The 64,961-nt window shown below is 35.0% G+C and overlaps 2 protein-coding genes across 4 annotated transcripts; both read left to right on the top strand.

The window, feature by feature from the left end:
* The first annotated feature begins 5,887 nt into the window (after nucleotides 1–5,887).
* LOC109113211 (cap-specific mRNA (nucleoside-2'-O-)-methyltransferase 1-like) lies at nucleotides 5,888–17,499 on the top strand. Of its 3 annotated transcripts, none has more exons than XM_042713519.1 (24): nucleotides 5,888–6,003; nucleotides 7,539–7,671; nucleotides 7,783–7,934; nucleotides 8,032–8,190; nucleotides 8,295–8,387; nucleotides 8,924–8,995; nucleotides 9,109–9,203; nucleotides 9,286–9,358; nucleotides 9,446–9,644; nucleotides 10,055–10,173; nucleotides 10,263–10,359; nucleotides 11,672–11,804; nucleotides 12,455–12,634; nucleotides 12,745–12,801; nucleotides 12,925–12,982; nucleotides 13,154–13,222; nucleotides 14,085–14,216; nucleotides 14,341–14,466; nucleotides 14,749–14,840; nucleotides 15,755–15,823; nucleotides 16,049–16,096; nucleotides 16,241–16,353; nucleotides 16,445–16,553; nucleotides 16,793–17,499. In XM_042713519.1, exons 2-24 carry the CDS (start codon nucleotides 7,563–7,565, stop codon nucleotides 16,926–16,928), a joined length of 2,490 nt encoding a protein of 829 aa, XP_042569453.1. In that variant the 5' UTR covers nucleotides 5,888–6,003; nucleotides 7,539–7,562; the 3' UTR covers nucleotides 16,929–17,499. The 3 variants fall into 3 exon arrangements, with proteins under 3 accessions (XP_042569453.1, XP_042569451.1, XP_042569452.1); XM_042713517.1 differs by having other exon boundaries at nucleotides 5,996–6,157; XM_042713518.1 differs by lacking the exon at nucleotides 5,888–6,003 and adding an exon at nucleotides 6,010–6,209.
* A 3,096-nt stretch (nucleotides 17,500–20,595) lies between these two features.
* On the top strand, nucleotides 20,596–59,711 carry LOC109058596 (copine-9-like). Its single transcript, XM_042713516.1, has 21 exons — nucleotides 20,596–21,236; nucleotides 26,131–26,171; nucleotides 30,041–30,087; nucleotides 33,618–33,721; nucleotides 33,844–33,883; nucleotides 34,004–34,006; nucleotides 34,459–34,535; nucleotides 43,596–43,659; nucleotides 45,797–45,900; nucleotides 47,563–47,667; nucleotides 48,326–48,367; nucleotides 48,540–48,615; nucleotides 49,878–49,931; nucleotides 50,034–50,095; nucleotides 51,934–51,980; nucleotides 52,147–52,328; nucleotides 53,532–53,659; nucleotides 55,547–55,649; nucleotides 55,752–55,809; nucleotides 55,894–55,967; nucleotides 56,958–59,711. The coding sequence occupies exons 1-21, from the start codon at nucleotides 21,160–21,162 to the stop codon at nucleotides 57,138–57,140; spliced, it is 1,671 nt and encodes a 556-aa protein (XP_042569450.1). The 5' UTR covers nucleotides 20,596–21,159; the 3' UTR covers nucleotides 57,141–59,711.
* Nucleotides 59,712–64,961: the final 5,250 nt, after the last annotated feature.

Below are 64,961 nucleotides of genomic sequence, written 5' to 3'. Positions count from 1 at the left end.
GGCAAGCAAACACAATTAGATGCCTGTGTGAAAGTTGCACTAACCTAACACAGCAAATCTGTGTGTGCAAAGACGAAAGAGATGGTTTGGGCACACATTTATGTAGGTTTGTGTATCCCTTTATTTGCTGCATGAATGTATGTGGTTGCATGTAACACATTGGCCAAAAGTTTTGAGAATTACATAAATATTAGTTTTCAAAAAGTTTGCTGCTAAACTGCTTTTAGATCTTTGTTTTCAGTTGTTTCTGTGATGTACTGAAATATAATTACAAGCACTTCACACGTTTTCATAGGCTTTTTATCGACAATTACATGACATTTATGCAAAGAGTCAGTATTCGCAGTGTTGGCCCTTCTTTTTCAGGACCTCTGCAATTCGACTGGGCATGCTCTCAATCAACTTCTGGGCCAAATCCTGACTGATAGCAACCAATTCTTTCATAATAACTTTATGGAGTTTGTCAGAATTAGTGGGTTTTTGTTTGTCCACCCGCCTCTTGAGGATTGACCACAAGTTCTCAATGGGATTAAGATCTGGGGAGTTTCCAGGTCATGGACCCAAAATTTCAACATTCTGGTCCCCGAGCCACTTAGTTATCACTTTTGCCTTATGGCACGGTGCTCCATCGTGCTGGAAAATGCATTGTTCTTCACCAAACTGATCAAACAAGTTGCTGTTGGAGGGAGTTTTGGTACCATTCTTTATTCATGGATGTGTTTTTGGGCAGAATTGTGAGTGAGCCCACTCCCTTGGATGAGAAGCAACCCCACACATGAATGGTGTCAGGATGCTTTACTGTTGGCATGACACAGGACTGATGGTAGCGCTCACCTTTTTTCTCCGGACAAGCCTTTTTTCCAGATGCCCCAAAAACAATCGGAAAGGGGCTTCATCAGAGAATATGACTTTGCCCCAGTCCTCAGCAGTCCATTCACTATATTTTTTTTGCAGAAGATCAATCTGTCCCTGATGTTTTTTTTGGAGAGAAGTGGCTTCTTTGCTGCCCTTCTTGACACCAGGCCATCTTCCAAAAGTCTTCGCCTCACTGTGCGTGCAGATGCGCTCACACACCTGCCCGCTGCCATTCCTGAGCAAGCTCTGCACTGGTGGCACTCCGATCCCGCAGCTGAATCCTCTTTAGGAGAAGATCCTGGCTCTTGCTGGACTTTCTTGGATGCCCTGAAGCCTTTACAAGAATTGAACCTCTTTCCCTGAAGTTCTTGATGAACCTATAAATTGTTGATTTAGGTGCAATCAGCCTGACATAATGATCTCTAGCCTTGTGCTCGTCAACATTCTCACCTGAGTTAACAAGATGATTACTGAAACGATCTCAGCAGGTCTTTTAATGACAGCAATGAAATGCAGTTGAAAGGTTTTTTTGGGATTAAGTTAATTTTCATGGCAAAGCAGGACTATGCAATTCATCTGATCACTCTTCATAACATTCTGGAGTATATGCAAATTGCTATTATAAAAACTTAAGCAGCAACTTTTCCAATTTCTAATATTTATGTAATTCTCAAAACTTTTGGCCACGACTGTATAAAGAGAAGTCATTTTGACAGGTTGGTTCTGGTTTGGATTTGAAGAGCTTAGTAACTAAAGTGGGTCAGTGCATTTTTAACATAGGCTAAAGACACAGGTGATTGTCTGGAAGATCAGACATTCATAAACAACTCTTATTTAGTGCTTTTCTGTCTTACATGAACACAAACATAAACAGTTTAGTAGACTGTAATAAGATTTTAGTGGACTAATGTTTCCTGCCTACTTTTAAAGTTTAGGATATTGCTATTTTTAGAGGTTTTAGTGTAGTGCTGCCCCCTACTGCATTACTTTAAAACAAAATCAATTTGGAGTTTTGATATTTGGCTTATCAGTTATAATTTTGTGCATGCTATATTTTTCAAATAAAGTATGAATATGTTTGCTTAAAACTTAAAATAATAATAAAAAAATATAAAAATGCAATAGCTTTGAAATTATAGGTCTAATTTTTAATTATAAGCTACAGTATATAAATCAATAGCAATTTATACTATGTTTTAATTTCAATAGGTATGCAAACGTGCATGTAAGCACTCAAGTCTCTTTACATGCTTGAATATTTGATTTAGTAAATAAATACACAATTAAAATAAATTAAAAGACAAGATATACTCTCTTCATTCAAAAAGAGCTTTGAAAATACAATCATTCCTGCCATTAAAGTGCTAAAATGGTCACAGTGGCAACAATCATAACAATCATTATACTCAATAATGTCAACAGTTATAATAATAATAAAACAAAAATCACTGCAAATCAGTCAGAGCGTCCACAAAGGATCAAAACAGCACAATTTCCCCAATTCAAGTGGTTGGCCATTTGTTCTCCAAATAAAGGTCTTTGAGCAGCCAGCTGTAATTGGATGAGCGGATTAGACCGTTTTAAGAACATAAGCTCTTCTTCTTCTTCTTGAGTGTCTGCTCTAAGATGTCATGACATCATTACATGACTCAGCGCTCAAGTTCACATTAATGCTGTCCCATTCACAAAACCAATGACATTTAGCTGTCGGTGAGACATTCATTACATACGTCAATGCCAAAACACACAATATTTTCATAAATAAACACCTTTATGTGATCATACTGATCAGATGCCTAGTTAGGAGAGAGTTTCTGATAGGTCAGTGTCCTTCATGGGGTTTTTTGGGGGGTTACAAATTTAAGTCTGCTTAGTCTGGGTGACACTGAGGTTGGCAAACCAGAGTGCCAGGCCCAAACTGGAAGAGAAAAGCCAGATGAGGATTTCTGTACACGCATGTGAATGGAAAGCTGGAGGCCCATTAAAAAAACACTGTCCTACTCTCAAAGCTAAAGAATTTCAAAATGCATACTTTGTTATTTACTGTATGTAACATAAATACATTTCAAATAAAAACATATGCATTAATTAAACTTATTTACATTATATGCACATAATAATTTTAATATGTTTTTTATGTTAATATTTGTATTAAATATAGTTTTTTGAATTATGTTAATTTTTATTCTATTTAAAAACAGTTTTAGGAAAAAAGTTAATAAATATATATATATATATATACTGTATATATAAACAATTGGGACATTAAATGCTCAATGTATTTTAAAGATGAAGCCCTGTCCTGTAAATAGTGACTGTGACTCATAGCTATGAAGGTGACCTGCTGAAATTGCTCTCTGCTCTCTTCATTAGAGCAATATGTCTCTTAAAATTACTTAAAGAAAATCAATAAAAACTGGAGTCATACTTCAGCATAATGTTTGCACTGTGACAGCTGTGCTAGTCTTGTTGGCTGCTGGATTTGTTGTTGGCTGGTTTGCATTGACTATGGAGAATGTGTTGGACTTCTTTAGGAACTTCATGTGTACGAAGAGTAGAATTATTTTGGGATTGCCAAAAAATCATTACATATTATATCAAAAATATAATCCAGTGGTAAGTGGACCCCTGTCCCAAATGTTTAATTGAAGTAGACTTTGAAGCATCCTTGAGGTCCACGAGACCATTAAATATCCCATTTGTCATTTTATGATTCAGAAGGACACTTTGTGCCTCTTATGCATCCTCAGTGCATTTTTTAAACTAAATAAAAAAGTCAAACCATTTAATTCACTCCCTTGTTGCCAGAGAACAAGTTTGGGATCATCCATTCTCACAACCAAAGCAAGACTATGAGCTTCAGCATGGTGTGGTAAATCTATAAACAAATGGATGCATGGTCTCTAAGCTTGTTCAAGAAAGAACGCACCTTTAAACAAATGCGATGTGTTTTCTCACTGTTTGCTGCTTTTTGTTTCACCGCAGGAGATGTGGCGATGGCTTGTGGTATAAGGTCAGCTGGCGAGAGCTGTATCCTGACATCCCAGTACCCACAAGGCCTAGCAGCATGGCAAGGCGGGGTACAACGGGCCCCTCTCTCTGCAAACTGGTCCATGCCGCCTGAGTCTAAAAGCAAAAGGTCAAAGGTCAGTGTTCATGGCTCATCTATGAGCACGAGATGAGAGAAAATCGATCCAGGAAGCAGTTCTCAGAAATACTTGCTATTTCAGACAAGTTTCAGAAGTGTTACTGAATTTCCTAGATCAGGATTAAGACATAAACTAATATAGTTTCATAGCTTTTTCCATGAATATGATTACTATTAATATAATTATTATTTGGTCAAATTTGGTCTCGTTTGTATCTGCTTTACTGTGATTTATTTGTGCCCTGTATCTCTTATATGCTCGGTCACTTGGATTTTTTGATGCTTACTTGTATATCAAACTACACACATTACAAGAATTCAACACATACACGCCAGACTTATTATAACAAAAGCATTTTTAGATTTTCAGACTCCATAGAAAATGTTGTTTGGAGTATGCTTCAAATATATATATATAGTCATCTCAGGGACCTCCAACATCAAGTATATATAAATGCAGTCACTATATAAATGCATCATTCATTCATTCATTCAAGTAAGGAAGTCATTTTCCACATTTTGGAGAAGGCTCATTTAGTTTGCTCAGGTACTAGAAACTGGACACTTACCTGCAGGTATCGAATGTATCCAGGTGTCAGGAGAGGAATGCGGAATAACATTTCATTCAAAAAGGTCCCCTCCATCACACACGCTGGCCAAGATCAGTCCCTCTGGCCAGAGACGGATCAGTCACCACTCTTCAGACACTTGCAGACTTATAAAGCTTTGGGTGCTTATTGTCACTGGTCACATGTCCTCATGAAATCCTGTCTATCTTTTTGTGAAGGGATGGTATGTGTGCCAAATGCTCAGAGCATTTCTGGAATACAGGCCAGATATTTAAGTTAAAACTATTGATTTGGCCAATACAGATTGCAATTTATGAATTGTATCAAATGGCTCTGTCATGTACTTAAGCACAGGTAACAAAAACATGTTTCAAGAATGTTTTGCTAATGTTCCCATTAAGTTATGAAAACATCATTTCTGAATGTTGTCGGAGAGTTCAAAATGTCAGTTTTTAAACATTTTGAAAAAAAATTTTCTCTTGGTTATGGAAACATTTGTTCATTCTTCAAACATGGGAATGTTACTTTTGAATGTACTCTGAACTTTCTGAAACATGGATTGTTACTTTTGAATGTACTCTGAACTTTCTGAAACATGCTGAGAGCATACCCACATTGTCAGTTACTAATGTTGCTAACCTTCGGCAAGAACATTAGGCTACTCGCTCTGAGCTGCGAGCATACCATTGTTCTCGCTTATTAGTGTTATATTAGTGTTTCTAATGTTGTTAGCTTTGGGAGTACATTGTGATATGAAATGTTCTGTGGTTTGAGGTTACATTGTCAGAAGAAATCTACACTCGCTTGCGGTGTATATATATATATATATATATATATATATATATATATATATATATATATTATATATATATATATTAAATAAAACTGTTCAGATGTTATGATCGCCATATTATGTTATCAGAACCCTTTCTCTCACATACAATTCTGATTTTAGAAGACTTTCATGACATAGCACTTAGGCTAATTATTAATTGTATAATTAATTTTTCTACATATAGCCATATCTTCCCAGCTGAACAAATGAATTATCCTGATTGACATTTAGGATGCAGAACATTGGATCAGGTCACAATCTGGACTGGACTGAAAAACAGCACTCTGGACCTCATAAAACTGTCCTGCGAGAGAGGGACAAGAGGAAGAAATATAGTCTATAAGAAAAAAAGAAGAGTAAAAACATGCACACACACAGTATCATACTATAAGTAAGATTAAATGTAACATATGTATTGGCCAATTAATATATATGCTGAGATATTTTCACTTTTGCGTTAATAACTAATAAGCGTTCGCAGCGTTCGGAAGTTTACCAAGCGACGACTGCATCTGTTATTATAATTTATGACCTACGCTTCAAGCGTTTGTAGTCCAACCCCAGTGGTGACGTAATTATCATGCGCCAGCAACACGGTAAGACCCACTGAAAGTGGATCGCGGGCCAGTTTTGATGTTTGAAATATAACAAAGCAGCAATTGTCAAGAAATTGTACAGATTGGATACAAATCAAATATGAGTATACATTGCGGAGGTGACTCTGGATAATAGCTGCGCATTTCCTTTTGGGTATGTTTGCGAGTGTCGCAGCATCGTTTCTTGTGAAATCGAAACCTGAAAAGCTGAGTGTTGATTTCACTTTATGTTTCTGTGTCACACAGTTATGTTTCTGAGACCTTCAACTCTGTAATATCCCCCAAATAAATTTGAACATTTACAGAAATGCGATAGCAAGGACAATAAACTCAGCTCAATCATTTTCACTATGGCACATTTTAAACGGAAATGCTTTGGCAATAGTTATATAAGCAGCTGAATAATCAATGCTAGCTTAGTTTTTATACAGTGGAAGAAATAAATGATAAATGTACTGCTTGTACCGTATGTAATGTACTGTACTCAACCTGTAGTTTTGACCTGAATGTGAAAATCGAAATGTCGAGTGTTTTTGTAAGGAAATGTGTAGATGATGATAAATGCAGCACTATTATTTATTAGCATCACGTTTTAAGGTTTTACAGTTTTTTTCTCCTTAAATCTGTTTTTAAACAGTTTTCAGTTTCTAAATCTTAAGAAAAAATGTCTTCTTTCAAAGTAATGGTTAGAAGATATGTAAAATACAAATTTAAGTGCATATTTTATTACACTTTGTCTGTTATTGTTAATTACAATACATATTTTTAAGGCAGTTGTCTCAAAATTAGTTTTATTCTGATGCAGTGTGTGTGAAATCTCCACTTCAGTCACACTTACACCATACTTTCTATTTTATTATTCATATCTCTATTTTTTACAGAGGGTTTTATTCATATAACTTTGCCTGTTTTATACAACATTTTTTTTCCTGAAAACTTAATAAAGATGTAGAATTTTTCTGCCTGTTGACAGTATTTTCTGATTTATGGAGTAATGAAAAGAGATCCAAGACCCCCTCTGTAAATACCTTTTAAATCTAATATGTCAACAAAATGAAACAAGAATATTAAACCTGTCTTTATCTGTTCTGGAAATGTGTGCAAATTTTGAAATTGAACTGAATTGAGTCTGAATTGAAATGTGTGCATCAATTTGATAATGTTTCATTTGCATATTTAAATATAACATTTCAGAAACAAGTATTGCAAAACTGTTCTGTGATTAATCAGCTGGGGAAGTATGATGATATGAAATATTTATTTTTTTATTTTTTACCCTATTCACCACTGCTCTCTTGTTTTAGAGAAATAAACTAGTGAAGGCAAAGGGTAATTGTAAATGGTAACAACAATTAAAAAAAAAAATCCTGGTGAATTAGGTTACCATTTATAGCACTCAAAATATCCACTCTTTTATACGTTAATTGAAATGTTAACCTAAAATCTGAATGATTGTTGAATTTAACACAAGTCCATGTTATGCGTCTTTGTTTTGGGTTTTAATCCTGTGATATCATGTTTTCGAATGGATGCAGGTTCTTGGACCTCTTGAATTTAAGATGAAGCGACGGGCACAAGCCTCAGACGAGCCTCCGAAGAAGAGGAAGGCTATCCGTGAGGACTCCTCTGATGAAGATGAGGAGTCTTCTCAAAGAACCACCAGTCAGGGTTAGAGAGGGGTTTCCTTGTGGCACGTGACACTGTGATGTTCCCCTGTCCAGATACTTTGGTTATATAGTGTAAGTTTCTGAAAGCTTGTCCCATTTTTTTGTCTCCCAGATTCAAGTCAGAGTGAGTCTCTCAGTGATGTTGAGGATCACAAACCCAGTTTCTCCAGGCCTTCTAATTCCCAGAATGCTGAGGGCAATGATGCCTCTTCTGAAGCGTCTTCCAGATTTGCTATGTATAACGGAGTCTCTCAGAAACTCATGGTAAAATAAGCACCTCCCGTCGTTCCTTTTACTGTCTTGTAAGCCGGTTAAATGCATTTTAACACATTAAAATGGTCTCCTCTTCTCTTTCCTTCAGGCCAAAATGGGTTTCAGAGAAGGCGAGGGTTTGGGAAAGTTCGGTCAAGGGCGGAAAGAGATCGTAGAAGCATCGACCCAGCGTGGGAGGCGAGGTTTGGGTCTGACCCTGAAGGGCTTTCAGGGCGACCTCAATGTAGACTGGCAAGATGAGCCGGAGGTACTGTATGGCAACATTTCCAACAGTGTTTCTTCCATATTAAAACAGAAACATTAGTAGTCCAGGGCCATTACTTCTCCCTCATTTCTCATTTGTACTCTCAGCCAAGTGCTTTAGAATCAGTGACGTGGTTTCCAGAAAGTTCTCCAGAGATCCCAGATGCAGATGAGTTGAGGGATTGGATGGCTGTGGGCCAGGTATTGCAGCACGTATTATACATACTGATGTACTGAAATGATTAGTTTAAGATCAAATGCTTATTATTTTAAAAAATGATTAGTCACCATCTGACTAAATTTATTTTTGCTTAGTTATTTGTTGTCTCTTGTTCACATGGGTCTGCTGTGCAAACAGTGTTTTATAAATATTAGCTTTACTAATAAACCTCTGCATCTCATAATTGGCTACGATAAAGACCTTACCAACTGTAAATGGGTAGTTGACATCAAAATGCATGCCATGCTGTTTTTCATTCAAACATTTTATCATTCTTTTACAATTATTATATTCTGGGTTTCCTTCCAATGAAAATTTCAAAAGGATAGTATTTATTTGAAAATAAATATCTTATATATCTTTCTATAAATATCTTTTGATCACTTTAATGTGTCTTTTCTCAATTTAAAAAAAAATCTTAATGACTCTTTTGAACGGTAGTGTACATTCATATAAAATGTTATTTATCAGCTTTCCATGTTTATATGTATATCTATACCTATGCTTATATTTTTAGAAAAAATTAAAAATTGAAGATGAAACTGAATTTTGCTCTGAGAATCTACTGCATCTCCTTCTTCGCTGCAAAGTGAGTGTGTCAAACATTTCTTATGTTTCTCCTGTCTTGCATAAGACCAAAACACAGAGTGCTCTGTGTCTTGTAATAATGTAACACGTCATTTTATATGTATTTGTTTTCAGACTGTGTTTGATGACTTGGAGGGGGAGGAGATGAGGAGAGCGCGTACTCGATCAAACCCTTATGAAACAATCCGAGGGGCTTTCTTTCTCAACAGGTAGGTGGCGTCTCCACATGCATACAATGTAATGATAGAAACATATCATTTCTAAATTTCTTTCTCTCTGTTTTCTCTTCAGAGCTGCTATGAAGATGGCGAACATGGATCATGTTTTTGACTATATGTTCACTAACCCAAAGGATTTTCAAGGGGTGAGACCACAGTTACACAAGCTGTGGCATTATGGATTGAAATATGTGCTGTAATAAGATTTCTGAATTGGATGTCCGTGTGTGTAGAAGCCGCAGACGCGGGATAAAGATGGTGAGTTGCTGTATTTTGGAGATGTATGTGCAGGACCAGGAGGATTCTCAGAGTATGTATTGTGGCGGCGGCGCTGGCATGCGAAAGGTTTTGGGATGACGCTTAAAGGATCCAACGATTTCAAACTGGAAGATTTCTATGCTGCGCCCAGCGAGCTCTTTGAGGCCTATTATGGTATGAGGTTCAATCATTTAAACATGGACAAAAAACAACAATCTAACATTTTTACTGTATCGGTTAATGTAGAAATTTTAATGTAATACCTACTCTTCTGTTCAGAAGTTTGGAGTAATTAAGATTTTTCATGAAGTCTCTTATGTTTAATCAAAAATCAAAAATGCAATATTATTGCAATTAAAAATAACTGTTTTCCTTTTTTAATATATTTTAAAATGAAATTTGTTCCTGTGATGCAAAGCTGAATTTTTAGCATCATTACTTCAGCCTTGGTGACTCTTTTACCAACATTAAAAATTGTTTTCAATTCCAATTTCACTTAGTATACACGTTTAAACTAGTTATAGAAAAAATATTAAATGAAAATATGGGAATTTCTTTTGAATGTCTCATTACCGGTGTTTCAGGTGAGGGTGGGATTGATGGCGATGGTGACATCACGCGGCCGGAAAACATCACTGCGTTTCGCAACTTTGTCTTAGACAGCACTGAAGGGCGAGGCCTGCACTTCTTAATGGCAGATGGGGTAAGACATGCTCTGTTGTGATTGGTTTAAATGTGAATATTGTTGTCGTGTGATTGGTCGATAGATTCTGACGGTGTGCTGCTCATCAGGGTTTTTCTGTGGAGGGCCAAGAGAACATTCAGGAGATTTTGAGTAAACAGCTCCTCCTATGTCAGTTCCTCACTGCCATGTCTGTCGTCAGACCAGGTAATGTGTGTTTTTGTTTGTGTGCATAATAACATTCCAATAAAGACTATTCACTCTCTTGGACATATATATATATATATATTTTTTCAGATTTGTATTGGGGTCCATTTTGCAATAATTAACACGGAGAAAATCTCAACATTTAAAAAAATAATAATAATAATTTAGTGAGTTTGGGTTTGTCAGATTGAGTTAAATCAGTTACTTTTTTTACAATTTAAAAGTCATTTGCTTGTGATTCAGACTACATTCCTTTATGTTTTATGCTTGCTGTGATTCAATAGAAAGACTTTTCTCCATCTGCCATTATTTTGTGTCTGTTTGTCTCATTACATTCAGTTCAAGCTTGAAAACTAACTGCAAACTCACTTTTTGTAAATTTAATCTAATTACAGATTCACTATTTGGTAAGATTTGATTTCTTCTGCTCTGTAGATAGTTGTGAAACCCTGGAGTTCAAGTTGGATTGTGTCCATTTGAGATTAGTAGTTTTATTTCATAGATGTTTGAATGAAGGTCTGGATTTTGGGCTTTTGTGTATGCTTTGGCCATTTTCTTATTGGAAGTTGAGTTGTCTTTTAGGTTAAATCACTCAAAATCCTTGTTTTCCTCCAGGATGTTTTTCTTTCTCCTCTAGTTTTCGTTCCCCTGATGTTGAAGAAGTATCATTAAAGCTTTATTGTGCTCTACTCTAGGGACGGACGATTCACATCAGTAGTGCATCTTCTATCTTTGTCATGGAACACTGCATCTTCTTTTAGCTTACCATAGGTCTCGTGGTTTTTCTTCAGTCCCAGACACTCAGTTTTGGAGGACAGCCAGTTCTTCCAAATGATCTCATCTCTTTGATGATGTCTTTCTCAAGGCTTTGAAGATGATTTAATGCCTTTTCTTGACTTGATATTATTGTACAGCCTCTTGTCTCAGATCTGTTTGGATTTTATCTTGGGATGCGCCTAGACACAAGTCTATTTATTCTGAAATCCTGTAATTAGGAAGGTTATTATGTGACTGAGAAAAGACTTGGTTACTTCAGAGCTAATTTTAGGTGTATCAAATCAACGGTAATATTTTTACGGTTCTAGTATTGAAGAGCCATATTTTAAAACCTTTCTAGAGTGCCTTTTTTTTCACAAGTTTGTGTGTTTAGTTTTACATGAAACTTTCTCTTAACTCTGTGCCTTTAGGATTATATAAATGAGCTATGTTATGATTGGTTGTTTTCCATTATATGGTCCATTTAAATAGATGAATGTTAATTATTTAAACACTTTTGCTTCAACTTCTCAACTCAAAATCTTTGTTTTTACAGGAGGCCATTTTGTGTGCAAGACGTTTGACCTGTTCACACCGTTCAGCGTGGGCTTGATTTATTTGCTGTACCTCTGCTTCGAGAGGGTCTCGCTGTTCAAACCCGTCACCAGCCGGCCCGCCAATTCAGAGAGGTTAGTGTTCATCCTCCATGACTCACTTTGAGAGCCTGAGAGAGCTCCTGGCAATGGGCACTGAAACGTATATACCTGGGTTTCTCTGTTCAGCATATTAATATATACTTTTTTCTTGACTTAAAAATGCAGAAGTTTTTTATATACACTCATTTTTAGATTTGCAGAAGTTTTTTATATACACTACCGTTCAATATACCGTGTATATATATATATATATATAAAACTCTGCTTTTGTCATCACAGGAATAAATTACATTTTGAAATATATTAAAATAGAAAACAGTTATTTTACATGGCAGTAATATTTCACAATATTGCTGTATTTTTAATCAAGTAAATGGAATCTTAATTACCATAATTATTCTAAATATTTGGCTAGTAGTGTTTGATTCATTGTTTATTTCTATTGATTCTATTGATTTTTTTTTTTTTTTTAATAGATCAATAAAAAACTGTAAAACTAAAAATTTTGCCCTATTTACTTTGTTTAATGCACATTCCTGGTATTATTGTGCACACTATTATTATTATTATTATTATGCTTGTACAGAAAAAGTAGCATTTTTGACTAACGTCACATTATAATGTTACAGTTGATTATTGAGCATGAGCATTAGGGACTGATTTTTAATGCTGTCTGCTTGCAGATATGTGGTGTGCAAGAGTTTAAAGCCAGGCACCGATGCTGTCAGAGAATACATGTTCACCATCAACCTGAAACTGAATCACTTCAGACACTCGGACAGAGACGTTACTGAAGTCGTCCCTCTGGAAATCATTAAAGGAGACACTGACTTCTTCCAATTCATGATCAACTCCAATGAAAGGTACCGTTATCGCTTTATGACCCTTTTTTTTGTCTCTTTCTCTCTGTCTCTCTCGATGCATTCATTCATGCTTAGGTTTATTTACTGAACTCTGATCCCTTGTCTTGCAGCCATTGTGCAGTACAGATCAAAGCGCTGGCTAAGATCCACACATACGTCAGAGATACGTGAGTCACACATTCTTCCTCTGGTGTGTTTCAGGGCATTCCTCTCAAACTCTCTTTTATTTGTTTGTGCGCACATGTCTGCGTTTGTATAAGCTTCACTGACAAGGCTGTGTGTCTTTGTAGGACACTGTTTGAGTCCAGGCAAGCTGACATCCGGAAAGAATGTCTCAAACTATGGGGGGTGAGTCCAAAAACAATAGCCACAAACTTCATAGTGGACTGAGGTTTAGTTTAGTGCTCTTTGGTGGTGTCTGAAAGATTTCAAAGAACATTGTTTTGCGTAGGGATGTGTAGGGACAAACTAATTCCAATTTGAATGATTGAGACCTTGAACATCTTCATCTTTGTGCAGATTCCTGATAAAGCCAGAGTCGCTCCTTCATCAACTGATCCGAAAGCAAAGTTCTGTGAGCTCGTGAAGGTAAGTGTGTGTATGTGTGTGTGTGGGCTTTGAGAAGTTAGCTGGGAATGTGGTAATGCTCTTGTGGACGTGATGTTCTAGAAAAGAAGAGCTAAGTGGGTGAATCAACTGAAGTCTATAATGTCAGGGTCATAATTCACCACAAAATACAAAGAAAAAAGAAATTATATTTTTTTTGTTAAAAGAAATTAACAAAAAAATTGTAAAACGTTTTTTGGACGTTTTCCAATGACATAATTGATATATTTGTACAATTGTACAGTAAAAGTTAACTGTGAAGAAAATGCACTATACTAAATTTGTTTCATTTTATCTAATATAAATATTTTACAAAATATTTTAGAACCTAAAACTGCTGTAAAATCTAAAATAAGTGAGTTATGTTCCAAATTTGAAGTTGATATCACAAAAATGGAGGTTCTTTTTTTTTGTACTTTCCTGTCACAAACTTATAGATTTCTGTCACAATATTACTTCTTTCACTAACTGAGAGACACAGACCTTTCCAACGATATGTGTTCTGTCAAGATTAGAAAAAGTTTTGATTATAAAATGCTGTAGTAAATGTTGTAATATGACACGTGATACAAGGGGGATGAGCCCGCTAAATGGATTTTAAGGACCATTTCCATTGTAACACAATGTCCTATTTAAAACAGCTGTCACATGTTGAATTTTGAGTGTTTATGCTTTCAAGTGATATCTAATTTAGGATTATTACTTAAATATGTGACGAGGAAAAAAGGTAATAAAAAAGGGTGACAATTTAATCTGACAATTAAATAACAGATTAAAATACAGTTTAAATTTCTTATAAATCAAATCTAAATGTATTTCTCTGCTTACTGTCTTTCCATCTCAGGGCTCCAATATGGACAGTTTTAGTTCCAGACCAACTGCACTGAACTCAGGAAATATGGATAAACTACAGCACGTACTGGACTACAGGTGCATTGTGGGAGGAGGAGAACAGCTCTTTCTCCTGGGACTTGGGGTAAGGAATATATCTATGAATCTGATATTTATGTAATTTAGGCTAAATTTATATTATGCTGTGGTCATATATATCTTTATATATTGCTTAAAGAGCGAAAACCCTAAACTGTTTGTGTATGCAGAGATCTCAGATCTACACGTGGGATGGTAAAGCCCCGTTACGGTGGAAGAAGCTGGAAAACTTCAAACTGGAGCTGCCCAGAGAGACACTATTGAGTGCAGAGATCGTCCAGGAGCTGAAGGGAGAGGTGAACAGACAGAATCAGTATAACAGTAGTTGAGAGTAGAGAGAACTGTGTTGAATGACAGCTTTACATTAATACTGTAAGGGGAAAGAGCTCTTGTTGTTTCAATAAAAATAATGACATGCATGCTTGTAAGAAGTTTTTTATTGATAATAATAACTTTTATTTTTCTATAGCGCCTTTAAATGTTACTTCTCAAAACATTTTACATAACAAATAAAACATCAAAATACACCGTATAAAAATCTTTGCATCAATTTTGAGTCTTTGCATCTGTGCTTGTAGGGAAAAGCCCAGAGAAGGATCAACGCTGTGCACATTCTCGATGCTCTTGTTCTCAACGGCACTGATGTCCGAGATCAGCACTTCAACCAGAGGTCTTTTGCAGAAGCTATTCCCAAATGATCACACATAGAAATCTTTCATTATTTTATTAAGCAGGTTTATAAAGTGCAATCCTTCCACTAAGGTACAGTTTGTGTGAAAACATTGCTACAATGCATTATTATTTAAAAGATTTTAAAAGGTCTCAAATTGGAGAAGAAAATCTTAAATTCATGATGTCATGGAATTAAAATTTGCATGCACTGCAAATTTATGTTTTGTTTTCCAATACAAATATCTAAACATCATTAAATCAGCTTTTACTTGAGATGCAGTTTGAAGATGTGATGCCCAGTTTTCTGAGAAACAAATACAATTAAATGAGCTTACCTTTAAAACAAGAACAAAAATCTGTCAGTGGGGTGTGAAAACTTGTTTTCTCTTTAAATTGATTTTTAAGTTGTGTATTGACAGATATTTGTTCTTTTTGTAATCAACAACTCACTTGCCATTTTCATCATCAAATGCCATTTTGCTTCTCAAGTAAATGTATTTTGATTTAAGAATCTTTAGACATTTGCACTGGAAAACAAGGCAAAATTACTAGTGCTAAAATACTACTGCAATTACTTGCTAATGCAAGACATTTACATTAGATACCTTATTGATGTTTTTTGTTCCATTCAATAGATTCTTAAAATCTTTTTACTTAGTGTTACAAAGATCTTAAAAAGTCTTGTTTACCTTTATAAAACCTGCAGAAACGCTGTTTAAAAAAAAAAAAATTAAACGTCAGTATTTTTTGTATACAGTTATTATATTCTTATATGTATAATATAGTATTAGCGTTATATTTCACATTGGATATCAAAAGCAACTAAATCAACTTTAGTTGCTTTTGATTTGGGTTTATTATCATCTAAATGCAAACCAGAAATGTTAAAAAAAAAAATCTTTTTTGGTGCAGAATCCAGATGGCGGAGAAGTTTGTGAAAGCTGTGTCCAAACCCAGCAGGCCAGACATGAACCCCATCCGGTAATATTCCTTTCTCTTTGCAGTTGTGCTAATTGCCATGTCAGTGACAGCCCTGGGGGCCAGGAAGTCCTATGAACACCGGAGGGTGCAGTATGTAAAATTAATGAAGATACTGTGTTTTACTAGAGTCTAGACAGGATCTTTCATGTTTATGATGATACTGCAAGTCAGTCTGCTTGCTGTTTCAGCCTCATTCATTCATTCACTCTCTCTTTAATTTTTTAGAGTGAAGGAAGTCTATAGGTTAGAGGAGATGGAGAAGATCTTTGTGAGGTGTGTTCCACCATTAGATTATTCTTCTTATTTTTTATTTAATTTAATATTACTATTTTACTTGTGTGTGTGTGTGTGTGTATATATATATATATATATTATATTTTATTTGATATATTTATTTATTCATTTTTTTCCCCCCAGGTTGGAAATGAAGGTAACCAAGAGCTCGGGAGGGATGCCAAGACTGTCATACACTGGCAGAGATGACCGTCACTTCCTCCCTAGTGGCCTTTACATCATCAAAACTGTTAACGGTGAGAGAGAGGGAGGAAATAATAAGGATAATATTAGTGGAGTGCCTTGTTAAAGATGATTTTGTCAAATATTTTTTTCTCTTTTTGACAGACCCATGGACAATGGCTTTCAGCAAAAGTTCTAAAAGAAAGTTTTTCTACAATAAGCAGACCAAAGAATCGACTTATGAACTGCCGCCTGGCTCTGTGGCACCTTTCCAGTAAGTATTAAAGTGCCAATATGAAGTAATCCTGCATGACTAGCACTGCACTGGCAACCGATTTTGGATTGAAGCGCTGAGCAGAAAAATTACATTACATAGCTTGAATTTTCAAGAAGATACTGAACAAAGAATGCTGGCTTTTATGTAGCATCTGACCTTCAAAGAAACAAGTATCTCTCTAAACCCCCAGCATCCTTTTTAATTGGTTTGTTTCTCTCTATTCTTCTGTTTCTCAGTGCATGTCATCAAGACAGGCTGTTTTGGGCTTGGGAGGAAGGCGTCCGAGTTCACGACTCCCAGACGCGGGTCAACCCCGACAAACTGTCTAAAGATGACGTGCTTTCCTTCATTCATCAGCACTGTCAACAATAAAAACACACGTACACATTACAATCATGCTGTCATGCCACCCTAAGGAACATAGCACAGACAATACATTGTCCTCGCCACTAGGGGGCACTGTAGCTTTCACGAGAGTCAGCTGAGAAACATTCAAACTCTTCACACTTCAAGGCTCTCTCCAAAATAGCCCCTGTGAGTTAGACGACAGGGCGTCTTGGTGCTCGGTGGTGTGTATCTGCGTGTCCGTTATCTTCAGAGGAGAAAGAAACTTAGATGACATTGCTTTTCCCTTGTCCACATGTTTTTCTCCTGAACGTCATAACCTGCTTCCTCACATGAATTATTTCTCCATTAATCGATCAGAAGTAGCTGCAGATTCTGATTCGCTGAAGTTAACCATGTAAAACAGCATGACAGTGTGCATTCGCTCTACTGTGTGCATGTGTTGCCTTGTTTTCCTCGTTTTTATTTAGTCTTTTTTCAGTGTTTAAAAATCTTAGACTGGGTATTGCCATTTCTGGTGATTTTGGAAAAGGATTTGAATTTTAAACCTGTTCGTAATGTTGATTAGATTAAACCACTGAGGAAGTTCATTCCTTGAGTAATTGTGGTACGCTTCATTATTTGTCTCTATTATAGAGTTTAAAGTCTCAATGAAATAGGTGCAGTGACAGATGTTTTCTTATGTGTAATGGCTTACCGGAAAAGAAAAAATGAAGGACGGTGGGACTATAGGTTCTATTCATCAGTTGTTGATTGGATTTTGAGATGTGGATGTGACACTTAAAAGCTTTTATTTTTTATTAAATTTTTTTGCAACAAAAGCTAGAAAACCAAGAAGATTCGATTTTATGCTCTATTGTAGGAAAAGAAAACTGTGACTCAATATTTGGAGCTGAGACCTCTGCTGATAACACACTCCGTTTGTTTCTGCTTGCATTGAGAATCCACACAATCTGGATGAACAGACTGTCTGAATGAAGTGTTTGAACAATGAAAACTTACAAATGCCAGAAGAGATCTAGATTTTTGTCAAGTCATTTTTTGTATGCGTACTTCACGTTATACATTATTTCAAATCTGCTTTACAGAAAATCTTGATGTTAAAGGAATAGATGACACCAAAATAAAAATGTGCTTAACATTTCCTCACCTTCAGGCCTTCAAAGATATAGATGACTTTGTTCTTTATCAGAACAGATTTGGAGAAATTAAGCATTGCATCTCACCAATGGATCCTCTGCAGTGAATGGGTGCCGTCAGATTGAGAGTCCTAACAGCTGATAAAAACATCACAATAATCCACATGGCTCCAATCCATCAATTAATATCTTGTAAAGCAAAAAGCTGTGTTTCTAAGAACAAATTAATCAAGATGTGAAAAAGTCATCATGTTTGAATCAGGAGAGAAATATGCACAGATCATATACCATTTACATGCAAAAAACAGTTTTAAATAAAATTTATTTTTTGAAGTATTTTTTGTTGAAGTTTGTTATTATTATGAATCTTGTTTGTCTTAAGTGTGTGTTGACTTTCAGCAAATTGTCATTTTTGGGTGTACTGTTCCTTTAATGTTTATATTATTTTAATATCTTAATGCTTTATAGTCATATTTGGCAGATAATAAGATATTATAGTTTACATGTTGTGATGATACATGCAATCAGACAGTTGGGATTTGTGATCTAGTGTTTATTGCGTTACGTAAGTGTATGTATGCAGGTTAAATTGGACATACTTCCAACTTTAAATAAAGAGCTATGCGATAATATAGTTGCATTTTGTGACTAAATAACCGGGCAGTTGAGAAAGTGGGTATTTGCTGCTGCAAAATCACCTCCAGAATGGCGTGGCTACATGGTTTCTAATGGATTTTAATGCATTGCTTTGTGGTTGGTATGGTGTTTCTACACATGTCCCTTTTTTACTCCAGGTTTATCGGCCACTGGTCTGATTGTGCTTTTTATGTCAAACTTTTAATACTTTAGGCTTAGGAGTTTCTTCACAGCCTGAACCCAAGGTTTCAGGATTGAGGATAGCAATGCTGCCTTTGCAGAAGGAGGGAAAGACTGAACACCCTTATGGCAGATCCAATTTATTTTGTCATGTCTTATATTCAGTATGATTTTATATCTGTATTTTGCTCCTCTAGAACAACAATACATGAAGTGTCACCATGACTGACACATCACTAATGATCATATTGTGCACCTTGCTGTGGATTTTCATTTCTTCTCTGAAGCTGTAGGTTTCTGGCATCTCAAGGACGGCGGGACACAGGCGGTCTTTTGTATGCAGGTGTAATGAGAGTCTCCCACACCCTGTTTCCCTATCCATCTCTTGCTTTGAGTTTGTGACTGGAAAGCTAAGCAGAGATTCACCTCAAAGGACAATTAAATTTCCCTGTAGATGGCTTCCGTTAGAGAGCTTCCTCTCATCCGAGGGCTCGCTCGCTGGCTGGCTGGGTAACCAAACGGGAACGTATGCAAACTCTGTTTTTCTCCCCCCACCCCGTCCCCATTCACACACTCTCCCTTTCTTTTCTGGCCAAGAGGTTCAATGTGTCATCTCCCGAAAGCAATTGAGGAGCGCGGCAGCAATACTGCCCATCACTAGCCGTTAGGGAAAGCGTCCAGAAGATATAACAGTATTCTATCTTCCCGCAGGGCACCAGAGTTTTATTAAAATTAAGGTTAAAAGTCTGGTCACTTCGAAGATGGCTGGAAACTCAAATCAAATTGACCAAAGGGGATTCAATTACAAAAAAAAGGACAAAAAATAAAATAAATACTGTGGAACTGCAAAGTTTTTTTATTCAAAAGTGCTATATATAATTTTTTATATTTTTATTTTATTTTAAGAGATGTACTATAATATTACCATAGTTTTTGCGACATGGTATCATAGTAATACCATCTTTAAAAAAAAAAAAAAAAATATGCATGGTCTACAGTTGGTTATTGTTAGTGTACCATTTTTGGGTAACATAGGTGAATTTATACTTTTGAATCCAACATTTTGAAAGGGTAAATTTCTCCTTATAAAAAGCATTGTAAAGGTATCATGCTATGTTAATAACAATATATCAAGCCACTGTGACTTACTGAAAGATTTCATTTTTAATCATGCCATTCCATTGTTTATTTAATTTTACTTAAATAGTTTAGACTGTATTTTTGAGCAACTTGAGCACACATTCAGTGATGCCCAAAATTTCTGTCTAGGTAGACACATCACTAGATTTTGAGACAAAACCAAAGTAGTTTCTGATTTATTGTCAAAACAATAAATTCATTGCTATAAAAAATGCCCGTCTCATAAATAAATAAAATGGTCCTTTAATATAGTGAATGATTACCATTTTAGTGTTCAATGGTATTATGTATATTTATGGTGGCCTACTTTTTTTGTTAGTGTCACAGCATTTTTGAGGATCAGGTGCGTTCAGAGGTTTAAATCAAACATTTGATGGCCAAAAATGCTATTTATTTTAGCAGCTCTCTAGATTGTGAAACAAAACCAAATTCTGATTTACCAGCAAAACAATACTAACTTATTAATATAAAATACAATAGCCTAGTACTTTTGTATAGTGAATGATTACCGTTTTCATGTAGCTACCATGGCATCATAGATGCGCTTAAATCGAGCAAAAATGCTGTTTATGCAGACAGTTCACTATTTGAGACACGGCCATAGTGCTTTCCGATTTATCAACGGATTCATAACTCGTGTATTGATATGTGGTGCTGAGGAATACTTGAGTATTTTTGTTATTTATACTGCGCAACATCGACGTTTACCACAGCTCAACCGGATTTTAAAAGCCGTGGGCGTTTGAAAAAACTGGATATTTGAAAAATCGTTTCCCCACATCAATAGATTAAACGTCCCCAAAGGTTTCAGATCCATATCTGACACCACATCTCATAAATATTGGATGGCTTCTGTAATATTAAAAATTGATGTTTTCAATTTAAGTTTTCAAAGCGGAGTCGGAGTGTCCGCGGTGAGGGAGGGCGAGAGGAGGTCCAGTCAGACTCTACCTGCTGCCGATCAAACGCGCGCGCTGTCTCCTCAGGTGCGCGAGGGGGTCACACTCAACCGGACCGATGATGTTCGCTCAGTCCAAATTGTAAGGAAAGCCGCATCTCTGCGCCAGTTTGGTGGGCTCTATTGCACGTGTGACGCCTGAGACGAGTGAGACCCAGATTTTGGAGTCATTTGAAGACTTATCTCAAACTCCCGAGGAGCTGCAATGGCATCGATCGGGGAGTTTGATCCGTTAAACAGCAGCGTACCTGCCACCAAAATAGAGATCACCGTCTCGTGCAGGTAAGCGCGAATATCGCTTATTATAATATTAGCTACTTATGTTCAAAATTCGGTTCGTCTTAAAAGCATAGTGCTTTTTCTCTCTTCGTTTTCGCGGTCTATTCTTTGTTCATTGGAAAAAAAATATTAGGCTATTAAAATATATTTGAATTTGGTTATTTTGAAGATGTTATTAAACCAAGCGTCTTAAAAAATATTTATATACAAACAGGCGACTGAGGAGTTCAGCAAAAAACAAAGTATTGGAAAATTGTTGGGTAGCCTGTGTATCTGTGAGACACATCACTCTTGCTTGAGGGGAATTTGAGTTCCCTATAAATAACATGGTACATGAATATGGTAATCTTTCAGCACCATGGTATATAGGACAGCAACAGCCATACCCTTACAAAACAGTACTGCGCCAGTACTATGGTACGTATCAAAAAAAGAACATGGCAGTACCATGTTACTTCTGGGTACTTTTTACATAACCAATGAAAGGGACAAGTCTCCCTAATATTCAGAATAGTGTTCAGACTTTTTTCTATTTTCCAGGTCATTAACTTTTGCATTAGGTCAGTCTATGTTTGGTTATATATAGATTGACAGAATTACACTACCATGCTTTTACCGCATGCTTTTTTGTAAGGGTTTTAGGCAAATCTCTTTGTCCAAGTTTCTCTATTTGCATTCATGACTTGCAGACTGTGTCTCACAATCTAATGAGTTCCCTACCTAGGCGGCATTTTTGGGCGTTGTAGGTGCATTCGACCCCCTTATGGTCATACGTGATTTCTGGAGATGATTATTTTGATCTTTGAGTCATATTTTATTTTTCTTGTCTATCTGTGCTTAACTTTCATGTTGAAAATAGCTCGTAATTGTCTTATGCTGCATATCAAGCCTTTGCTGCCTGAAGAAATTATTTTTAGCTACATATTTTGTATTTTATGATTTGTTGCTTTTCATGAAATGTAAATTAAACAAACACTTATATAATCCAGATCACAGTTTAATCTGTGAAATAAAGGGCGACCTTTTTTAATGCCTGGCTGACCTCTTCCCTCGCTGTGTCCCTCTGGACCGTTCTCTCCTTGTTGGACAGACACCACTGGCAACAAACAACAGCACAGACTCTTTCCTGAATAATGAATGTGTTGACTGCTGATGCTGTCTGTGTGTTTGCATAAAGCCTTCACTTCAGACACTGCTTGCCCAGATATCCAAGGGAGGTCTCTTTATACATGCGACACATCTGCGGCCGCCAGGCTCTGCCCGCTGAGCTCTCGGCAGTAATTTGGCTGAGGTGGAAGACGGGGGCAAGAAAATGGAGCAAGTGGTACCTCATGGTACATATTTCATAGTAGCCTGCTGGGATATGAATGCAACAGATCAGGATTTATGAAAAATGAAATACAGTAACAAAATACGCTCCGCTTCTAGATGCTCAATGGGTTTCTGCTTCACTCTGAGGCAGTGTCTTGTGGCATGACATCTCAGTATTAAAAAAAAAGTGTAGCAGGACAGGGTACAAATGGCTTGAGTTTGTTGACTTAATACACTACATGGCTGAAAGTATATGGGCATCCTGTTCAAATTCTAATGAAGGGAAATATTCAAGAAATAGTTCAGCCGAAAATGAAAAATTGCTGAAAATGTAGTTCCCCTCGGGTCATCCAAGATGTATATGAGTTTGGTAATTCATTGGAACAGGTTTGGAGAAATTTATCATTACATCACTTGTTCACCAATGGATCCTCTGCAGTGAATGGGTGCCGTCAAGATAAGAGTCCAAACAGCTGATAAAAACATCACAATAATCCACAGATCCACACCACTCCGTTCCATCAGTTAACATCTTGTGAAGCTATAAGCTGTGTGTTTGTAAGAAACAAATATGTTTGTTTTTAATAAAAGATGTTTTTAACTCCAAAATGTTGCTTCCTGCTAACATATGAGATTGCTTTCTTCAGTGAAAAAGTTGTCTTAATCTGAATTAGAAGAGAAATATGCACATATCAAGCACCGTTTATAAGGGAAACAGTCTAAAACAGTTCTAAACAAATATGTTGATGGATTTTTTAAAGTGAGTAGATAACAGGAGATGGATTTTTTCACTAGTGAAAGCGGATTATAGACTCATATTTTGGCCAGAAGTGATGGTTTAAGCAACTAACAAAAAAAAAAGAAAGAAAAAAAAACTGTTGTGTTTTGCTGAAAAAAAGAACACCATACAGGTTTGTAATTGCATGAGGGTGAGTAATTGACGACATAATTAAAATTTTTGGGTGAATTAATACATTTTACAATCTAGGTGAAAAAACAAACAAACAAAAAAACATGTTTCTACCTACATTTTTGCAGAACTCCTAAAACATACCTATATATACATTTCACTGCATGAAATGCCTACTAGTGGCAGTAAACCATCAAGAACTTTTATTCATTGTCACACACATTGTTTACAGTGCAGATCATCAATTAATAAAGACTTTCACACATTTTCTTGCACAATACTATGCTATTATCTCAAAATACTTTAACAATGGTGCATGATTTGTAAACTAATACATTTTGACGTATGCACCACCAGCTCCATATATATGGCTTTTCTGGTGTAGTAAACGTGCTGGGTAGCACACCTGGTGCAGCATTGCAGTTGCGATGTTGAGCGTCTCACAAAACACGAGTCACAATAAAAGAGCTCAAAGACTAGTGTAGGTGGTACATAATTTTCAAACACAGTTAACCTTTTAGCACCACTTCCTGGATATTTCCAGACTGCTGCAATACGTACAACAACCAGCATAATGAAAAGCTACCAGATTTACGTTCATCTGTCTTGAACACACTTTTAGCACCATTCACTGAACACTTCACGTTGAAAGTGTCGCGAAACATACAGGAAGCAGCGTAATATCGTTTTGCTAAAATGTTGCCACAGGCATGCTTTTCCAATGAACCTGGGTTGTAATTTTACTCCATGCAATTCTAGAGAATTCTGTGCTTTTAACGCTGTTACAACAGTTTGTTGCCCACCAAGGTCCTCAATGGTGTAGCCTACTCATAGGACCTTGGTGAGAGGCAGCCCACTCATGATGTCCCGGGCCCTGTGAATTTTAGCATCAGGTTTTATATTTGTTGTCCACATACTTTTGGCCGTATTTAATTAACGTTTTGCATACTAACTGTGCTTTTCTATGGAAATAGTTTTGATGGCATTGAGTAGTTACCCATATTCAAAACCCCACAGGGATACTCTAATCTATTATGAAGTCGCATACGAGTGTTCAGAACTGATTCCACTTTGCAAGGCAACAAGTTAGTGAAAGAGTGTCTTTCTGTCACTGCATTAAGCCGGCAAATTGTGGAAGCTGTTCACGGGGGAAGCCAATTCATCAAGGTTGTTTGTCACTGTCAACACAGATTGCAGCAGATGCCGTTGTGTCACTCGATAAGGGAGAGTCTGGAGGGAAACCAGAACGAGGGAATGTGTTGAAGACTCCCAGACCTGGAGATCTTAAAGAATCTGTTGCGTTTGCCAGGGAAAGCTTGTAAATTCCTATCTTTCCTATCATGTTTTGAGAAGCAAAGGAAAACATTCTCCCTGTATATTTTATTTTGAACGTATGACTCATCAGAAAGGAAAATTCTGTACAGTACCGTCAGTCGATTTTCCTTTGAGTGAAGATTTCATGGTGTCTTGTTTAAAACGAAGAGAGCAGGCTACAGATATGTAGGTCTACTGGGCTCTTTTTGAGTGCGCCAAAGTTTGAATTATATATCAACTAATCTTCATAACCTGATTTGGAAGTTACTGGCTGGCTAGATGCTTTTATTACATCCAGTATTAAAATTCATATGTTTGATTAATGCGATGTGTGTCGATGAATATTCCCAACCACAATGGTGGTGAATGCATAAGTAGGAAGTTTGCAGTGCTTTCTTCCCGTGTTATTGTGATCAAGGTCATCACCTAAAACCCAACAACCGAAGCCACACAGTATGTCAAGGGATCCCCGTCAGTACAGTGCACGTGAAAGCGCTCCCTGTTGAGATGCCAGAGCTCCAGGACCCGTTTATTCAGGTTTAAAACGTCACAGCTGGCGTCACACCAGATGTCAGGCAATACCTCCTGTTGCTCAGAGCCACATCCTGCAGACTAGAGATGGAATCGATTCTCTGCTCAGTCGGATGGATTAATGTGCTCTCTGCTGTACTTCCCTAGCCTTTCTTCTATTTATTCCACAAACACAATTCTCCTGTGTGAGAATATCTATGGGTTCCTGTTACTGGCCATCCATCATGTCCATTTTAATGCAGACCTATAACAGACTGATGGATGAAAACTCAAACGTTAAATAGATGCTTTTGCCTTCGGAGGAGTTATGAAACATTACTTTTTATCAGCAATCTTTGTTAAAATATGTTTCTGTTGACAGAGTTAAGGTCAATTTGAAATGCTGTTCACAACCCATTTAACTTCTGTAGCGTGATGCATTTTGAATTGAAACAAGATATGGAATGAGAAAAATGTAGAGACTTGATTTTATCAAGTGGGAATTGATAGAATTGTGAAAGCTGGTTGACAAGTAGGTTGAAAGTAAGGTTGAAAAGTAAGAATTTATTTGTAAAGGAAAGTCATTTTGAAGAACACTAAATATAAGATTATGAAGACAAATTAATTCATGTCAGGAGAAAATTTGAGCCTGCTCTGACCTGAGCATCAATGAGTCTCTTTGTTCACACAGGAAAAACATAGAAGCTGCTTTTGTTTCTGTGCAACCATCTGTTGTAAGCACAATAAAACAATAAATCTCATCTAGATAGGTTTTGTTGGTTTATTATTGCCAGCAATTATTTTGTTCAGTCTGTGTTGTGCTTGAGCATATCTGTTTTTCTGTTTCTTCAGGAATTTGCTGGATGTTGATACCTTCTCAAGGTCAGCACCAGGTAAGTCCTGATCTTAGTGACTGCTTCTCATTGTGAGGCTTGACACAAAAAGTCTATGGAAAGTTTAGAATAATACATTATCATAATGCTCCTGCTATTTATGCATTAGATATGCACGGTATGCAGATTTTCTAAATGCATGGAATTATTTTTACTAAAACATACAGTATACAACATGCACACACACACACACACACATACTGTACTGTATGTACAGTACTGTGCAAAAGTCTTAGGCCATTAGTATTTTGACCAACAAAAAAATGGTTTTATGCCAGTTATATATATATATTGCTTTAGTGTGCCAGTTTACATTTCCAAACTTTCCATTTGCCATTAATTGTAATCCAGTAAGATTTTTGTATGCATGAGGAGTCTGACAGCAGCCAGTGCTCCACACAGAGATCTGATCTCATCATCATCCAGTCCATCTAGAATTACTTGAAGAAACAGAAATAAAAACTATGACAGACTAAATCCAGAAGAACTGTGACAACGTCTCCAAGATTCTGGAAGAAACCTTCCTACAAAACTACCTAAAAAACTATTCGCAAGTGTACCTAGGAAAAAAAACAAAGGGTGGTCACACCAAATATTGATTTGATTTAGTTAATAGGAGTTGATTAATAAATAACATATTTATGACACTATTTTTGAAAGCACCCTCACTTTACAGCATTTTTATACAAGTGCCTAAAACTTTTCATGGTTCTGTAGCTTTGAATGTAGGATTCTTCAGGTATTTTGGAGATAGTGTCGCTTTTCTTCTGGATTTAGTCTTTTTTCATGTAATCCCAGACAGACTGGATGATAGTGAGATGGCTGGCTGTTGTCAGACTCCTTGTGCATACAAAAATCTTACTTGATTATTACAATTAATGGCAAAAGGAATGTTTGGAAATGTAAACTGATATTTCCTACTGACACACTAAAGCAAAAGTATTACGTCCGCTAGGGGTAAGTAAGACACAATAAACAAATAAGACTCTCATCAAGCAGTCAGACTAAAGAATGAAACCAATGAAAACACCATAAATCGAAAGTTTACATTTATTGAAGAGATGAGGAAAAACAGTTACTAAGTGGTACTGAGCTTCAGAAAGACTCAAGGCCCAAAAAGTATATATAGTACTTTTTCACAGTACTGTATATAGAACCTGACTTTTTCACTTGCTTGACGTATTATTAAATAGGAGTGTACACAAAATTATAAAAAAAAACTTGTCTGTCTCAAACATCTGCATGCATAAGCTTAAGTATTACTTGCATTTAAAATGTACCATTTACATATTAATTTAGAGCTTTTTGGTTTTCTTGATTGACTAATGAGCATATAATAATTCTGACTGAGTTGTATTTACTATTCTTAAGGGTAATAAAATAGTCTTGCATGATAATATGGTCATGTTTTAATGCTGTATTATTCAAAGTATTTTTTTATTTCTCTCTCAGAGGGTCAATCACTGAGCAGAAACACAAAGCATTTTTCTCTTCCCAAATGATGTCAATAGCCATGAATGCTATTCACATGAGTTATTTTGCTGTTGCCTTGAAAACAAGTGGGAAGGTTTCAGATGAGTTATTCATGGCTATTTGGTATGTGAAGCTATTGCTGAAAGTGTTGTACCCTTAGGACATGTCTTTTTTCCTACTGCTTTTTCTAGTAGTATCAAAAGGACTACTTTCCTTCCAAAGTAATCTCTGAGTTGAAAAAAAAAAACTTGCCTTTTTAAACCTGCCTTAGTCAGAGAAGCCAAAATTATAGCATTTATTAATCCTTCACCCTAATGCTCACAGCAATCAAACGCTTGACTGACATCTAAGTTACCATAATTTGCACTGAAATTTATTCTAAATCAGTTCCTCGGTTGATCTGGCAAAGGTCATACCTGAATAGGTGTCTCTACTCTTCCTGAAATGCTTTTTTTGCTCTGATGATTATTCCATGGAATTTATGTGAAATCGTTAAACATTATCCGGCCCAGTGTAGTTACAGCAGATTTTTTCGAGGAGTTGAAAATAATGGATGTGGTCAGTCTCATTTTGTTCAGTGCAACAGAGATTATGCATAAGTAATGCATTGCTTCGAGTTACATTTGCATCTTGAAAAACAAGAAATGCTATTTTGGAGTGATTTGCTAGTTATGTCTAAATTCCTGGGCCATTCTCAGTGGGAAAAAGCCATTTGTGTCTACTTAATGTTAACTGACATAATTAACAGGATACTTATTTACAGTGGGTATAGAAAAGAATCACCCCCCCCCTTTAAAAATAATCACATTTTGTTGCTTTGCAGCCTGTAATGAAGACATACACAGTTTTTGTTTTATCCAGCTGTATTTACTCAGTGCAACTTTTAACAGCCAAGTGAAAGATATAACACCAACATATCAGAAAAAAATTAAAAAACAATCACTGAGTTGGAAAAAGGATCACCTGTTCTGTCTGTATTTTGTTGAACCGCCTTTTCCTTTAATTACAGCCTTTAGTCTGTTGGGATATGTCTCTGACTCTACTAACTTTGCAGATCTAGACTTTGCAATATTTGTCCACTCTTCTTTGCAGTTCAATTTGATGGTGTGTGGTTGTGGATTGCAGTCTTCAAGTCATTCCACAGATTTTCAATGGGGTTTGAGTCTGGATACTGACAGGCCATGCAAGGACATTCACCTTTTTCTGGGGTTGATGATTCTTTTCTATAACCACTTATTTTGAACGTATTTACATTATATGATTCAATTTACTGTATAATGTAAATTATATACAAATCCATTTTGATTGTATAATTAGAATATCAGCCAATTTGAATATCCCAATTCATAAACCTTACATTTTATTAAATTATATATATATATATATATAATATATTAAATTTTAAATACATAATTCAATTCTAAGTCTATAAATAATATATATATATATATAGATATATATATATATATATATATATATATATATATATATATATATATATATATATATATATATCATAATTAAATATGTAATAATCTTTAATATAGATTATATATATTTAAAAAATTAGAGCTTAAATTTAATATATGCTTTCAGTTTCAGGTGAAGTGATTGAAATTATTTAATTAATGGTTTAATTTTTCTGACATCATTTTTAAGGGTCTGACATCATTCTTTGACATCATTATTGACAACAGAGGCTATTTTTCTCTTGCTGTCTTTATCAGTATTTCATTTATTTCTTTTCAGTTCTTGCAATTTTATTGGCTTGTGATAGTTCTATGATAGTTAATTCTGAACATATATTTCAGAATTTATGTATTTATTTGATATATATTTGAATGTTTAGAAGTTACATTTTTGTTAATTTATTTTTATTCTATTTTATTATTACATTTTTTTTCTCCAGTGAGATTCACAACTGATTGCTCTCCCACAAATCTTTAGCAGACTGTAGAGCAAAGTTTCAAGTCCAGATTGTTTATGCTTGAATTTTCATATTCCTCAATAGCTGGCTGGCTGGAATGTTTTCTCATTAAGACATTTCTGACATCTTCTCAAACTACCACCCATGGAGCTGCAGTCCATTTGTTGGTCAGAGCTCTTCCTGTTTGGAGTCCTCTTGAATGATTCAGTGAAGTAATTGATTAGTTAGATTCTCACACCTGCTGCTCCACACTTAGACTTTACAGGCCTGGAGTTTGGACTAATACTCCATACTGGTCACATCCAATGAAGTAGGCACATCTCCAAGCCATTTTCTAATTTAGATGATAAGATGAAGCTCTCAGTGAAGCATCTCCATTAGCTTAATTTTAGGAAACTCACTGTGCAAGTGTTTTTATTGATTGTTTCTCTCTGTGTTTGACCATTATTTTTCCATTTTCTCTTCACAGTGGTTGTGTTGTATGTTCAAGGAATTGGTACTAAGGAGTGGAGAGAGGTTAGTATGCTTTTCATGGTATAGGCCTATATGAGCAGAACATATACTGCTCAGTATGTTAGTTTTGTAGCCTTTTGAAAAACTGTATTATCAATTAACATGGTCCATTGGCCACGACTATAGGAGCTGCAATCAGGACACAATATGCAGTTATGTTGATGTGATACATTGTTGTACTTTTGGATCCACCATGAAGGTTATTTATTTTTTTTTTAGTTCTGCTTATTATCAATTGTGTCTATCAGTCGATATTCTCCTCCGTCCTCCTCCTCTATCTGCTCTTGTGTTGATGATCATTTTTTTCTTTTAGTATGTGCATTCTTTTATTTTCCTTCCAGATGAATCTCATGAGATTCTTTCTTTTAGAAACAGTAGGCCTATCCATAAACTTGCAGAAGCTTTTAATTACAAACATGAATAAAACATTCAATATTACAATATTGTTATCTTCTAAATTGGATTTTCTTCATATAAAATAATGTTAAAAACTTTGTTCAGTAAGTTTTTTCAGAAATGAATACCTTTATTCAGCAAAGGACACAGTAAATGGATTAAATGTGACAGTAAAGACATTTATAATCTTACAAAAGATTTCTATTTCAAATAAATGCTGTTCGTTTTAACTTTCTATTATTCAAAGAATCGTGAAAAACAGAAAACCCATGAAAATCCACAAAAATATTGAGCTGCATAACTGTTTTCAACATTGATAATAATAATAAATGTTTACATTTTAAAATATATTCAAATAGAAAGTAATTTTAAATTGTAATAATGTTTCATAATATTAGCCTTTTACTGTATTTTTGATGAAGTAAAGACATAAGAGCATAAGAGACTTCTTTCAAAAACATTAAAAAAAATTCCCAACTGTAACCTAATTCTGAATAACAGATATTTTAGAACCCAAATTATTTAAACATACAAGCATATAACTCTGATTTAATGAAAAATGTGTCATAAAATGTATAATTCACATAGTATTATTGTATTATTCTACTGAAATGCTGAATTTGTTAGTTGAAAGTTATGAAGTAAAAAAAAAACTGCTCCCTTAATTTTTTTTAAATAATGCCAAAGTCCCAAAGTTACAGGTTCATTACATTTTCTGACCAGTTTGAATTTACTGAAGAAGAAAAAAATCAACTTGAAGGAAATCAAACTGAAAAGTTGAAAGTTCACTGTCAAAGAGAGAGAGAAAGAGAAAGTGCATTGTGGATCTGATTGCAGCAACTTTATTAAATACAAGGAACATGGACAAAAACACTGGGGAAAAATATGCAAACGAAACAGCTATCATACAATATGCACAGACAAGTGCTGACAAAACTGAACTGAAAACACAGACTTAAATACACAGTGAAAGTGAGGAGCTAAACAAGATACAGGTGAACATAATCAACCAATGTGAAACTATGACAACAAACTGGAAAATGAAATGCAGGAACAGAAATCAAAACAGAACGTGACACTCATAAAAAATGTAGAATGTAGTAGAAATTACAGAAATTATTATGCAGAGTGTAGTAGAATATAGTAGAAGTTACAGAAATTATTATGCCATGCTAAATAGATAGAAGCAAAGAATTTGTATTTTTCAGCATATTCCCAGTAAGTGCTGAACGGTCCATCTGGCTGTGCTTTTGTGCTGTTTGCCTCTCAGTGTTTTAAAATCATCATAAAGATGACTCTTTTGGTAGAATTGTAAATGCAGCTACTAACTGTATTCCACCACCTTGCCAGGATTTGAGGAATCGGTAGTCTCTGGGAAAGTCTCATATTGAGTGTTGGAAAAAAAAAACAGTATTGTGCTATGGGAAATTTAAGGAATGCAGCAAGCGCTCTGGACTTATCTAGAGATATCCCGCTCTCCAGATGGCATCATGAAATATTCACTGTACTTTTATATAGCTGCTGTGTATCTGGACCAGTGGCTTTCTCCGCATGCATATCAACACTCAAGTGCCCACTCACATTACAAGTACCTCCAAAAGCATGCATAGCAACTGCATTATAAACAGCCAGCTCCCCTAAACAGATAATGCAGCAACCAACGGTCACTGAACCTTTAGTCAAGGACCGATTGGCTCCAGGAACTTCTCCAGAAGCAGATAATGGAAAGCGTGGATACTAAGTTGATAGGTGGGATTATGTGTCTGGGGTGTTGAGAACATGATCTTGGGTCTGAATCTGAGTTAGGAATCAATAGTTCATTACTCTTTGCCATCGGTGAGCTCCACCAAGGACTCCTGCCCAATGGGAATTACTGTCTGATTGCTTCAGGCATGTGTATGTTGGCAGGAAGCTGTAGGAGCTCACACTGAGCTGCTATTCCTGCCCCACATTCATGCAGAGCTCAGGCTGCTGTTGAGTCTGCTGAGAGAAGGGAAGTCTGAGGGCTGATTTTGCTTCTGATCATGAAAATATGATCATAGCAACTGTTATTATGCTTTGGCACATCAGTCATTCCTTCTGTGCAGAATTTACATACAGCTGAGTGGATGATATTAGCTTCTTTTATGCTTTTCTGTTCTATTCATCTGAAGTATCATTTTTCATTAAAGGATAGTGGTGTTTATAAATGGGAATATATATTCTTCTTTACTGTGTTCAAAATTTGGCAAGAAAAATAGTCCAAATAATGTGTTTTCTTTTTAAGTAACTATAACTACATTATAATGTTAAGTGTATCAACTCAATGGGAGCCTGATTCTACCATGGAATACAAAAATATAAGAAGAAATGTTGACTTTTATTTTACAATTCTGAGTTTATGTCACATAATTCTGACTTTGAGTCTTGCATTTTTAAGAAACAGAAAAGAGAAAAAAATTCTGTGGGGGAAATAAAAAAACAATTGCGAGATGTAAACTCAAAAAATCAATTGAAAAAATAAAATAGGTAATTGTAGCTTATCTCACAATTTTGACGACTTCTCAGAATTGGAATTCTATATCTTACATTTTTGAGTTTATATGTCTCAATTCTGAAAATTCTGATAAAAAAAAGTCAGAATTGTGAGATATAAACTCAGAACTGTAAGAAAAAAGGCATAATTATGAGATAAAAAGTCACAGTTAGCTTTTTATATTTCATGATGGAAATGGACTTCCATACAGCTCTGTTAGCCGTGCTGGTGTTGTTGTTCTATATATATATATTCATTCTAAAATGTGTCTATTTATTTGTAACATTTGAATTTCTTTTTTTTTTTCTTTTTTTTTTTTAATAATATAACAATCACATAATTTAGCGTTTTAAGCTGTATTAATTTACCCCAAATTTTAGCAACAGGTTTAGGAATATTGCAAATCTCATGTAAAAGTATTGCTGTAAAATGTTTTAAAATAATATCATGATTTAAGGTATTATTTCTAGGTATTTATTTTGACCTTCTGACAAGGTTAAGCATGTTCTTTCGATAATTATTTATTTTGTACCCGGTTTGTGGAGAATGACCTTTATGTGTTATATTTTTATTATCTTGCCATGAAAACATTTAATCTAATGATGCATCTTTCTTTCTTTAGTTTGGTCGAACAGAAGTGATTGACAACACTCTGAACCCGGACTTTGTGAGAAAGTTTGTCTTGGATTACTTCTTTGAAGAAAAGCAGAACCTTCGGTTTGATGTGTAAGTGGATGACAACACTTCCTCCTTTAATTTCAGGGGGAAAAAAACCCTTAGACAGTGATAAAATGCATTTTAGACATGATCTTCCAATTCACTTTCAATCTTTTGCTTATTTGATGCAGATACAATGTGGACTCCAGAAGCTCAAACATCTCAAAACATGTAAGCAAACTTTAATGTCTCACATGCTGTGCTAATGGATAGACAAGTCACGATGCAATGCCTGCAAGTTTTACTCTGTTGATTTAATGTCTTTTCTGCTACAATGGACGTGGATGACAGAAGGTACAAGCTGTAAATGAGTGTAATTTATCCATTGCTTGTTTTCTATGTCATGCCAAAAATAGTTACAAAGAGAATGCAATTTGTTTTTTGAGTTCTCATTCTTTGAAAAGAAAAAAAAGGTGTCATGTTCAAAGCCCAGACCCTCTGCGTCCTTTAAAAACTGCATGAAAGTGTCTGTCGTAGTTCTCAAAGTCTCGTCTTGTATTTCTGTTGTTTTTTTTCGCTTGCTTTTTTGTACGCATTTCCATGTCATTGATTCACCCCTTCCATTGCTTAGAGTTTCATCAGCCAGGCCTCACCTGTCTTTATACTCAGTGACATACAGTATCCAAGGTGAGTCCTCATACCATCTTTCTGAGATTTTCCAGACAGGACTGTCACTGCTGATTTGTGTCTGTGGAGCAGGAAACCCACAGAACTGTGATTTACCTTCATTGTTTTGTCTCCCACAGTCCTTCCTCGGCCAGACTTTCTGCACTCTAGGAGAGATTATTGGGTCCTCTGGGTCAAGACTCGAGCGGGTGCTTTCGTAAGTCTTTGATTATTTTCCACTATTGATACGACGTTGAAGAAGACACAGTACCATGGAAACAGTTCTTTAAAAATTCTCCATATCCTCTGGGGTCTCCATTCAGGCCACAGATTTAACCACATGGAAGACATAAGTTCATCTAGCCCACATGGCCCAGCTGAGCTCATTTATATAGCAAGTGCTCTCACGATGCTTAAAAGACAAAAGGGTTGATAAATTGGTATTTTTTGTGCAGCTCGTGGTTCGAAATCCTTTTACGATCTCCAGCTCTTTGATAGCACTTCTAAAATCGATGCTTTTAACTGTGGTCGAGGTGCTTGTTTGGGGTCTCTCAGTGTATCAAACTTTCTGTGTCCGTATCAATCCAGAGCAGTTCTGTGCTTGAATAGATCTCAGAAGCTTTGTTGAGGGGTTAAAAAGGACAACTAATTAAGCTTTGGCTTGAGTAAGGATGGCACTCTGGTGACTGTGGCATTTTAACATTAAGATACAGGCTGCAACTGTCCAGCATATCTGGGTCACATCAACGATCTATTTCAGCTGCACAAAATAGGGTGTCTGGATGATGCCTTCAAAGGGATTTGCTTGCATTTGGTCTTACAGAAGAACCACAAAAATTTTCACAAAAAAATTATATACAATTATAGTGTTTATTAATATGTTTAATTGAATTGTTGTTTTTTTATTTTAGTTTAGTAATTTTATGTGCTTTTGTTGTTTTAATTAGTTTTTCCTATTTTTTTCTAGCTTTATTTTAGTTTTAGGTTTAGGTTTTTAAGTTTTTATCTAATATTTATTTTATTTTATTTATATTTTAAGTTAAGTTTATTTAAATGAATGAAATCTTTGTAATAGTTTTTTGTCAACAGTAACAACACTGGATATGAAACAAATACACAAGATTAATGCTTTCACATGTGAAATCTGTACATGGAGTTTTAAGTCACTAATTTATTTCAGTAATTTTCGTTTAGGGTTTTTAAGTTTACTTTTTTCATGCAATGTTTATATTATTTTACAACTTTACTTCAATTACTGATTTTTTTTAATAGTTTAAGTAAAAAATAACAGCTCTGGATAAGAAGCATGATTAATGTTTTCACATGTAAAATCTGAATATATGCAGTTTTAAGTCACTTTAATTTATTACAGTTATAATTTTTATTTAAGTACAAGTTTTTATGTTATAATTACATTTTACTTTAGCTTTACTTTAATTACTGAAAACAATCTGAATATATAAATGTTTTTAAGTCACTTTAATCCAATTGTTATTTTCAATTATTAAATCACTATTAATTTTAATCTTAAGTTGTTTTTTACCTAATATTTGTATTTTACTTTACATCAATTACTGAAAATGATTTTTAATAGTTTTAGTTAACAATAACAACAGTGGATGAGATACGAAGCAAAAACACACAACTGATGTGTTCAAATGTGAAATTCACATGCTTTTCCATAATGGGGCTCAGTGATCAGAATATAAATTGTTTTAAGTCACTTTAATAAAAAAGCAAAATGAAAAACTTTGAAGATATGGCTAGACAGTGTGACTAAACCCCTTAAGAACATGAAAAATAGTTTGTAAGTCCCTTCCAACAGCTGGTTTTCTTCCCCGAAGAACATGACGGGTGCTGTGTACATGCTCTGTATCACTGCATGGTAGATGGGGAGCTTTTTGTAAATGCGTCTGATGGTGACACGGCATGGGGCAAAAAACTAAATGGGCCGTCTCCTTTTGGCCTTTGTGTCACGCTTTCTGCTGTGCTGTGCAAGCGGCGAACAGCGGATTAGGAAAAAGGTTGGCGGCAATAGGCATATTTTAGTAGGTCAGCCGTCTTTCTAAAGAGCTAGTGGGCAGATACTGTAACACACTGGGGTGGAAGTGTGGAGGAAGAGGTACTACTCTATTACCTGCTGGTTTCTATGGCAACCCACCAAGACTAGTGGCTTTTCAATTACATAGCACTGCATTTGGGCAAATACATCCAATTCCCTCTGTTTTTGCAAGATAAGGCCAGGGAGTCCTAAGGACGAGAGATGCCATGGGATGTTCGGAGATGGGGATTTAAGGGTTCCGTGCCATATTCAGGGGCCCTTCGGGCTTGATTTTTCTCCAGCCTCATTTCCACATGTGAGTGTTGTGGATTTGTGGAGAAAATGTGCATGGATAGAAGAGAGGCATATACTGTCAGGCTGAGCAAAATATTTTTAGACAACCTGGTTTCGGTCCAGGAATGTTTGAGATGAGAGAATGTAAAATGCTTTACAATAACAAGACCGGGTGTCAATGTTTCAGCTCGGGATTTTAAGTTGTCACAGAATGCAATCTATTTGGCATGTATGAGTATTGAAAATATTTCAAATCAGCTCCTAAAATACGTTTTGCCACGCAGGTAGGAAAAATTACTCCATCAGAAGGTGGGTAATTTGTCATTGGTCACTGCTGAAAATAAATTACCTAATGTTACGCCCATGTGTTTTTCTACACACTCGATCAATCTATTTCATACATAATTCGTATTTTAACTCTCTACCCCCTGCCACACACACACACACACACACACACACACACACACACACACACACACACACACACACACACACACACAAACTGAGCTTCTAATTAGCTAAAAAGAAAGCATGACATTTTCTGTGAAAATACCCTCAGTGTTGGAGACATTCATCATAGTAGCAGTGCTGTCACAGGTTTACTGAGATGTATGAGGGTGAAGTGTATCCAGATAAACTGCCAAACACACTACAGTCAGTGTTCTGATGCCTATCACACTTAGACACTTATCACTAGCTGAAATGGATTTTCACACTCCATTGCATGGAAAACATTTACATGTTCAGTACACTACAGATGTTTCATAGATTTTTGACACATTAGACACCCGTTCTGAATAAAAATAATATATATATATATATATATATATATATATATATATATAACTAGAATGTATTATCTACTCTACAGATGTTTCATAGATTTTTGACACATTAGACACCCGTTCTGAATAAAAATAATTTAAATAATTAGTAGTATATGCTCTATGAACATACCAATAACTAAGTATTATAAGTCGTGATGTACTGTTTGCACCATAAATGAGACATAAGATATTAAGGCTTGTTGAGGAGAGGTGTGCTATTACTTTTCTAAATGACTTATTTTTGCCTCTTGGACAAAATAGAGAAAAAATCCATTAGAGCTGCATTGAAGAATTGATCTGGGCCATTTTTAGAGACCAGAATATCATAGAGTCTTGCTCTTTTGACTTAACCATAGCAACCATTTAGCAAAACTATTCAAAGCACTGCAAACTGAATTTTACATAGGTAAGCACCATCAAATTCTTGTTAAGTGTATTAATATTAATCAATAAGATAAAAATAATTCATTAGCAATTATTAGTGGTATTAATAATACCAGTTATACTGTTTTTCTTTATAATTGTAATTCATAAATGTAATACTTTTTATTGTTTTAAAAAGTATTAAAAAATAGTTCATGTCAAGTAATACAGTTCATTAACCTTTAAATCTGTAGACTGTTTACATTTATTTGTATAATGTACATATTCTATTTCATATTTTGTTAGAAATACTTGTTATTGATTTTTCAAAAAATATGTAAAATATCTCATAACACAATTTGACCTGGAGATGAGTCTCTGGCTTATTAAGAGTGAACCACAGGCTTAGAACTTAAGCACAGTTCCTGATTCCTGCACCAGATGTGTGTGTGCCAAATCTGTAAGCCAGCAGACCTGTAAACACAGTGTGGCATTTAAAATTCATTATGCATAATCGAGTTAACTCTCACATGATCACTGTCCTTATCTGGATCAGGCACTTCAGATACGGTATGTATTTGCATTTCTCTACAATATTCCTCTCCGACAGACAGTTATCGGCTGCTTAATTGCTCTGATTTGCACCTCTGCAATCTGTGTTTTGAGTGCTGTTGGGAGCAGGGCATTTTTGACAGCTATTAACCTGCATTGACCAAACACTATCTCTCCTACAGTGAGATCAGTTAATGCATGCTCACTAAAATCCCCTCCATCATCGCCTAATTGGCCGGCTTACTCATTCTCTACAGTCTGTTCCCACGGCTGAACCTGCAGCGTACTTCAGCAACACAACATGCTGGTCTCTCGAACTGTATTTTTAGCAGCTTGAGTATTTTAAAATTCATGTAATTCACCTTTATGAGGCCCCATTATACTGATGATGCCATTGTATATACAGAAACAACAATGCTTCGCTGCATGATCTTGCCACATTTACATGCCAGTTGAAGAGCTTTATGACAAATTAAAGCAATAAGCCCCAAGAAGCCATGCAATGAACTGGTTTTATTACCGTTAAGGGCTGTTGTTTTGCATGATACAAAGCAACAACAGCAATATGATAAAACACACAGAAAATACTCGGTAAATAATTAGTGGTATATGCTCTGTGAACAAACCAATAACTTGAAGTATTATAGGTCTTTCTGTACTGTTTGTGTTATAGTGAGACCTTAGATTATTGAGAAGAAGTGCCTGTTAAATGATAAAATTAAGAAAACAATTAAAGTTGCATTAAACGCATAGTTCACCCAAAAATGAAAATTCTGTCACCATTTACTCACTCTCAAATTGTTTGTTTCTTCTGTTGAACACAAACAGTGTAACCATACAGTGACTTTGTTTTCCCATTTATTGACTGACAGCTCTCCTGTCCCCATGTTGAGAGAAATCAGGAGTAAGTGCAGAGGTGTTGTGTGCACTGTATAAACATGAAGGTTACTGCAGTTCTAGACTCAAAATGAATAAAAACAGTGAAAGGCAAACTAATTAAATGTTAAATAACACAAATATACTTTATGTATTTAATCTAGTTTTATTAACCAATATCTTTGCTGCTAACCTTTGTTGATCCAATTCAACCATTCTAATAAGCAAAATGACTTTAGATAAACATGACATTTGTGTTTCATGTTTTTTTTTTATTGAACTTTCTTCTCCTGCATCATATTCTTCATGCAATCCAGAATCCAGACTGAGGCCTTTTCATTTCACTTTTGGTGTGAAAGGGCTTTTACATTTGCTAAAGATATAACTTTTTATATGAAAAACAAACAAGCAAGCCCAGCCCAGATGAGGAAATGTAATGCAAGAGTAGTTACGCATTACATTATGAAAAGGAACTAAGTAATGCAATTAGTTACTTTTATGGGAAGTAATGTAATATTGTAATGTATTACTTTCAAAAGTAACTTTACCCAACACTTTTTAAAACACTGTGGCATTGAGTTCAAAGCATTGTGGTGGTGAGTTCTATATGGGTAAGCTCCATTACATTTTCTGTAGAAAATGTCTTTTTTAAATTAATAATACAAATATTAAATAATGTAATAATTAACAATTAATAATTCACACTATTATGAATAATTATGAATATTAATATTATTATTAATAATACATTTTTTGAATTTACAATTTATCATTTATTGCTATTATTTTATTTATTTTGCTAAAAGTAATATCGTCTTTTTATGCTTGCCAAACAATGTCACTTTGTACATGTATAATGTGAATACAATTGATATGTGGGCACACTACTAATCTGAATAACAAATTTGTACTGGAATGCCATTTTTGTGCTTTTGAAGGATCTCTTGGTGCGTTCGTGACACACATACAGCAGTGCTGGATGTCTTTGTCCTGTAAGAGGGACTCAGCGTCTCAGTTCTAATGCCGCCCAGATTTATCCAGGCTGCCGAGGACTCTGATTAAACATGCAGGGAGAATGTTTTTGGCACAGACACAGTAAAGCGGGGGGGTTTGAAGCTCTCCGATAAAATCTTGAGATGCTTTTGTTCTGTCTGTCAGATATGCTGTGTTAGAGAGGTGACAGCCCAGCTGGAAAAGAGTGTATTCTTCGCCTGTGACCATGAATAGTTTCATAACACAATGTGGTTTAACTGAAAGCGAGGTATTTGAGTGCAATAACTCTAAATCTTCTGGAAATGTTAAATGTCATTCATTAAATGTTATTAATTTATTCCCTCATTCATTTCCCGCCTGTCAATCAGTTTTTTTTTATTATTAATAAATATATAAATATATTTTTTATCTCTCATTCTTTTTCTTTCTGTAGACTCCAGTATTACTTACACTAGTGGCACTTCCTGTTCTTTTGTGTACGGTGGCAGTGATGGAGACCTCATTCGCTGCAGAAGTTGGGATTGAAAACCTCTTCGGCTCACCTTTATAAGTTGTTTCCATAGCAGCAGGAAAGTGAATGCCGAGAGTTAGTGACACTGACAGCTGTCTTGAGTTATACATTCGCTGGTACTGAGTAATGAGAGAGTCTACGGTTATGATGAGCCACGTGTGACCTTGAGCATGGTGAGTTGATGCCTGGGGCAAGACGTGAACTCTTCAGACAAGCTGAACTCTCTCCTTACTTGGTCTTTGTATTTGTACACCAAAAAATCAGTAGCTTTCTTTTTTTGTCCGGTATTGTTCATTCTCTGTTTTAGCTGATATGCTGCATTTGTGATCTTTCTGTGAAGATTTTCCATTTTGAAACTATTTTAGAAATTACTTTCATATTTGTTGTTCAAAAGTAAAATGGATATAGAAGTCTCTTATGCTCACCAAGGCTGCATTTATTTGATCAAAAATACAGTAAAAACTTTAATATAGTGAAATATTATTACAACTTAAATAAACAGTTTTCTATTATAATATATTTTAAGATGCCATTTATTCCTGTGATGCAAAGCTGAATTTTCAGCATCACTACTCTCACATGAACCTTCAGAAATCATTGTAATATAGTTTAAATGAACAGCACAGAAATAGATTTGTTTTGTGACACTGTAAAAGTCTTCACTGTCACTTGATCAGTTAAATGCACCCATGCTTGAATTTTTTAAAAATTAGATTCAAACTAAAATAGATTAGATGGAAATTTATGGAAAATGTCTTATTTCAATACATCGATTAGGGAGACAAAAGGAACCTATTTTGGAGATTGATCCTCGTGGTCATATTTTTAAAAAAAAATTGTTATTTGTTATTGTTATTTCTCCACATTGCACTGTGAAATTTGCAAGAATATAATAATATGCAGCAATGTATTTTTTAAAAACTATTATATAATTACATTCATTACAGCTCAGCCAACTGGAGATAACTTGATAAAACACTTCCCACTGCAAAGAGTCATTTTCAGACTCCATGCCACCTCTAGCTTCTCCATGGCAGATCCGCCTCACTGAATCTTACCTGCATGTCTGGATCTGACATGTGTCTCAGGAGGGGGGAGATGAGAAGCGTGGTGGGACGCTTGCCTGTCTTAGATGTCCTTCAGTCTAAATTCCTATTTGGCATCATTGAGCTTTAACTGGATTTCTAGCCTGCAGGTGGTCAGTAGGTGAGTGTGTGCATACCATTGTGAGTTTATGCACGTATGTGTGTGTGTGTGTATGAATAGATGGAGGGTCAAAGGCTGTACTAAAGTATCAGGCTAACCTGCCACTCAGCTGTTGTGGTGATATTTGTTCCCATGGGAATCCGATTTTATAGCCAATCAAATGTATAAATGGCATGAGACCACTTAGAATGGGGTTTAAAAATGATGAAAGAGAGTCTGTGGCCATGGAGACAGGTCTTTGGAGCTGGAATCAATCACCTCATTTTATAATTTGATGACAAATGTACTAGACTACCCAGACTCCAGTATATGCTATTGGATATGTTTTGTGCATAAGCCCATGTCCACTTAGAGTCTGCTTGAAATCAGAAATTACTCTATTTGACTTCTTAATGGATGTTCCTAGTGTTATTTTGAACGATTCATCAATGCATTTTATAAAAAGAAAAGTTTTTTTCCTTTTCAGCTGATGTCACCAAGCTTTATTTTTCAAAAGTTTGGAATAATTCATATTTTTCATGTTTTGGAAAGGTCTTTTTTGCTCACCAAGGCTATATTTATTTGATCAGAAATACAGTAAAAACATTTATACTCTGAAATGCTATTACAATATAAAATCTGTTTTCTGTTTTAATATATAATGAAATATGATTATTTTTGGGATTGCATTGCTGAATTTTCAGCATTATTACTAGAAATCCTTCTAATATCCTCCTCAGTTATTATCAATTATTATTGGTGCTCAGTTATCAGTGATGGTTCTTATTATCAGTGTTGATAACAGCATTTATTTGAAAAATAAATCTTTTGTAACCTTATAAATGTCTTACTGTCTCTTGATTAATTTAATGTATTATTGCTGAATAAATTATATTAAATAAAATATATTTAAATAATAAACTGTTATTTTTAAATTGTAATAATATTTCACAATATTGCTGTTTTTACTATATTTTTGATCAAATAAATGCAGCCTTGGTGAGCATAAGAGACTTATTTTAAAAACTATTTTAAAAATCGTAATTATTTAAAACTTTTAATCTGCAGTCTACTTTTTTTTTATTATTAAATACCCTCTTTCACTCAGAAATATGTCATTTCATTTTTATTAACTTCCAAAAATCAATGTGTTTAGTGTCTTTCTTTGCATTTATAATGTTCCATCACTTAATTTTTGCTGCTTCCTCTCTTTCACTCAGAATCTCTCTCTTTTCCCTCACACATTCTTTCATCCTCACCCTCAGCCTTTAATCTTTTTTCTAGCTAACCCTCATCACCTTTCCCCCCTCATTCCCTACACTTTCCCTCTTTTGAGGTGAATCATGTTCTTTTCAGCGGTTCGATGTGGGTTATTCAGCGACTGAAGTGGCCCACCATTACTGCTAGTGCAGTCAAATTGTTCTGGAGAAAGCTCTTAGCAGCAAAAAGCGCTTGGGCAACTCTGGAAAAAGCACACAAAAATGAAGTCGTCTTATTTGTCCTGATTTTGAGTGGGCTTGCAGTGTGCTTAAAACTGTGCCAGTCTTCATGAGGGGTTGACTTGAACTCTTGTATTTTAAAACGTTACCCCACATTTTACTGAAAGTTTAAAAGCATTTGTCTATCTTTTCTCAAGGGCATTCCTGGGAAGAAATGCGGGAGCATTATCTTCACAGCAGAGGAACTCAGCAATTGTCGGGTCAGTACAAAACCATCCTCATGCACACACACTTAGTCTGACTACAGTCTTTCATCAAGGCAAATGCCCAAGGCATTGTATTTAAATATCAGAGGTGAAGGTTTTTTAGTGCTTTTTTTTGGTAAGATTAGGCAAAGAGAGACAGAAAAAGGAATGAATATATAGATTTACCCAGTTAATCTCTCTGTAGTCGCTGAAGAGTGAACGAGTGAATCTCATGAAAACTTTCAAGCGCATGTGATATTTTATCATGGGGCAAATTTCCATATCAAAATCTCAAAAAAAAAAAAAAACATTTAGTTTTGGGGAAAGTTTGATTGTAGGGAAGTTTATATTGGCTTTGAGTTTGGATTTTTTTTATTTTTTTTTTTTTTTTATTTTTTATATTTACTGGATTAATTCACATTACTGCTATGCAAAAAAAAAAGTATTTGTTGGAGTTTAATTTACTGTATGTTGATTTAAGGTATTTGTTTTGCATTACAACATTATTTTTTTATAATAATAATCACATTTCCTGCCAAAATTCACTTTATTGCTAATTAATAAATTACAAATAAACAGAATAATAAAAAAAAAAAATGGATGATATAATAATATATTTTATTTGAAATATTAAAGTATTCATACATCATGGAAGTATTTGTAGCTATTTAATTTACTATATGTTGGTTTAAAATAATACAATAAAAATGTTTTACAGAAATGATAATTATCATTTACAATACACACTACAAAGGTTTGGGATCAGATTTTTTTTTTCTTTTTTTGGAAAGAATTTAATACATTTTTTCAGCAACTAAAGTGACAGTGAATACAATATTTTACAAAATATTTTTATTTCAAATGAATGTTTGTTCTTTTGAAGTTTTTGTTCATCAAAGAATCCATTTTTTTGTTATTATGGTTTCTCAAAAATATTAAGCAGCACAACTGTTTCAATATTGATAATACAAAATATTTCTTGAGCACCATTTCTGAAGGATCATGTGACCCTGAAGACTGGAGTAATGATGCTGAAAATACAGCTTTGCATCACAGGAATACATTTCATTTTAAAATAAATTTAAGTACAAAACAATTATTTTAATTTGAAATTATATTTCACAGTATTACTATATTTTTGATTAAATAAATGCAGCCTTGGTGAAACATTAAATTGTACCGACCTCAAACTTTTGAACATTAGTGTACTGTATGTTAATTAATGCAGGGGGTTGGTGTAATAAATGTGCTTAATGGTCCTAAAAATGACATGATGCTCAAAACCTGTTTGAATTTGGGGTGAAATGTGACCTGGACATAATTTTGTGAGATTGCCCACTTACATATAATCCTAAACCCTTGTACATTTACGGCGATCAACGCAAGACTGCAAGATCATGCCATCTTTAGCATTTGGCTCACTATTTTGACCCATCCATGTTAATAACTGTTTTAAATTGTCCATCTCTTTTCATTTCAGTGCCTTGGGCCAGTCCATAAAACCACATAAATATCCTTTCAGATGACAGAAATTATGTATATATATTCAATTTCGTCCCTCTGTGTCCTTGTAATAACATGTAGCTACAGGGAGTTTTTGACAGAAAGCCTTGACAGTTCACCTCAAATACAGCTTCAGTCTCCCCAAGATGGCTGTTTTAAAAGGCAGATCTGTCCAGTGTGACACCCAGACCGTATTCCTTGAGCGCTCCCTAGACATTCTCTCTTTATCAAGATCCAATTAATTCTGTTGCATGTGTGACTTCCCTCCTGGTCTTGAGGGTCTCCCCAGAGATCTGGTATTCTCAAGAGAACAGCACCAATAAATCGCTAAACACTGGAGACCTCCGCTCAGCATTAATATGTATGAACCAATTGCTGTTCTCCTCTAACATGAGTGTGTCCTCTCTGTGGAATTGATTTCTTGTCCTACTATTTTGCCTTTGTTGTGTCCTGAACTCCTGCCCGGGGAGATGTTAACTGAGGCCAGCGATTAAAATGCATTGTTTGATATAATATTTCCAGTATTGAAGACTCTGTGTCAGGGGTGCATGTGTTTTGTTTGCTTGTTTGTGCAACTTGTTTGTTTTTTGGTAGCTATAGGAATATTGTATTCCCATCTATCCCAAAGTAATCAAGAGTTTTATAACAGGACATTGCAACCATGCAACTCTGTGCTAACAAGTTGGATAAGAAGGATTTCTTTGGGAAGTCTGATCCCTTCCTGGTGTTTTACCGCAGCAATGAAGACGGCACGTGAGTACGAGCAGCTAAAGGAGTATTTATTGTGCTTCCTGTTTTTAATAAACATTGTCTTAAAGTAATAGTTCACCCAAAATTGACAATAATTCACACCCAGGCCATTCAAGATGTAGATTACATTGTTTCTTCATTGGAAAAGATTTGGAGATGTTAAGCACTCATCATTTGATAACCATTGGATCATTTGCAGTTAATGTGTGCCATCAGAATGAGAGTCTAAATAGCTGATAAATCCACAAGTAATTCACATGACTCCAGCCCATCAGTTAATGTACTTTGAAGTGAAAATCTGCATGTTTATAAGAAATAAATCCATCATTAAACTACCACTTCTGGGTCCTTAATACATAATAATGCTTCATACAGTGAAAAAGTTGTATCAAAATTCACCAGCATATTTGTTTAGAACTGCTTTAGGCTGTTTTTGCTCATATTTTGCTAGTTTTTGCTGTTTTTCTTCATAATCTCTCCTGATTCAGACGAGATTACTTTTTCACTGGAAAAACAATATTGTAGATAGATGACTCATATTTTAGGCAGAAGCAATGGTTTACAGTTAAAAACATCTTGATGGATTTGTTTCTTACAAACACACATTTTTTTTCACTTAACAATATGTTAATTGATGGACTGGAGTGGTGTGGATTACATGTGGATTATTGTGATGTTTTTATCAGCTGATTGGACTCTCATTCTGATGGCACCCATTCACTGCAGAGGATCCATTGGTGTGCAAGTCATGTAATGGTAAATTTCTCCAAATCTATTTTGATGAAGAAACAAACTCATCTACATCTTGGACGGCCTTAGGGTGAGTACATTGTCAGCAATTTTTCATTGTTTGGTGAACTGTTCCTTTAAAAACATGCCTTAACCAGGCATGATGCAACATGGGCTTTTGTCAGGTAACTTTAATTAATATACATATATTTTTTTAAGTAAAAAAAGATGAGCCTGACTACTACATTAAATTACACTAACAAATGTAATTTTTAGGGTTAGATCAGGTACAAATAGCCTTACAGGTAGAAGAAGATACTTTAATATACATTGGTGTGTCCAGACAACATTAGGCCCCATTGGCTTTCATTGTAAATTCATTTCTTTGTAAATAAGTAACTGATGACTAAATTTTCAGAATTTTGAAACAAACATTTTTATGGTGTATTTCCCTTTTTCCAGATTTTTCTCTCCTCACTGATTGTTAAATCATATTTGAAGCAAAAAAAAATCACAATCAGTCAGAATATATTTTGGGTTTAATATACAGCTATGCTTACTGTTAAACAGAAATCAAACAACCAACAAAATGTCCTGCTTTGTGTTGACATGGTTGAACCCTTTTTTATTACTTTGTGCTTGGTTAGGACATGGCATTAGCTAAATATGTCTAGACTGAACATAAACCCCATAAAACACAAAATTACCCAAAAGTGTTAGCTCACTTGACTGATAACAGAGTGTTATGGTAGTGCTGTGAAACCCAAGAGCCTCGTCATGCTCACCATGAGCTGCTCTTGATGATGACCACTTTTATTGATGTTACGCTGTGTTTCATTGGTAGTCGTTTTCAAATGTATTCCTTTAAAGAAAACCGTACAGGTGTCATAACAAGCCTTTAAGTAAGATTTCCTTTTTGATTTGGCTCTTTTGTAGGTTCACTATCTGTCACAAAACAGAGGTGATAAAGAATACTTTGAACCCTGTGTGGCAGCCCTTCACCATCCCAGTGCGAGCTCTCTGTAACGGAGACTATGACAGGTGAGGTGCTTAAAAACCTTACAAAGAGTATAACCCTGCTGCATGGCTACGTAATGTTAAAAGGTTATTTCAACCAAAAATTAAAATTAGCCCATAAATTATTCGCCTTCAAGGCATTCTAGGTGGATATTACTTTCTTCTTTTATACGAATCCAGTTGGAGTTATATTAAAAATTGTCTTAGATCTTTCTGACAGAAAGACAAAAAAAAAAAAAACTTTAACCCCTGTGTATGATATGAGTAAAGATACAGTATTGATTTTATGCGTTAGATTCTTGGGTGCATTCTGAGAACCAGCACATTTGTATTTATGTCCCCAACATTTAAATTATCTTTGACTTTTTGAAAGGATTTTTTTCTTGCACCTTTAAAGTATCCCTCAGACTTGTGTACAGACTTGTGATCTCTGAGGTGTTTAAACGAGACGCCGCTGGTGCCGTGAGCTGTGAAAACGGGCAGCTGTGTCACTGTGGCAGTCGGAATAATCCCAGCAGTCAGCTGGAGTGAGGCAGCGGCCGGTGCTGGTGTTATTTTGGACCGGCTCTGTGGACTCACCAGGCTGCTGTCATAGTCTAACCTTTTGAGAAAATTCAGGCTGTCTGCACTTCATTTTCGATATTGACTTGCTGTGTGTTTGATTTGTTTGTAATCTCTCCAGAACAGTGAAGGTTGATGTTTATGACTGGGACAGAGATGGAAGGTACGCTGTTTTTCATAGCTTGTGTTACCCCTTGTAGGTAGTAAATATTGTGTTTATGAATACATAAATTATCCTGCATAACAAGAATAACTCAAGTAATTTCTTCTCAGCATGCTCGTGCAATGTTCATTAAATATTCCTCGCTCAAGTAAACGCTTTCATTTTTCTTCAGTCATGACTTCATCGGAGAGTTTACGACCAGCTACAGAGAGCTGTCTCGCGGACAGAGCCAATTCAATGTTTATGAGGTAAAAAACATTTTGTATGAATACATTTTCAACACTTGAGCACTTTTAGAGTTATTTTGATGTGTTTAAAAACACTTGCCATGCACAGGGTAAAAATTTGACTTGCAAATGTTAAAAAGTGAAAATGGTTTCAAAAACATATAACTGTTTTTTGTATGTAATAGTTTATATAGAATATATAAAAATGTGGGACACAGCTAAATATTGTGCTTTAGTATTGTGTGTAATTGTTTGTGTATAGTATATAAAAATGTTGGTAGTTGTTAATTTACTTACTAAGTTGATTGATTACATTGAAAGTTGCAAACATTTTTTACGTATTACAAGTTTTCAAAAATGTATGTTTAAATATGTAAATGAGGCATTATTTAACGAAATATGCACTAATTTGCATACATTTCTAGTACAAAAATCTGAACACAGGATGAAGTCAGTTTCAAAATTCTTGTTTAATTTTTTTGACATATTAGAGTCAAATGTTTTTACAGAAGGAATTCTGGCTATCTCTTTTTGTCACTCCATAATTCAGAAAATACTTTGAACAGCTAGAAAACAATATATTTTCACAATTTTTGGGGGAATAAAATGTTGTATATAATCAAGAAAATTATATATGAACAAATCCCTCTGTAAAAACCTTCAGAATATAGACAGGAATAAAAATGTAAAGTTTGGTGTGTGTAAGTGCCACTGAAGTGGAGATTTATGGCGTTGGAGAAAAAACTCATTTTGAGAAAATGGCCTTTAAAAATATGTATTGTAATTGAAATCTATTGACACAAATAGATAAAGTGCTATAAAAGAAACACTTAACAGTGTCTTTTGGATGTTTTCTTTCCATAAGTCTGAAAAAACACTTTATGAAAAGCCAAAAAGCCCAAAATCTAAATATTAACAGTTGCATGAAAAAACTCTGCTTTTGCCTGCAGTGTCTCCCCTACTACAGTGATTTGAATATAAATTCAACAGTTTATCCAAATTATGTCATTGTTTTCTGATTTTCATTGTTAGATACAACAGAGAAAGTGATAGACATCTAGCTACTTTTCATGCAATGATAATTTTTAACTGATTTAAATAAACAAATTAATAAATAAAACCTGTGCTTCTAATTCCATTTTAACAACATGAGCCATATTCATGAAGTGCCAAAAATGTTTCATGAATCATAAGAGAGAAAAAAGAAAACATATGAGGACACTTCAGTAATATGTCATATTCCTTTCAGCTATGTTTGATGGGTGTCTTTTTGTTTCTATCAGGTTCTGAATCCTAAGAAGAAAGGCAGGAAAAAGAAATACGTCAACTCTGGCACGGTATGTGTGAATGGATTACCTGTCAAGCGCTCTCCTCTACTGATTTATTTTCATAATGACTTCCATTATCTCTCCTCTCTCTCTGTCTTTCACTCTCTCTAGGTAACACTTTTGTCCTTCAAAGTGGAATCGGAGTACACATTTGTGGACTTCATTCGAGGCGGGTGAGTGCCCCTTAAAAGGCATTGGATATATTAGGCTGGAGGAAGATGCAGATTTACTGGTTAGAGAGCAGCTGGATTAGGCATGCATGTAAACCATTTGTGGAATTATGGTTAGTCTGAATATCTTGTGTTCAAGACAATACCAATAAATCAGAGTGGATCTTAATGTCACTGAGCCTTAAGGGCAGTTCACCTACCATTCATTTTTACAGGCATTATCAGCATGTGTGTGGAATACTGACACATAGAATAGAATAAAAATGAAGTATAGGAGATGTTTTTTATGACAACCTAGTTATGGTTATGTGCTTCAAGGATAAACCCAGTAATTATCAAATAGTTTGATTGGTCATATAAAAATTAGGGCTGTCAAAATGATGTATTAATATAATGTGATAGTTTTAAAAAATTGTCACTTACATAAATTCCATAACTGGAGCCATGCAAGCTTCATGTTTTTGAAAGTCAACAAAAAACCTGGCTCCCCAAACCATGCTTAATAAGAGCAGGCAGTAAAGATGAGTAAGAAGCACATTTAATCAATTTACAGCCTGATAAAAAAAATAATTTAAAAAAGTCTTAAGCAAACATCACATACTCATTTCCAGACAATTCAAGATTCAAGGCAATGATTCAGTAAACAAGTACAGAATATCATACCATATGCTTGCCATTTAATTACAGCTAGACTTTTAATTATGCATTGACTTGATAAAAACATATGCTTGCATATTTTAACACACAAAAAAGATTATATATTTATTGATTGATTGATTGATTCAACATGTGCAGGTTAGAAGCATTTTGCTTCTAACTTCAAAAATGCTTCAATATGCTCTGAAGTTTGAATTCAACTAGCATAATTTACTAGTGCACTTTGATTAGCAATATAAATATGCGTTTATAGTTAATTTAAGCATTTATGTATATGCATTTATATTTTTTTTGTTTTGTCTATTATAAATTTGCAGTGGCATTCAAAAGCTCCACGTTGAAAATCAATTGAATTTAAACCTGGAAATAAACCAAGTATTAGTATTTTGAACATTTAACAAAGAAATTTTGATACAAATGGGTTGGAGATATCTGGACTATAATATTTAGACTCTGAACTATTTCTAGGTTTCTAATCAAATTTGTGACATTGAGTATGCAAAAGCCTTTGTACTAAAGGTCAGGTGTCTTGCTATCTTAGTTGTACGAATAATATGGATCAGGTTTTGTTCATGACAACTCAAGTTCCGCTGTCACTAAAACAAAAGGGAGACAAAATTAATACTAAGATTTTCTGAAGCTGATCAGTTAGGTTTTTGCTAACATGCTAATAATATTTGTAATGTGATCAATCAATCAATCAATCAATAAGAAGCATTTGGAATAAGAAGCAATCAGAAGTTTGGAGTCTGTAAGATAATTTTTTTTTTTCATGTTTTTGAAAAAGTTCCTTATGCTTCTGAAGGCTGCTGTAATTTGATCAGTTTTAACATTTTCTGTATTAAAATGGAACTTATTCCTGTGCGGACAAAGCTAAATTTTCAGCAGCCATTACTCCAGTCTTCAGTTTCACATAAGCCTTTTCTTCTTATTATTAATGGTAAAAACAGTTGTGCTACTTAATATTTTTGTGGAAACCATTATAATTATTTCAAGATTCTTTGATGAACAGAATGTTCAAAAGAACCACATTTTTTAAAATAGAAATGTTCCAATTTTTTTGTAATATTTTGTAATTTCTTTTGTAACATAATAAATGTCTTAACTTTCACTTTTAATCAATTGAATGAGCCTTGTTGAATAGAAATCTTAATTTCTTAAAAAACTTTCAATGTTTAAAACAGAACACAGCTGAACTTCACTGTAGCCATAGACTTCACCGCCTCTAATGGTAAGACCATCTTCATTCACTGAAATACAACAACACAGGCAATTGTGTTTGTGTGGCATGCGATTGTCTCATGTCTGTTTTAGATTTAGAGCTCGGGGCTGATGTAAGTGACCATGATGTCTTTGCACTTTTGTCTAAACTTGAATTGATTGATATCTGAATGCAGGAAACCCATCACAGCCGACATCGCTCCACTACATGAACCCGTATCAGCTGAATGCTTATGCCATGGCCCTTAAAGCCGTGGGGGAAATCGTCCAGGATTATGACAGTGACAAACTCTTCCCTGCCTACGGCTTTGGAGCTAAACTCCCTCCTGATGGCAAGATCTCTCATGCTTTTCCCCTGGTGAGTAACAGCATGAAAACATCATTAACCCTGTAAAGCCTGACATATGAAATAATAGTTAGAAAAATCTTTTGAACCTTTAAACTAAGTATAAAAACTTAAAAAAGAAAGTTTGCATGTGTGCTTTTTGTTGAATATAACGTTATTGATAATGATATATCAGGCTTTTATTGCTCATATAGTATGATATAGGAGAATATTGAGCTCATACCTGAGGAGAAAAGAAACATACATTTTATTTAGAGGCCCAAACTGTGCAAAAATATGCAATTTAGTGTAATTGCTGATATTTATTTAGCCAGAAAGTAAGATCAAATTCCAATAGCTGGTACTGTAAATTAATGAGAGCATTATAACGGTAATATTCCAATAATATGTCTTATAAGATTATGTTTAAATGCTTTGTTTTATGATCCAACTCTGTAGTTTTTATTGTGGGGGTAAAATAAATGCAAATTATGCAATTACGACTGATAGATGTACAAATAAATGTTCCTCAAAAGCTTGATTTATCATATTTGATACTCACATTTTAACATTATTTAAGAAAAATTATTAATGAATAATCAAGTAAACCTAAGTTGCTTTAGTCCAGTAAGTGTTCACCTTGAAATATCTCTAACAATTTAAAACGTTTTGGTCATGTTTTGATAATTTAAAGGAAATTTGTGTATCAAATATCATACAGTAGGGTTAAAAAAAACAGACAATTACATTACAGTATACTTGGGCGGTTAAAAGTATTTGCAAAAATGCAAAGTCTGTCATCATTTACTCACTATGTCATTCCAAACCTGTATGACTTTTAATTTCTTACTAAATTTTTTATGAATCTTTTTTTCTAAAATGGACAACATTGGACCCTGTTGACTTTCAATGTATAAACAAGAACAGTTAAAATAACTTATTTTTTGTTCCACAGAATAAAGTAAGGTTTGGAACAAGTTTGGAATTACAAACAATGACAGAATTTTTATTTTTTGGGTGAACTATCCCTTTAAAACACAAACCACACAGAGTTATATTCATTATTAAAGCTAAACTATGCTGTCATGCATTTTTAGCTTGGAACATAGCATATAGCGATATAAAATATGCCTCAGTCCAGTATGAATAAGTCAGAAATGACTGATGTTATTCCTAATGTGTTATAAATGAACTTGTGGCAATCTTCTGGAATGCATGTGTATCTTGACCTCGTAGAACTCCGACTGTGAGAATGCAAACTGTGTCGGCATTGAAGGCGTGCTGGAGGCGTACTATGACTGTCTCCGGAAAGTGCAGCTCTACGGCCCCACCAACTTTGCCCCTGTCATCAACCAGGTGGCACAGTAAGCTAAACAGTTCTCCTGCAATTGACACAAGGTTGAGCTCTCTCTCTGTCCCGTTGCTCTGATCTTTTTTCTGTCTCCGCTGCGAGCTGAACTCATTCCTGTCACTATCCACTTGTTATTCACTCTAAAGCCTGTCCACTCTCCGCACAAATGCACTTTCACGCACACGCGCTCCAAAGACTCCTCCAGAATCCTGCGCTTGACTAACACTTCACTCAGTGTACCTGCTGCTCAGATGCAGTCGAGGTCTGATGTTTACCACGCAGGAAAATAAAAAACTTTTTAAAAGGACGTATCATGGAAAACAGGATTTTTCTTGTTTGTTTGAAATACATGATTTTAATGGACTACTATGTAGATAGAGCTCATAACACAAAGCGCCCTCTCCAGTCTAATAATTTACTGAAACTGAGCTGCAAAAATGGGTCATTAGAAATCAGCATGGTTGTAAAATGAAGCCATGAGCACATTAACATTTGAAATTTAAATATCATGGCATGAATGAGAGTTTGAACTACTTAAAATATGAAGAGGTTAGCCAGTCACAAGAGAGGCTATTTTCATGTGTTAAGTGTTAAAATTATAGTAGCAAAAACAACCAATGCCGGGTTTAAGGGTTTAGTGCAAGAAAGTTAGGGGAAAATGTTTTAGTTAAATAGAATATTTAACAAAAATAATTCAGATTTTAATCAGAATTTATGTATTTATTTATTTATAAAAAAGCTACAAAAGTAGGGATGCACAGATATACAATGAAGGAATAAAATTAGTTACTTCGAAACGATTTTCACTCAAATTGCTCGTAAATTTCACAATTAATTACAACAAAAAGGCAAGTAACACACTGAATAAATGCTTAATAATAAATAATTACTTACATTTTTTAAGTATAAAGACATTAATATTAAAATAATATTTTCTGAAAACATAAAATAATATTTTCTTTTTCTTGTTTTATTTTCAGTTTATAACTTGTTTTACAGTGTTGATTAAAGATTATATAATAATAATAATAAATTATTACATTTAAAATACATAATGTTATTAATTAATTGATATTCATGCTAAAATTAAATTTCATGAGAAAATTAATAAAAACATGGATAGCTAGCCCTCTTTAAATTTGGCTCAGAAGAAGAATGTAGGGTTTGAATTGAAAAATTAATCTCTGATCTGCTTCAAATATCACGTATATCGTGCACCGCTCGTCACACAACATGACAAAACATCCAAACCTTGTACACATATGTGAAGAGGCTTTTAATTGCCCTTGTCAGTTTCAAGGCTTCTTCAAATCCAGCTAAATCTCTCAATCTGAAGAAAATCAAACTCCCAGAACTGCAAAGCTGCTTTAAGAGGCTGATATTGATCGGCTGCTGCTGAAGTGGTCAACTTTTTAGAGTTGGTACGAGTCTCCTCTCTCAGCTCGCCGCTTCTTACGTGCCATGACTGAGACAATATCTGGAGGTGGTTATTAGGGTCGATGGACTGGAAGGAACAGACAGATTTAATAATGAAAGTTCAGAAAAAGGCTTAGATAGAATAACAAGTATTTTACCAGGTATTTCTAGTGATATGCTGGAACATAAAATCATCATCTCCAAATTATTAGCAGTGCTTGTTAAGTCATATAGTGACCAAACCCTTAACTCTAGTAAGTGTTCTTTTTTTTTTTCTGTAACCCAAAGCCATTTCTAGGCATTAGAATATCTGTTTGCACTTTGGCCAGTTAGAAATCATCCATAATAATATAGCAGCTGCTTAGAAATGTACTAGTTTTAGTGCAACTACACATACTGAATCATTTATAGTTTCTGAGAAGTAATGTTCTTGTTTTGCTTAAATATAGAGGCTTTTAACTCTAAGTGTACTGTAAATCCTCAGGTGTGCGTCAGAGGTGACAGATGGCTCTCAGTACTTCGTGCTGCTGATCATCACAGATGGTGTCATTTCCGACATGGTACAGACTAGAGAAGCTGTGGTCACCGTGAGTCAGTTTTGCTTGTTAGACTTTCACAATGTTCTGTAAATACAATAATCTTTTTAGCAGGGCACCGATCACATATTGTCGCCCCTTCCCTGTTTACAGGCGGCATCTCTGCCCATGTCAGTCATAATTGTAGGAGTTGGCCCTGCTGAATTTGATGGTGAGATTATGGCACTTCAAAAAGAGATGCTTTCAAAACAAGAATAAGATATGTGATGTAACTGTTCTCTTGGTAATGTAACAGCAATGGAAGAGCTGGATGGAGATGAGGTCAGGGTGTCCTCCAGGGGACGTGCTGCTGAGAGAGACATCGTCCAGGTACATAATGTTATCCATCTTTATGTGGTAATTTTGGTCTTTTTTCCTTTGTATGTAATATTATTTAATATTTAGAATTATTAATATTATATTAAATAATTATTTGTTAAATCATTTTTCTATATTCTATATTCATATTTTCTAAAAGCAATTTTTTTTACTGCTTTTGTCTATTTGATTCATTTTTTAGTTAAATCAAAAACCATTTTTAAGTTTCAATACTGATTTTTTTTTTTTTTTAAGCTTCAGAATCCTTGTAAATCCAGCTGCTTGTAAATCCTTTACATATGAAAACGTACGTACAGTCTGTGAGTCAGAACAGCCGGCATTGTAGTCTTCTCTCCCAGGATCAGGAAACAATCCTCCATAAAAGGGGGCATGTTAGAACGAGCCGTTTCAGGGGGGCGTGGACGAGTCTTAACTTTTATAAATAATATTTCTTTGGGTTTGAGACTTTAGTCTTTTCAACTATAGGGATCTTATCTATTCATGAACAGCTTGTAACACTCCAAAGAGAAAGGAAAATTTTAAATCGCGTCATATGACCCCTTTAAGTTTGAATACTGAAAAAAAAAAAAAAAAAAAAAAAGACCCCTTTTTATCCCCTGGATAAATGTAATATGATCAGTTTAGCTGTTCAACTAAATAATTACAATTAGTGGTTTTGCCAAAATAAATAAGGTACACTTTGGTATCCAATGACTTTTTAAAGCTTTAGAGACAAATTAATTTCTTTATGTGAATACTACTAATAGATATGTTACATTACTATTGTCCCACATAATTTTTTTTATAATTATTAAATATTTAAAATTATTAATATTATATTAAATAATATTTTTTCTTTTATATAGTTTTATAATTTTTATATTTTATATGTATATAATTATCATAATATTCAAATATTTATTTTCTTTAACCACTTACCTTACTTTTTTTTTTGTGCAATTAAAAAGCTGTTCTTCATCTAATTTATCTCTGTATTTCTAGTTTGTGCCATTCCGGGACTACATTGACCGATCCGGGAACCAGGTGCTCAGCATGGCCCGCCTGGCCAAGGATGTTCTGGCTGAGATACCTGACCAGCTGCTGTCATTCATGAAGAGCAGAGGCATTGAACCCAGACCAGCCCTCTCCCCCTCTCCCACACCACAGATAAACGTCCACCTCTGATCCTAAAGCAGTATTTTATTCTCAAACACAGCTATATGTTCACATCTGAAATCCCTGGGTCCGTCACTGGGGATGCACATTTTTACTTTCCACATCGGTTAGCAGTAGCACATAATGTAGTTACAATAATAATCAACTGAAATCAGGAACACGTTAATGTAAGTGTGTGGTGATAATCTTTATAATCAGCCAGTGATCAATCAAAAACACAACAGTTTGTGCTGGCCTTCGAATGGAAGATGTGGGAGTATAAAGAGGGTAAATTTACTGAAAAGAAATGTCTAGGTCATATTTCCCCCACTAATCTAAAGGTGAGAAAAACAATAAAATAAAATTGTACATAAAATACAATTTACATTAATTAAAATTTAATCCCATATACAGTTAATGGAAATGTATTGCATTGGGACGTTATATTTACATACATAATTACTGAATATTTAGAATTACTAATATTACATGAAATAATTATTTATATTACATACTTTTTATTTTTTCACCACTTATTTTACATTTTTAGTGAAATCAAAATGCCCTGATTAAATTAAATATGATATTTCATATTTTTAATATTTATATATATTTTTTTTCTCCTTTGTTTTTGTTTACAGCTTTTTTTAAATTGTTTTAATTGTTTTTAACTAAATAATTAATTAACTTTAGAGACACTCTAGACTGCCTATATTTTGTGTTGAAATATCATCTGGACATTTCTTACTGAAATTTCCCCAGGAACGTGAGAGTCTGTTTTCTCACACCCAGCAGAGACAGACAGAGGCTGTGCTGTACGCTGAAATACCCAACCACGCATGCACAGGTCACCTTTAACATCATCATCTTTATATATTTCATGTCGTTTCATAGGCCAATATAATTTTTCATTTTTTCACTGGCTGAATTAGTTGCGCCTGCACACTCTTGAGTGTGTAAATATTTTCTAATTTGTGCCCGATTTTGAAAGGAGCTAATAAGTAGCTACATGTGGCAGAAAAACAGATGCCTGTGCGGGAACACCGACGCACCCGGAGTCTTCCGCACAACTCGAGTGGATGCAGCTAATTACCTGCAGAAACAGAGGTGCCAATCAGTGCAATTCAACCAGAGAGAGGAAGATTGAGGGAGGAAATATCCAGAGTGCAATCAGCAGAGGTTAATGGGCACAGGAGATAAGCAGACGAATGGTGTGACAAAGATAAATCAGGTGATCAGCTGAACTACATGAAATGAGGGGGATTTTTTTAAATGCAGGGACAAAGGTGGATTTTACAGGTGAATCTCATGGAGAAACGTCTGGGTCATATTTTACCCCAAATCAAAAAAGGACCTTTAAGATGTCATGCATTGTGACATTTTTATGATATTTCTTCCTCTTTTCCTCATTCTCATAACTATAAATTCTCAATACTGTTAAATTACCAGACCCATTTTTTTTTAAAGTCATCCTAAATTCAGAATGCTATCTTTATATACACTTGCAATTGCACTTTAAAAATATACTTTATAATTTAAATTAGGTATGCACTATACTGTATATTGGTACCTTATTTGTTATTGGTTAAGGTTGAATATTTTTTTTTTTTTGCATTTCAGTTACCTTTGGTTTTTCTAATGCTCACCTAAAGTTTATATTTAAAAACAGTAATTTAAACACTAATATGTCTGTCTTCAGCGAATATCTAATTAAATATCTATTTTTCAGACTGTACATTATAAGAGTTTACGATGTTGTGATGCCTAAATTCACTTGTAGCATTTACAATATTTTATTTTTATTAAGTATTTTTAATGCATTTAGACAAAATATTTTAGAATTTTAGTATCAATATCGGTTTAATATATAAGTTATCGGTTATAACATGAAAATGTTTAAATAGTAAAAAAAAAATATAGTTAACATCAGTGCATAGCTAATTAAAAAAAGTGTGTATTGAAATTAATATGCTCCTAAATGGTAGAAAATAATGTCACAATGCAAAAAACTCAATTGTCCTAAAAATAGGCTTGTTTTTCCCCACCTTTTGAATTACAGTAGGGATGACACATGACCTGGACATTTCTTGACTTTTTTTTCATGGGGTTCACCCTTGCGTACACTGCCATGTTGCAAATTTCATTCCAAAAATGAATGTAGACTCACTGAATGTTTGCAGAGATTGGAACATTCCAGTAGAATCTTTGATTTTTCCATTGTTTCATTTTGCTGTACATAATGAATAGTGCAATAACCTTCGACATGCATTACTGCATCTCACCACAATTTATGGCTGTATTTCCATCACAACCCTTGTTGCTGTGATCAAAATATTGCTCAGATACTTTCCTGTTGAATACTGTTTTCTCCATATTTATATATACTATAATCTGTCGGAAATGTTCTAAATGTTGCTCAACTGTAGATTTGAATGATATTTGTTTCATAGTTAAGACAGATATAGTAAACAGCTGCTTGTGCCAAAGTGCTACCATGTAAAACATTCCTGCCAAGGTTGTGTATCGATATGTGTGAGGAAAAAATCTTCCTTTTATATCTCTTTGTCGTGTTTTTAATAAAGCATGAACGTCTTGTGTTGACTTCTGAGGAATTTACCATGCTTATTCACAGGATGGTGTGCGTTTGTGAATCTTTTCAATCTCCGTTCATTGTAATTGCATGAAAAAGAGGACCTAGGACGTTCTCCGGAATTTCTCATTTTGTTTTTCCGTCAAGAAATAACGTCATGCAAGTTTTGGTATGACATGAGGGTGAGTAAATCATGAAAATTTTATTTCTTTTAGTGATCCAACACTTGAACGTGTTTCCAACCCACATGCTTTGCTTATGTGCTGATTGTTTAGTTGAATAGTAGTAAAATTTGCGACCAACCATAATTACCAATCCTGATGACAACTATTCGAGAAGAGCTACTGAATAGCTATTGAAGTCAATATGTTAGATTCTGTTTACCATCTGTTCATGTTTTGGAATTCTATTGCAGCTCTTTGGCTCTTGACTGGCACCTGGTGGTGAATATCTAACTGTTTATTCCCTCCAGTTGCTTGTGTGTGTAGGAAGGGATGGATGTGTCAGTAAGCAGAGGTAAAAGTTGAGAAGATACAAGTTGTACTCTGAGAATATAACAAAGCAGTTGTACTAAAGCAAGTAATGGATAATGCACTGCTAGATTTTAATGCACGACCTAGAGGCCGAGTGTACCATAGTCATATTCCAGCATTGACAAGTTAGAGCTGTTGATTTTGTTTGCAGCGCAATATTTGACCGGAAAGGTAAAAATGGTTAGCTCTAGCATTCAGACACAGAGATGAAGTAGTGTGGTAAGATCACATATATTTGAATTAATTATCGATAGATCAACCGATTGAGCAAGAGGAGGAGAGAGAGATGATGATGATTAAAGTTGTCTGAGTGAGTTAACTGCATCTGCTCGTCTCTCTCTACAAGTAATGAAGCTGCGAGTTTAGTTAGGCTACTTAAACAGCGATTTTACCTCGTTGCTGAGGAATATAATGCAGCGATCCAGTATCTAAGCTATTTTATTAATAAATGTTGCAGGGGCAATATGTTTCTGTGCTCCTGCATGCTTCTGTGTGTGCGCAGCGCTCTCTCTCTCTCACTCTCTCTCTCTCTCTCTCTGTGTGTGTCAGTGGAAACAGTGCATTAATACAGAACGGTGATTAAACTGACTTGGAACTACCTGTGCATTAATCGGCTTTAATGCATACCTGCCTGCCAGAGTATACAAACAGACCATGATATAAACAGCAGCCTTAACAAACACCAAAGCCCATGATAATTTACATTTATTAATTTAGCATTGCATCGCATTCTCAAACTACATTGTATGATGATTTGAGAGTGAATTGTATTGCAAACCATGTTTCAAGACTGCATTAGTCAGCTCATCTTGCTATAGGGACGAGTCTCTAGTGGTGATCAGTGTGAAGTGTTGATTGTGTGTGACGCTCAAGGATCTCTTGACATCCTCTGGAGATCTCTAGAACTTACTGTCTGTCCTCAATGTCGGCTTGTGGGTATGCACATTTTATTCTACCGCCTATGAGAGGAAGGAATTAAATTTTGTCATCATTTACTCATCTTCATGTGTCTTCAATCCCATGGAACACAAAAAGGGACATTTAGAAGAATCTCGAAGATGTCAAGCTTCAAAACGGCACCAAAAAGTAGTCCATATGACTAGAGTCCTATATTTCATGTCATATGATAGTTTTGTCTGAGAAACAGACCAAAATTTGTATTGTTATTATTTTTTTTTCTTTCTCATAACCAATTTTGAAAATGTGGTAGTATGATGTGTACACTCTTAAAAAATAAGGTTCTTATAAAAAGGTTCTTTATTGGCATCATTGCACAAAAGGTTCTTTATAGTAGAAAAGTATTCTTTAGATTATTAAAATGTTCTTCACACTAAGAATTATTGGTTCTTTTAAAAACTTTTTATGAGTGTATCATATGATTCATGGCTTACCTGTTTTAAAACCACAACTATCCAACTTTTGTTTTCAGTATCTTGGGGACGATCTGCCTGGCAACACGTTTGCCGTTCTCAGTTCATTTCATCAAACATTTCCCCTACAGACAGATACCGCGTGTGTATGTTTTATGTAGGTACTATTCTGGCTCTCCTCTCTTTCCCATGGGTCTTCTCAGAGGATTCAAGTCCTCCAGCGCTTCTCCCACATGGTTCTCGATGAGTAAACATCTCCGGAAGGCTAAGTTTACCCACACACTTCTCCAGCACCTATACAATATTCTCACCAGTCCTCCTCAGAGAGACAGAGGTGGGTATATGCATTACTGGAAAGGAACATTTTGTTCGATCACTGTCCTCTAGTGGTAACAGAAAACATCTACAAAGTGCAAGTTCTGAGCAGTGCATGCTAACGCAGGTTTCATGTTTGTATTGGAGGTTAAGGGGTTTTCAGCCCCATATTTAGCTATACTTTGGGGACAGATTTCCTCAAAAGTGACCTTAATTTGACACAACCTCCTTTGGGGAATGTTTGGGGACATTCCCATTAAAAAAAAAAGAAACACCGTATAAATCATGTTTTAAGGGTTTTTAGTTCTAAAAATGCAGTTTTTTGGACTGCATGCTAAGGGTTTGTTTGTGGTTACTACAATTAAATAAACATTTAGTTCAAGTTCAAGTTCAGCTCTCTTTCTCGAAGGCGAGAAGGCAAAAGAAAAACATACAAATAAGCCACTGTATCTTTATAACTGACTGTCGCATTATCTCAACACTCTTACTTCCATTTCCTTCAGATTAGATAATGTTTGGTGTAAGTGGAGCTGTTAGGTAATGATCATGACTGAAAAACTCACTGCGGATTGATCGACCACAGCAGAGGACGTTTGGTAGAGCGTGAAGAGGCAGATCCACTGTAATTAAAGTGCTTAAAGGGAAAGACTCTTTACTGCTTCTCATTAGAGCCGAGACCTTTGTGGTGCTGTCGAGGAACATCTTGCACAACCCAGCTCCGAAACCACCAAGGAATCCATAGGGGTCTGGATCAGCATCCAGTGCTGCAATAAAAAGGAAATTAAAATCCATGTGTTAGGAAAGTTAAGTCGGCAAATCAATTGCGCTGAATAACTCTGAATCTTTCTGTTGTTTTCTTCTGAGGCACAGAGAAAGTTTTCCAGATTTAGTTGAAAACATTTACGTTTTCTGATTTGCTGTCACAGATTTTTACAGTAGGGATTCTCCACCCAAACATGCAAATTCTGTTACCATTTACTCACCCTCATGTGTTTCCAAACCTGTATTTCTTTCTTCTGCAGAACACAAAAGAAGTTATTTGGGAAGTTACAAAGGAAACCAAACAACATTGCAGCCCGTTGACTTCTTACAGACAAAAAAACCCCCGCAGGGACATAACTTCTTTTATGTTCCACAGTCGAAAGTAATTCTTACAGGTTTGGAATGAATGGAGGGTGAGTAAATGATGAAAGATTTTTAATTTTTTAACTTCAACCACACCCTATGTCAGCAAATTTTATGTCAGCAATACTGAACACACAAAATGACTGATAGGCAGAGAGTGTTTTCCCAGGATCTGAGATTCATGAATTGTCTGGATTGTGAAAAGTGGTCTCTATTTGGCAGGTGATTAGGGACTGGATGATGGTACATGAAAAGGTCATTTGAGAATTATTTTAATTATATTTTTTAATTATTAAAAAAAAAATGTCAGTAATTTTAGTTTGTTATATTATATATAATACATGAACATTCTAACACATATTATTTTAGTATCATTGAGATACTATTATAGTTATTAATATTTTGAATATGTTTTAATTTTTCTATTTTCATTTGAATTAAAACATAATTTTGTTGGGTGTTTGTCATTTTTTTTTAGTACATCAAAATAAACTAAAATAAGAAATGCCTCAGCAACTAGCTTAGTGTACATTTTTACAAATAGCAACAAATGTTTAGTTTTAGTTAACTATAGTAATCCTGATTATAGGAAAGTAAATAAAGTAAGGTCACATTTGATTTCATGCAAGTCTAAATGTTAAATATGAATCTAAATGCTCAGTTAGTCATCACCTTATGTGACAACTTGTAACCAAGACAAAAAACTCCCAAACTATGTAAATAATTTTTTTTATTATTATTACTATTTTCAACTACATTTTCACATTTCCTAAGTGGTGCATTACAATGTTGAATTACAAAAAGTCCATTAGATCCTTTTAAAACCTAAACAGCTTTTCATCTGATCTTGCATGTCGTAATGTGCCTAAAATGTCATTAAAATGTAAAATGTCTTGTTTCACTGGATGAGACCTCTCAGGTATGTCACATCTACCTTTTAGATTTACATTTTAAGTTTTTATATTTACAAAGTGTCATGAAAACATCAATTTCTAACACTTTTCAGTCGTTGTTGTGTTTTGTCTCCTTCTTATTTATAGGCTTTGGCTTTATGAGCTTCAAAACCTCCTTCAAAACTTTCTTTTCCCTTGCTGCTCAAAGATGAAGGTGGATGATTGTTGGAAAAACTCATGAAAGCACACAATTCTAGAGCTCTCGCCGGGGGATCAGCGCTTGAGCACAACATAAGTGACATCCCAGGACACGAGAGTAAGGGTTTACTCATAAATACGAATTCTTGTTAAACAACCTCTCGTTTCACAGGAGGTGCCTGCGCTTCTGAGAAATATTGTCTCCTGGGCCTGGAGGAGGTGGCGGGGTGGCTGTAGAAGAAATATGGTGTCGTTTACCAATCCTGATCAAACTAGTTGTTTTCCATCTTAACCTGTTTCCCATTACCAGCAACAACTGGCTGGCTTTGCGAAAAACAGCTTAAAGGGTGTAGAGAATGTAAGCAGTGAAGAACAGGGATATTCATAACATTTGCAGTGAGCTCACACTAAACACAAACACTTAGCTTGTCATGTGTCTTGTGCATTCATGGAAAAAAAAAACAGGTTGTGGATTTTAAGTTTCATTAGTGTGAGCAACATCTCCAGTCAGATTGATTACGCACACTGCTAAGTTGCCTGTGGAATGATGGCTTTCAGGTGTTTATATATTCTTCACTTTATTTATTTGCGCTGGAAAAGTAACAGCAGGACAGCATGATTCAGGCCCGTGACGCTTCGCCTGCTTTAACGAGGGAGCGGAAAGAAATAAGGCAAACATGTGTTGAAAATGGAACGTTTTAAAGAGGCTCTAACAAAAACTGTTTTGTCAGAATATGGTAGTAGGTCAGACGCGAGCTTAGCTCAGGGAAACTGGGCAAATATCAGCAGAGGCTCTGAGGGAGACGGACGTGTGTACTTAGCTTCTG

This window comes from Cyprinus carpio, chromosome A23 (assembly GCF_018340385.1).
Source record: "Cyprinus carpio isolate SPL01 chromosome A23, ASM1834038v1, whole genome shotgun sequence".
Classification (NCBI taxonomy): domain Eukaryota; kingdom Metazoa; phylum Chordata; class Actinopteri; order Cypriniformes; family Cyprinidae; genus Cyprinus; species Cyprinus carpio.
This window is presented reverse-complemented; position numbering and strand designations above follow the sequence as displayed.

What these genes read in the sequence shown, in the direction of transcription:
- LOC109113211 (XM_042713519.1), top strand. Translation starts at nt 7,563, where the DNA reads ATGAAGCGACGGGCACAAGCCTCAGACGAGCCTCCGAAGAAGAGGAAG. An exon ending in ATCTCCTTCTTCGCTGCAAA is followed by an intron (nt 8,996 to 9,108) that starts GTGAGTGTGTCA and finishes ATTTGTTTTCAG; the next exon opens with ACTGTGTTTGATGACTTGGA. An exon ending in ATGGAGAAGATCTTTGTGAG is followed by an intron (nt 16,097 to 16,240) that starts GTGTGTTCCACC and finishes TTTTCCCCCCAG; the next exon opens with GTTGGAAATGAAGGTAACCA.
- LOC109058596 (XM_042713516.1), top strand. Translation starts at nt 21,160, where the DNA reads ATGGCATCGATCGGGGAGTTTGATCCGTTAAACAGCAGCGTACCTGCC. An exon ending in AATACGTCAACTCTGGCACG is followed by an intron (nt 49,932 to 50,033) that starts GTATGTGTGAAT and finishes CACTCTCTCTAG; the next exon opens with GTAACACTTTTGTCCTTCAA. An exon ending in TGGCCCTGCTGAATTTGATG is followed by an intron (nt 55,810 to 55,893) that starts GTGAGATTATGG and finishes GTAATGTAACAG; the next exon opens with CAATGGAAGAGCTGGATGGA.